The 72,089-nt window shown below is 33.4% G+C and overlaps 2 protein-coding genes and 3 long non-coding RNA genes across 8 annotated transcripts; all 5 read right to left on the minus strand.

The window, feature by feature from the left end:
* Window positions 1-2,186: 2,186 nt before the first annotated feature.
* LOC120580909 (uncharacterized) lies at window positions 2,187-25,694 on the minus strand. 4 transcript variants are annotated; one of them, XM_039835154.1, is made up of 4 exons: window positions 25,269-25,694; window positions 5,901-6,013; window positions 5,265-5,403; window positions 2,187-3,210 (listed from the first exon to the last, which is right to left on the minus strand). In XM_039835154.1, the coding sequence occupies exons 1-4, from the start codon at window positions 25,406-25,408 to the stop codon at window positions 3,141-3,143; spliced, it is 462 nt and encodes a 153-aa protein (XP_039691088.1). In that variant the 5' UTR covers window positions 25,409-25,694; the 3' UTR covers window positions 2,187-3,140. The 4 variants fall into 4 exon arrangements, 2 of the variants coding, with proteins under 2 accessions (XP_039691088.1, XP_039691089.1); XR_005646674.1 differs by lacking the exon at window positions 5,265-5,403 and having other exon boundaries at window positions 2,187-2,952; window positions 5,901-6,021; window positions 25,269-25,516; XM_039835155.1 differs by lacking the exon at window positions 5,265-5,403 and having other exon boundaries at window positions 2,187-2,952; window positions 25,269-25,662.
* Window positions 22,035-24,787, minus strand: LOC112418316 (uncharacterized). Its single transcript, XR_003008558.2, has 3 exons — window positions 24,525-24,787; window positions 23,698-23,783; window positions 22,035-22,222 (listed from the first exon to the last, which is right to left on the minus strand). It is a non-coding gene; the product is annotated as an uncharacterized lncRNA (long non-coding RNA).
* Window positions 25,695-38,420: 12,726 nt separating the features above from the next.
* Window positions 38,421-38,837, minus strand: LOC11442646 (uncharacterized). Its single transcript, XM_024786505.1, has one exon. The coding sequence runs from the start codon at window positions 38,835-38,837 to the stop codon at window positions 38,421-38,423; it is 417 nt and encodes a 138-aa protein (XP_024642273.1).
* Window positions 38,838-50,896: 12,059 nt separating this feature from the next.
* On the minus strand, window positions 50,897-51,875 carry LOC11439511 (uncharacterized). Its single transcript, XR_003012755.2, has 3 exons — window positions 51,770-51,875; window positions 51,569-51,662; window positions 50,897-51,022 (listed from the first exon to the last, which is right to left on the minus strand). It is a non-coding gene; the product is annotated as an uncharacterized lncRNA (long non-coding RNA).
* A 12,285-nt stretch (window positions 51,876-64,160) lies between these two features.
* On the minus strand, window positions 64,161-64,808 carry LOC25497221 (uncharacterized). The gene is made up of 2 exons (XR_003012966.2): window positions 64,626-64,808; window positions 64,161-64,505 (listed from the first exon to the last, which is right to left on the minus strand). It is a non-coding gene; the product is annotated as an uncharacterized lncRNA (long non-coding RNA).
* Between the last annotated feature and the right edge of the window lie 7,281 nt (window positions 64,809-72,089).

Below are 72,089 nucleotides of genomic sequence, written 5' to 3' on the forward strand. Positions count from 1 at the left end.
ATTAATGAGTTTGTGGTCATAGGGGATGTCTTATGTTCAGTTTTGAATTGGTCAGGCGTCCCAAGCAATATACTCCCGCCGGTCCTATTTATAAGAGAATTTTTTGTCAACAAAAGTTGATGTATCTAGTTAAAAATTCAGTCCAAATACTGTTGACCTAAACTTCTCTTATAAATAGGACCGGAGGGAGTACTTCACATAACATATTTTTTGGGATTCATTGCTCTGCTGTTTCATTTGATCATGTATCTTCTTTGTTTAAGCTTCATGGGGTTATTGGAACCCTTTTAATTGTGCGGTTAGTTGGACTAAGTTGTACTTTTAGTTGTAGAGGCATTTGGTTTTGGCTACACATATCTTATCTTGGGTTTCTTTGATTTGTTGTCATTGCTTTTTTAGCATCATTGGGGTGTTTTTGCATGTTTCTTGTTTAGTTTTATATGTTAAGTCCTGCTGTTAGTTTACAAAATGATGAATTTATTTGGGTGTAGTTTTATTTACTTAGCATTCCTTATTCAAGCTTTTCAACATGTTCATTTAGTCATGAACCATGAAACAGAACAAAAAGGTATGTTACTTCCTTTGATCAATGATGTTTCTGTGTGTTAGATTCTGTATTCTTGTTAGATTATGATTAATTAAAAGTTGGTCCAAGAACAAATATAGTTGCTCATTAAGCCATTGAACAAGTAATGATAAAAAAAAAAAATGGACTATGCTAATTTCAATAACATGTTAGGTTACCTTCTATTATTATTTTCTTAAGTTCGATATAGAAGCATTAACATTGATGAATTTTCAGGTTGATCCGTTGATTAGCAAGTTGATTTTGATAAAAACAACACATCCATGAAAGTTGTGAAAATGAGAGCTTTGATATTGAATGCAGTGCTTAGATCAATTGAATTATCTAGGATTGATACTTATCAACAAGTCAACCTAATAACGTGCCATCATAGATGATACAGGATGAGGTGAACTCAATCACAAGGAAAAGTTCATCCCTTTGCAGGAAATTTGTAAATTAGTGATAGGACTTGATGAGTTATAGTTCTATTGTAAAATTATAACAAGACATGCTAAGTTTTAGTTCCATTGGAAGATATTATCATTTTGTTATAAGTTCGTAACTTATTTTTGTATGTAATGAAATTTGGTAAAAAAATGGTTTACTCTTTTGATAAAAAGTGGATAAAAGCTTCAACAATTTGGTTAGTTCGCGAGTTTCTTTCATATTTTTGAAATTTCTAAAAACTTATCATAGAAATACCACGAGTGTGTCCCTTTTATATGTTTATATAATGTTATGAGATGATAAAAAGTAACAAATGTTAATTTCAACACTATTTTTTTTTTTAGGTACTCCTTTGATAAAAAGTGGATACATGCTTCAACAATTTGGCTAGTTCACATGTTGCTGTCATATTTTTGAAATTACTCAAAACTTATAAGAGAAATACCATGAGTGTGTCCCTTTTAAGTAACTTGTAAAATTATGAGGTGATAATGTTAATTTCTACAATAAAGATGCTTCAGCAATTTGTTAAGTTCACACGTTCTTGTCAAATTTTTAAAATTTCTCAAAACTTATCAGAGAAATGTCATGAGTGTGCCCTTTTTATGTGTGTTGTAATTAAGAGACGATATACAAAGTCACATGCTAATTTCAATACTAAAAAATTTGTAGTTACTCTTTTGATGAAAAGTGGATACACATTTTAACTGTTTGGTTATTTCACAAGTTCCTGATATTTTTTTTTTCAATTAACATAACAAAAATTACTGGAATTAGAGTTCAAGAAACGTAATAGGTGGTTATTTTTGGTATATTATTGACTTAAATTGACATATAGTTTTCATATGATAACCCATGTAACCAAATAATTGAAGCATATACCCACAATTTTACAAAGGAGTAACCATATTTTTTTCATGCATTCTAAATTTCTCATTTGTAAGTTTACCAACCTCACAAAAGAAACTTAATGGAATTATAGTCAAAGAAGTATAATAAATTGTTACTTTCAGTATTTCTTTGATAGATTGGTTTAAAATGATATAGTTTTCACAAGATAATTCCTAGTAACCAAGTAATTGAAACATATAACCACAGTATTATAAAGATATAGCCATCTTTTTTTCAAGCATCCAAAATTACTCATCTATAAGTTACATGATAATCAAGATAGAAAGTTAAGTGACTAGATGCAATTATCTGTGTTCATAGTGCAACATTGATACATGAATAATTATTTTTACAATCAAACAAGTATTCGATTAAAGATGGTTATGCCTATTAGTATAAGTAGCAGAGGCTGCGGTTTTAGGGACATATCCCAACCATGAGTTAAAACCAAACTTTTTTCTACTACCACTAGGCTATGGACAAGAATAATCTTAGTTCTTTTAATAAAAGGAACAACACAATTGGACATAGTGGATGAAATGTCTACGCAGTCTGGAATAATATTTTATATCTCAATCATCCAAATCAGACCTTGGATACATTTCATTGTGACTTTAGAATCAGTTTCTACGAGGACGTGTCCATTTTGATTTGTTGTGAGGATCCATTGGAGACACCGCTGTAGAGCTAATACTTCGGCCAAAGCAGAGGATAGTGGCCTTCATTCTAGTTTTGTTGCAACAAATTCTATAAATCTTATACAGTATCTAGACTACTATCTCATTGTATCATCCTTGAAGCATCTTGCATCCACGTTAAGATTCAGATTCATCACAACAGAAATGGTTGTACAATTGAGCTTTGAAGTGAACTCACAACATAAATCAAATGTAATTTAGAGACCAAGAAACCTAGAAGGTGGTCACTTTTGATATTTAGCTGATAAATTTGCAAAACTGATATTTTTCTCGAAGAAAAAATACACAAAACCAAATAACAAAACCATATAGCAACGATTTTTCAAAGGCACGACCATAGTTTTTTTCCTGCGTTCAAAATTTGTCATTTATTAGCGTGATTAAGAGACCAAGAAACATAGAAGGTGGTAACTTTTGATATTTTGTTGATAAATTGAAAAATTGATATTGTTTTCACAGGAAAAATACATATAACCAAATAATTGAAGCATATAACCACAAATTTTCAAAGGCGTGACCAAATTGTTGTTCTGCATTCAAAATTGGTCACCTATAAGTTTATCAATATCACAACATAAATCTAATGCAATTAAGATACCAATAAACATTTGATTAAATTATCTTATTATGAAATCTAATCAGCATTACACCTCCATTGTTAACTAATAAACTGACTCAATTTCCATAAAAAAAAAAGTAAGGATTTATTAAGAGACTAACCCAGTCTCTAAAGACTTAATCGATCAAACTCAATCAAATACTAATAACATCAAATTCCACCCATGATTAACTACACATCTTCAATATCTTAGCTAAAGTGCATATATGGTTCAAAAAAATCACTTTATATCCCATCTTAGTACTCTGGATTAACCAAATTGAGATTACAATTTTCACAAAAATGTTTAAATTTAATTCAAATTAAACTGATAAATGAACCGAATTGAGATTTACATTTTTCATAAAAAATGTTTAAATTTAATTCAAATTAAACTGATATGAGGAACAAGAGAATTGAATCACACACACAAAAAGAAAGGAACAAACAAAAATCGCAAGTCGGAACTAGTGAATCGAACAAAAAGACCAGAGATGAATATACCTTAGTTGAAGATGGAAGAGGGAGAAAACAGGAGGAACAAAATAGGGATTCCTGAGCACAGAAAAATCGACAGCGACAACAAGGATGTGGTTGGAGATCAACCTTCCGAAAAATCTATCAAGATGTAACGGCGACGGCATCAGCGAGAATGGTTGTGGAAATCATCTTCCCTAGAGAAAATGGAATAAGAGTGGGAGAGAGAGAGGACCGAGTGAATGAGATGAGAGAGAGAGAGAATGTAGAACTTTCTTTTTCTTTTTATCTTCTGGTATGACATGGATTATTAAGCTATTTCTTTTAATAATTAAATGTGCCACACAAGGGTGGTATGAGTGGTAGAACCACCTAAGGTGATCCATCTATCAGTGCTCCTTGAATCATTTCATCATTTCTTTCCCAGTCCTTGCCAGAGGAACTAGAAAATTCTTTATCGTGACTCTTAGAATTTTTCATCATTTCAGCTTCTTTTTTATTATCATTAGAAACAATTTCTTTGCTCTTTTTAACTTTTTCTTATACCAAATCATTGAGTTCCACATGTCTAGATATACATAAACCTTTGTATTGACCATAAAAGTCTATTAAGAAGAATTCAAATCAAAATTGTTAAATTTCAACCTCATTGTCTTTCTTAATGTTATCTAGGAGTGGGAAAAAGTAAATCAAATCATTTATGATGTTCCGAAGAAATATTAAATGTACAACAACAAATGCTTGTGTCTTTAAAACAATTTTCAGCTTTAGAACAAAAGCAAAGAAAAATAAATTTCAATGAGCTTATTTTATTTATTTTGTTTTAATTTTCAGTTCAAACTGCCATATATGCTCATCATGCTTTGGTCACTCTTCGAAACTCTAAAGACTTGTTTCATCTCATAATCGGGGAGTTTCATATATTTGGAATGAATGGATTTGAATTCCAAAAGCAAATTCAAGATGAATTTCAACTTCCTATTATAGGTAAGTATCATTTTTCCCTCCCAACTATTAAATCTACCTTGCAATTTTGTCCTTTTTAACTTTTTATGTTTTAAATACTCTGTATTAATATTATGCGGTTCTTTCACTATCGTATACGTTATGATATGTTTAAATATATGACTTTTACCTTTTGTTTCAAATAGTGATGTCGAAAGACAATACACCAAACATAATCTCATGACTTTAGAACAGGGAGCAGCACCCTACATTGTTAAACCATTTTGTCCTAAAGACCTTAGAGATATTTGGAAATATGCTATGGAAGCAAAGAAAAATAAACTATTTATTGATAGTTTATTTGCAGCAAGTGAAGAAGAAGAAACATCAATTGATCAACTACAAACAAAAAAGAAATGTAGTAAAAGAAAGAGTTTTGGTAATCACCAAGGTGAATGGGAGTTTGGAGTTGTTATGAAGAGGAGTTGTGATAATTTTACTACATTTCGTACTAATTTCAAACTCCCCTTCATCTTGGCTATAATCACAACTCTTTCTTTTACTACATTTCTTTTTTGTTTGTAGTAGATCAGTTGATGTCTCTTGTTCTTCACCTGCTGCAGATAAACTATCAATAAATAGTTTATTTTTCTTTGCTTCCAATGCATACTTCCAAATGTCTCTAAAGTTTTCATTACAAAATGCGTTAACAATATAGCGTGCTGCTCCAAGTTCTAAAGTCATGGAGATAATGTCTGGTGTATTGTCTTTAGACATCACTATTTAAAACAAAAGGTAAAATGTCATCATATATTTAAATATATCATAACTTATACTATAGTGAAACTACTGCATAATATTAATATAGAGGATTGAAAACATAAAAAATAAAAAATTGCAAGGTATATTTAATGACTAAAAATTAGACTTAATTTTTAGTTGGAAGGGAAAAATGATACTAACCTATATCAGGAAGTTGAAATTCATCTTGAATTTTCTTTTGGAATTCAAATACTTTCATTTCAAATATATGAAACTTACTGATTACGAGATCAAACAAGCCTTTAGAGTCTTGAATAGTGACCAAAGCATGGTTATCATCTTTGGCAGTTTGAATTGAAAATTAAAAAAAAAAAAAAAAATAGCTCATTCAAATTTTGTAATGTACAAATGAATGTTAGCCACCATTTAAATATTGAATATATAACAATTAAATGGATAACAATTTAATATTTATGGATCCTTTCAAAAAAAAATACATATTATTTTTGGATACCTTTGGTATTTCGTCGATTTGATTTGGAGGTTTTTGACAATTTTATTTGATGAATATCTTCATTCCCATCTGCAGATTGACCTTCATCCATTATTGCAATGATCAAACTGGATCTGTAAATCTGAACAATTTTGAGAAAAAACAAAACATGTAGAAGAAATGGTCAAACTATTAGATTGATAATTCTCTTGATGGGTATTGTCGTTACAAATTAGTTGTAAATCAAATTTAAAGCACACAGTTTGACAACTAGATTAATTTCTGAACTTTTCAGATGAATCAAGGATCAATCTCTAATGGAATTTAAGAGGCACTGAGATATTGAAAATTTGATTTAATAAATAAAGTATATATGAGAACACGTGAACAGAAAAACAAACAGTATGAAGAATCGCGAAAAAACTGGTAAACATAAAATAAAGGAAAAATAAGGAAGAAGAAGAAATTGGGGAGAAATATATTGTGGATGCGGCCACTTTTATATGCAATTTCCATCGAGAGAGAAGATGAAATTAGGTTTAGGTTAATGGACTTGGGCCAATGTAAGTTATATACCACAACAACAAACTAGTTCTATCGGCCCCTCTTATTGGTCCCACCCCCCTCCCCCCGCCCCCCAAAATAAAATAAAATAATACCCTTGTATTCACCGGTCCGTGCTTACATTCCAATTTGATAGGACTGTATCATACGTACGATAAATAATATTGTAGTTTTTTCATGTGGATATGAAGTTAAAACTTGGACGTTTATTTTTCCAACATCGAATCAAATACATTTTCTCAATAATATGCAAAATAACCATACGAGACACTCCTCACCTTACAAGTCGGTTTTGTAAGAATGAGCTAGACCCTAAATTTCGACATAGTATCAGAGCCTATCCTAGATCTTTTGTTGGGTATCCCATATCATCCATGCTTTAGGCCCATTGGGCTAGGCTGAAGCGTGATGGGGTGTCTTGGAAATTCCACCTTTATTACGGTTCGCCCCTAGTCGCCTAAATTGCGACCTTTGGTTTGCCTTCATTACAGCCTCTAACACCTTCATTGTGTTGGCTTTGAGGGGCTGGATTTTGTCCCACATTGGATAGATAGGACTGTTGAGAAGTGTTTATTAAGAGGAAGCACATCTCACCTTTCAAACCAGTTTTGTACATATGAAAGAAACAAGAGGTGCTTCAAAGATCACATGAAAAGTCGGATAGATAGGATAATATCAGAAAATAACTTCAACTACAAGCTAATTAAAGGTCATGGCAATGACTCCATGCACGATTTCAAAGTAACTCAATTTTCTAGACTACAGCCAAGAGTGCTATGAGTCATACCCTCTTAGAGGTTTTACAAACTCCACCTTCTCCCTCTCTTGGATCTAAACCAATGTGGATGTGATGCAGTACAGAAGCGTAGGCTAGCAAGCTTTAAACCTAGATTGAAAAAAGACAAGTTTGCATTCGACAAACTTATGAAATAAAGGTTCTGGAAACCACAAAAAATTGAGAAAAGCTCTCTGAAATAATATTGTAAAAAAAGTTGCCTCTTAGGCTACATCTGTAAAGCTTAAATAGGGAAATAACAAACCTTAAAGGGCCAAAAATAACAAACATAAAATAAAACAAACAAATAATAAAATTAGGCTGAATTAATAAAATACTAATAAATTACTAAGAAAACCCTCCTACATCAGTCTCATCCACCTCTAAGGAAATAGACCCCAAGTTCTCATTATGATAAAGAGCTTCCCATGCATATTGACTCCTCCAATGAACAAGAGACAACCCTCCTGAATGCATTCTAACACTAATACAGTGGTTTCTACACTCATTCCATCCAAAAATCAAAGAATCAAAATCTAAACCCAATTCCCAAATTAACCAAAACCCTCATGTTAAAATCAAAATCAGAACTTTAATCTATGCTATTGAGAGTAAACCTCACCCTTACCTTAGTTGAAGAACAAAGCTCTACAGAATTCTTGTTCTCTCCTCTTGGTTTCTCTTCTCCTAGCCTTTTCTCCCAAAAACTGCTTGTACGTAAAACTGTTTTTCTGACTTCTCCAACTCCTTACTTAACTCCCTCTTAATTCTAATTAACTTCCACTTAATTCCCTTAATTAAAATATAACCCCTAGAATTCCAAATAATTATATTTCTCATATTATTCTAATAAATACTAAAAATAAATCATTTCATAAAATACAACACACCACATAATCAACAATAATTATTTAAAATCATATAAAAAACTCTAAATAAATCAGAAATAATTAAAATAACGACTAGTGCGTTATAGAGCGTACAATGAGTTGGATTATCGTAATTGACTAAGAGAAACCCACAACTAAGATTGACACCATATTTTCAACTAAGATGACTCTTATCCTTTCAACTAAGATTGACTAAAAAAAAATAGTTCATCATTAAAATCCTTTTATCCATCATAATCAAATTCAACAATCAAATGTCTTGACTCTTGAAAAATGAAAACCATAACCTAATCACTAGTAAATATTGTTGGTTCAATTTCTCTTTGATTCGTAAGGGATAAGTTTAGATCTGAGTAGTGGGAGACAAGGAGAAGTTCTCTTTACCAGCCCCCGCATTGGATTTCTTATTCACGCAAAACTATGGGGATTTGGAGGCTTGTTCTTGTGTACATGTTAGAGATTTAATCTGTTCGTGTAAACTAGGACAAGTTTCACAACTTGAAAAATCCATCCAATTTGAATCATACTTGGATGAATTAGCTTTAGGTGGCTCAATGTGAGGAATTACAATTTTCTCATTTACTAGAGATGCATACTCGTCTTTTCAACATTTTAAATTATTTTTACGTGGTGAAAGCTCGGCTTCCAGTTTTAGATTAATTTTCTTTTAAACAATTAATTTCTCAAAAGCTTTCAAAGCATCATCATGCATGTCTACTAGAGCTTCTTGTAATTTCTCATAGGAAGGATTATATTTGGATTTGGAGTTGTAACGCCCTAGTCGTTAATTTAATTATTTTGGATTTATGTGGAGTCTTTTTATGATTTTAAAATAATATTTGTGGATTTTATGGTGTGTTAGATTTTATTATATAGTTTATTTTAATAATAATTAGAATAAGTGAGAATTAGTATTATTTTGGAGTGTGGGGAGTTAATTAATATTTAATAGAATTAAGGGGAGTTTAATGAAAAGAAAGGGAAGTTACTTTTTGGGAGTTAAGAAAAGAGAAAAGTCAGAAAAACGTTTTTACGTGAAAATCAACTTTTGGGAGAAAAAGGAGAGAAGAGCAAGGAGAGCCAAGTCTGTCAATTGATGTGCTTATTTTTCTGCAATTTTAATGTAAGGGTGAGGTTTACCGCAATTGTATAGGTTCTGAATTCTGATTTTGATTTTAACAGGTTTATGAGAGAATTGGGAGAAATTAGGTTTTTGTTAGATTAATGGGTTTTTAGAGTAGGGATTGCTTTATTGATGTTAGAAATGGGTTCTGTGTGCATATAACCATTCATTCATATCTGTAAACTGATTTGGGGAGTGGATTGGAGGAAAATGGGATTTTTGGGAAAAACCTGCATTCTACCCGTACAGAAGTTCATCGCTCGCCTCGCGAGTAGCCTTTGCTCGCCAAGGCGAGTGAGCAACTTCATGGCTCGCCTCGCGAGTGAGACAACTCGCCATGGCAAGTACCTGTGAGAAAAATTGGATTTTTAAAGTGTTGTTATAAGCCGTAATTTGGGTAGTTTTATGTACCTAGATGATTTTAGAGAGGACTGGAGCAAGTTTTAGATTAAAAAGATGAATAGGGAGCTTAGAATTGATGATTTAGAGAGAAAAATGTCAAAACTTCCGAGAGCACCATGTTTTCATTCGCCTCGAACTCGACATGGCGAGTGTCCTGTTTTCTGAGCTCGCCATAGCGAGCAGATGTGCTCGCGAGGCGAGTTGCCCAGTATTTGTTTGATTGATTATGTTGTTGATGGTTGATTTATCTTGATGATTAAGCATGGCTATTATAATGGTGTATTTTTCTGGATGTTCTAAATTGGTTATAATGAATTGATGCTGGCTGGAAAGTATGCTTCATTTAATTAAGTCATACATGAATGTTGTATTTTGGAGTGGTGAGTCATTTACATATATATGCATAGGTTGGGTTGTATGTAGATATACACAAGTGGGTCAGTTGCATAAGCATAACAGTGGGAGAGCTTCGGCTCTGGAACGCCTTGTCGTTCAAAGTGGTGGAGCACTAGTTGCTCAAAGTGGTGTTTAGTGGTGAGGACTTATGTCCTGCAAATGAATGATTTAACCATTCTACAGCGGTGAGGGCTACGGTCCTGATTATGGTACCACATACATGGGTGTTGTTAGAGGAGTCTTAGTGGAGTGGTGATGAGTTGCATGAGTCGTTGAGTTGGTTTTTAATTAATTATACCATTTGTTGATGACATTGAAAATGATGATATTAATATAATGTTGATGAATTATTATGATAGTGTGTTAGATTCAATTGATGCATTCTTTATCTATATTATTGTTGTGAATCTCACCCCTTGTGCTTGAAAATGTTGCCCTTCCTATGGGTAACTTGCAGGTGATCCTGAGTAGTTGGTGGTGGCTCAAAGTGTCTAGGGCTTTGATACGTGGGATGGGATTTCATCGTTTAATTTCTTTCCCATGTATCAAATTTTGAATATTGTTGTTGTAGCCCTATTGATGTTGGATTTTATGATGTTAAGGCTTTCATGCCAAGAATTTATTATGGAGTTTAAAACAGTTATGAATTGTTGTTTGATGAGAATATTCCGCTGCAGATTTAATGATAAATTCGAAGGATGTTTAATTAAATAGATTTTTATATTCTATTTAAAGTGATTTTGAAAATGTGATGTGACATGCCCGTTTGGGTTTTACTCTGATGTTGAATTATTATTATTTAATTAATTTTGGGAAACGGGGTGTTACAGGAGTCGGAAAAATTTACTTCATGATGCTTGTGTCCCATGAGACATAGGTCGGCAATTTCACTATTATCATTGTCCTCCCATGCAATATAAGCTTTCCTTCCTTTTTCTCTTTCCATTGATGTTAAACTTGGACTTTCTACTTGCTTTGGTCAAGTCCAGACATTCATTTTCAAGAAGCCTGATTTTCCACATCCATCAAAATTGGGTACATGTTCCTTCTCGAATTTAGCTCATTTGAGAATAGCTCTACTAAAGTTTATAAGATTTTTGTTACTATGCTTCAACCCATTTTTTTCAATGTATCTATGGTATAGGTGCACAGATAATTCCATCTCCTCATGTCAGTGAGGTCTTCATCGGTATCATTATCCTATTCCACCAAGTGTTTAGCCTTGGACGACGAGGCTTTGAATGCAGTGGTCTTATTTCCCTTTTTCTTGATATCTTCCTCATTTTCTTTCAACCTTAGGATCTCGTGTTCATGATCGTTCAGCTTTCCAAAAAGAATGGTGATTCCAAGGGTGTTAAGGTTGAGATTCCTTTATTGCGGCGACCTAGGACTGCCAATCTCTAGTCATGCATCTCAGTACCTTGTTAGTACAATCTTCGTTTGAGATGTCTTTTCCTAAGTATTGCGGTTTGTTAACAATATGAGTGAAGCTCATTTGCATGGAGGAGATGGTTTCACCATCCTCCATGTGAATAGTTCATATTGTTAGATGAGAATATTGATTTTGATTGCTTCACGTCTTCGGTACCCTCAAGGAGGGTTTCCAAAGCATCCAATATTGCCTTAGTGGCCTTACAATGTGAAACCGATTGATACTCATTCACGCTAATGGTGGAAATAAGAATGTTTCTTGCCTTCAAATCATATTGAACCTTCTTTTTATCACTGTCGGTCCAATTGGCCTTATGTTTAATTTTTGCAACCCCGTTAACTTCAACTTGAGGTTCGGACCGCTAGTTGACCATGGCGTTCCCAACATCCATGTCGACTGATTGAATATGGAAGTTCATGCATTCTTTCCAATATTCACATTTTTTGCCGTAAAAAATTGGAGCCCTACTGTACTCCCACTAAGGCTCTTTGTTCATCATATCGACTCTTTCGGTAGTTAACTGTTAGTGAACAGACCACGTTCTTGATGTCATTTATTGGTCTTTACGATGAACAAGAAGGTGCATGGGGGGTTAAAAAGGTTTTTTGATTTTCAAAAGAGTTTGCGAAGGCGTGAATTGAAAACGTATGACTTATCAGATTTCAATGATGACAAGTCTAAGACAATGTTTAAAATCATCAATTATTAATAATCAAGCATAAAAATTTCAAAATTAGACATACTCAAACCAAACCTAATTACAATAAACCACATAGAGACGAAACTTAATTATGATCAAATTGAATTTGAAAAGAATATTAATTCAATGAATCGAGATTATGTTAAGTTAAAAAATTAATCACAATCAAATCAAATAGTGTCGAACACAAAATTCATATACAAATAGTAAGGCAAAAATATAAAATGATAGAGTAGAGAACACCGGGATTTATAGTAGTTGCCCCTTTCGTCCTCGCTTCGAGATATGTTTACTCTTCTTGATAGAAAACGTCGTTATCATGAACTTTTACTATTGTTGAAAATTGTTTAGAAATTGTTATGATTACAAATAATTCCCTCGATAACCCTAATCTTCAATCCTAAGCAATCACAACACCACCGATCTTCAAGTACCCGTTGAAATTGGAGATTTTCTAAGTTTTCGAAACTCAAGTTCCCATGAAATCCTGGGAATTCCTTCACCTTAAATTCTTATTTTCTATGTTTAAAGTTTGGATCCCCTTAAACTTGAAAAGTTAGAAAGACCCCCACAATTCCCCTTCGAGGTGGAAAGAAATCCCTCTTGTCCTTTAGATCCTTGATCCTCAATCAAGTTACTTCAAAATAAACTAGTGTACAATTCCTATAACACTCTAGCAATCTATGACTAAAAATCCACAAAAAAAATCTTAGAAAAAGTGTTTAATCTCAAGAACAAGTGGAGAGCGAGGTTTGGAGACTCTAGAATATTATTTGCAATTGATTAAATAAGTTGGAAGGTGTATGAGTATAACTATACATATACATGAATGACAAGTGCAATTTTTGTGGCAAAAACAACTACATGATTCGAATCATGTTAAGTATGATTCGATTCAGACACATGAAAAAGGAAAAAAAATCTAAAGTTGTGAAGATTTGATACGAATAAAAAATATTTGATATGATTCAAAAGTTTCTAAATAAAGATTGATACTTAAATTCTGGCACGTACGGGACAGATATTCTATGAGATGTCCAGAACACCAGGAATGTCTAATGAAATGTTCATAACACTTAATAACAAATACTTAACACAATAAACAATAAAGAACTTTAAAGTAAAGTACAAGAAGGAAATAACACAAGATATTTGTTAACCCAGTACGGTGCAACGTCACCTACATCTGGGGGCATCCAAGCCAGGAAGGAAATCTACTATAATAGTATTAGTTTGAAGTCCTATGTGAACAGTAGTTGGTTCACTGCCTTCTCACCTAATCACTTCCCGTGATATTTCTATTTAAGAATCTCTTAGATATGAGATCCCATCTCACTTTCTCTTAATCACACAACCCGTGATTTCAATGATTACACTCAAGGAGACACACTCCAATAAATAAAACCCACTATTTGCTTAAAAGCTTTAGAGCAGTTCACAAATACAACTCAACTATCAGTCCAACTCAATGCATCAAGGGTATACAAGAGTGGCTCACAAATAACAAAGTACAAACTAAAACTCTAGATGACACTTTTCTCAATTGCGACTTCAGTAGTCTTCTTTAGGTTTGAGTCTTCCTTTATATAGACAGAGAGTGCATGGGCTTGATCATCTGTCGGGCTAAACAATACAGTTGATCCAATAGTGTCTTCAGCTACAATTTTATAGAAGCATATAAAATGTTTCCTAAAATGTTTAGGACATTAAATACTAAAACACGGTCAAGGACAAAACGACAACGGAGGCTTCTAGAACCACACGCTTCTTGGAGCACAAGCTACGTGAATCATCTCTTCTATCAAATCTTCAATGATCTCACGCATAAACCAAATCTTTCAAGATTGCGAAATATAATACTTCACCTTAAGTTAAGTTGTTGTACTAACATGTCTAGGACAGCTGTCCCAACATCTTGCTAGAATATTCATTCAGGCAAGGATAAATTTGAAGCTATAAAGATTGATACGAATAAATAATATTTAATACAATTCAAAAAATTTCAGATGAAGATTGATACAAATAAAGAATATTTGATACGATTTGTTCAGGCAAATCACAAGATTAGAGAACTCAAATGATACGAACAACCAAATTGTGATTCGATTCGAGCATGATACAAATCATCAATTTGTGATACGATTCAAAGGTACGAAGAAATGAGTTTTGCCACAAAATGAAACACAAAATGAAACTTGACAGACGAGACACTTTGAAGAAACTTAAGATCATGGATGGCTAGGTGCTTTAATATATACTAATTACTATGCACATGTAAACATCGTTAGTAATTACTATGAACATGTAAACAATAAACATCATCAAACACACTTAATACCTAGTTTTAATCAATCATCATCAAAACAACTCCATTACCAGAGGCAGCTTCATTATGCTCGTTAAGATCTACTTTAACCATATTGAGTACCTATTTATGCAGTTAAAATTTATAATTATTCAAGTATCCTTATGAAATGAACTAGGAAACAATTGTCTGTTAGTCTTGGTTATTGTAACTGGATCTTGGATAAATGTTCATTAGATAAACGCTTTAGACATATTGCATCATCTTAATGTGATAATTAGCGTTCTTTCAAACTTTAAATAACATTAATTCACGTAAGAAATTCAAAAGTTCTAATCGCTTTTTCCATCCTTGTTTTATTCAATTTATTTTCATTCTTTAAAACCAAAGTTTATGCAAACCCTCTAAATTGATCACTTATAACTAACATATAATTGGTAAGTTTTCTAACTAATCGTATAATACCTGTGGATACAAACTCTTTTATTACTTGATGAGTTCTGATAGACTTGCCAAATATCAATCACTTTGCTAGTTAATTATTCCATATGGGAAGATCTTTCTATTGACTTCACCTTTATTCCTTCCTCATGGTAATGTTACCTAGAAGACTAGTCTCTGACATGGATCATGCTTTCATCAATAATATTTGGCGCAAACTGTTCAAGTTGAGAATGAGTACTTTCTACCATCCTAAAATGGATGGACAAAATGAAGTCTTGAATCTTTCTTTAGTGCAATACCTAGAATTTGTTCACCACCAACCTTCCCTTTGGTTCAACTTCCTTCCTTTAGTTGAATGGCAAGATCCTCCTTTTACTGCTCAATGTTTAATTTTGGGTTCATCACCAATAGAAGTTGTTGACAAAATATGTTGCAGACTCTACAAGTGTATTTAGAGTAAGTTATTTACATACAAGCTTATCTAACTAATTAACAACATAACTAACTAACTAACAAGTAGTTAATCATCTGTACTTTCTAACAATAGCTTGTAGTTCAAGAAACTATCCAAAAATCGCTTATTGTCACAATTAACACTCGTACTTTTTGTTATATATAGTTCCTACCTATAAGATGATGAGACTGCTAAGGTACTTTGATACTGATTGAAGATGGCATGATGATGAGTTTAAAAAATGAACTAATCAATTTTATGAATTATAGCGTGTGAGTTTTAATGTCTACAATAGAGGTGGTGTTGAAATGTATATCCCTTCAAGATAGGGTAGCTCAACTGGTTTGAGAAAAAGGTTATAAGGAGTTAGAGGTTTAGGGTTCAAGTCCTAGAAAGGAGAAAAAATTAGCATAACAATTACCGTACTAATATTGTCCATTCAGAAAAAGAAGAAAAAAAAAAAAGAGACACTTTATGAATTGCCAAACTTCGTCGAGTGTGGCAACCTTGAAGAGGATACAGTCACTCGGGGAGACCTCAGTCAAGTTCAAACATGCATGTTACCCTCCTACCCACACATACACAAGAACATATGTTGGCCTAAGTGTCAATTTTCTTTTTTCTGAGTCGACCAAGAAGTTAACGAGCGTCTCCTTCTTCAAAGTTACGACCGCCCACCTAAATATATCAAAAAAGACATCCCTAACAAAATCATGCCTTTATTTAAAGCTGAGAAGCTCCTTGCAATGAATAACAAGGAGAAATGTAAAAAATGTTTAAGCTAAACACTCGTAGGGCAGCTCTCCTTTGGCAAGTGAATTTTTAGAGCCTTAAAGTCAAATGAAATATCACCATATCACCTGCCAATAGAGACATGCCCTATGACTGATTTGCTTACTTTAATGTGTCTAGTTTGCTAAGTATCAAATGACACTCCCAACAAGTTATATAGGCTAATTCTCAAGGGTTTTATGCTTTGGATATACTTCTCTTGAATGCTACTAATTCTCCTTTTTTAAGAACAATGGCATATGCTTGAAGGAGCTAGTATCATATATAGTCTTGAAATAAGTTTTTCCATTAAGATTCTTTCTTTATTATTTTTCATGTTCAGCTTTTAGAAATAGAATCATAATATGCTCCATTTTATGCAGTGGTTGAGAGAACACATCCAATGTCATAAGGTAAAAGTTATCACCACTTCATAATATATGAATGAGATTGCACAAAAGGAATTAAAATTTTATACTGATATGTTTTCTTCTCTTTTGTGTCTTTGTTTGAAATTAGAAGGATCGAATTTCCACCTCACTATTTGCCTCATTTAGTGTGCTATGTTTCAACTGTATTAGAATAATGAAGTCATTCTTTCAAAGCAATATAGATTCTCTCTTTAGATATGATTAAAAAATACTCTGATTTTATATATTCACAGCTTCTGTTTTCTACTTCTTTAAAGTGCAAGAATTGGGAGGATGGACCAAAAACGCTACTGAGTTTTGACCATTCGCTATCATGAATAAACCAATTAATGTGCCAAAGAAAACAACTGTTTTTGAATATCCATGGTATAACCCACAAATATATATGCCAATGTTTCATTGGCTTATTCCATCTTGTTATAGGGTTTTTCTAACCTATGCAACATTGCATAGGATAAGGTGCAATAAATGTACCTCTTTTTTCAACAAAGACTATCCTATTAACCATTCACTTTTTTTTTTATTTTTATAACCATTTTTTTAAGTGCATGGAAAAGTATTGATGAATTAAATGGAACGCTAAGTGCGAAGAAAATTTATTTAAATATAGAAGCCAGAAAAAATTTAACTCAATTATGAAAGCAGAACATTTATATACTCCAAAAATAACTATATGGAAGGATTTAGATAACAAGAACAAATTTAACTCCAAAAATTTAGATAGTAGCAACAAATTCAAAGACTAATCTCATTCCGTAAAATATAAAAAATAGTCATTCGGATGTACAATTGCAATTTAAGTAGTGTAACATAGTCATAGCTACGTTACATAAGGAATTAGTTGAGAACATATGAGAAAAACGTGAAAAAATTGAAAGAGGGTAATTATATAACTTATTGTGGTATAGCTGTCATATGAGAACAAATGAGTGAGTTTTGAGCACTTGTCACCTGAGAAAAATATATAACGCACAAGGAAAAAATATTGTGAATGAACCAAGCTGAACTAAATATTGAGTTGTAAAAAGTAAATTATTCAATGTATGTATATAGTCAAGAACCTAAACTAAATATATAAATTATTCAATGTATCTAAAAAGTAAATTGTCTCTTGTAAATAGGACCGGAGGTAGTATTTGGAAGATGAATATTTAGTTTTTCAAAAAATACAATAAATAGAGTGGTAGAGGAGAGAGATGGAGGGAAATTAATATGATAGTTTTTTTTTTTTTGAAAAAAAGAGGTACATTTATTACACCTTATTCTATGCAATGTTGCATAGGTTAGAAAAACCCATAATGATACATAGACACCCTTAGGTGGCAATACACCCTTTGACACCCACACAAAATTCTGACACGTAGTCACGTGGACCCCGCACAAGCACACTTTCTCTTTTCTCTCCTCTTCTCTCTTCCTAATACATGGGGTGTACAAGGGTGTATGGGAATAAATGGTGTATATGTATCATTACTCTTATATTTTAGTGTTATTATGATTCAAAAATTGCTTTTCTCGTTATGGTATTTCTCATTCCCACCCCGATTTTCCCTAAATAACTTTAGCGTGAGTTAACTCGCGGTGGCACCCAACGTAAGTTATTATGCGCCGGTGTTAGCTAACATCACAACATTTCTTGACTGAGATGCTTTTATTTTAGCCCCTAAACGTGCATTTTTCACCATATCTATTATCGGCTACCACTACATTCATTTACCATTCATTCAATCATAATACCTTATGTTCATAAATTGTGGCTGCGGTTGCAGTCATGATTGCTTGCATCGTGAATGTTGCGATACATATTGTGGTGGTTAAGGCTTGAAATATATCTAAATTATACTTTTTTGTTATTTTTTGTTGCAACATGTGTGGGTTAATTTTTTGTTTGTTATTTTAAAGTTCTTATTTGTTGAAATTTACCTTGAATTAGTGTTGGAAAAAAGTCACACAACAGAGAATAGAAAGAAATATATAAATACTTGGTCATATAAATAAAGGTTTTGTGTGTTAATATTTCTTGCACCAATAATTAGTGGGTTTTGCTATAACTGATATGAAAAAGATACGTGAACACCCTTTAGGTGATACACCCTCCTACCACTCTTGAGTTGGCAAAAAAAAATTAAAAAAAGAGGCCTAGTGACATGGAAAGCAGCTTATAAAACATTAAAAATAAAATTAAAACAAACATAAAATAAGAAGGTAAAAGGAAACATCATATCTTTCATTTCTCTCTATCCTCACTGGAGAAGTCTCTCTCTACCAACACGCGATCTCCTCCCACTGCTTGTCCTCTTCTGCGATCTCTTCCAACCAACCCGTTTTCGTTACACAACTGTTGTCTCACAATCACTGTCGGTTCACAATCAGCAATTGTTTTCTTCCCACAATCTCTTTATTCTTAGGCGAGGTTAATCTCAAATTTTCATTTTATTTTATGACTAGGATTTGTGTTTATGGTTTATCTGTCTGCATTTTGAATGTTTTTCTCCAAAATTGAATTTTTTTTTAAATGATTTGTTAAACCCTAATGAGATGGTAATTTGTGTTGATTTGAAATTATTTGTGACCAACTTCAAAGGAATTAGAATTTCATGGTGTAGAAATTAATCATATTATGATATTGATTTTGTGAGAATTATGAGTTAATTGAAGCCTGATAGTATTTAGAAGTTTAGGTCATAATTTTGTTAAAATCTTCTGTTACATTACTGTCTTATTGTCTCCTTTTGGGTTGTTGCCTATTAAGATCTTATGTTGTTGGTTGCATTTGATGGGATCTACAAATGGGGTTGGGATGATAATTTGTGTTGGTTAAGTTATGTCATTCTTTTGTTAGTTTGTGTGAAACATGTTATACATAGAATAACATTCACCTCTCATTGTTATTTTCTCAGTCAAAATTCACAAGTTCTCCTCCAATTATTTAGTATGTCTTTAGTGATTCGTGGTCAAAGTTATGTTAAAAAATGGCTAACTGCGGGAATTTTGGAAAGAAAAAAAAGTGTGGTTAATTATTTGTTATAATATGGTTAAGTGCATTAAACTAGTGTTGAGAACATGTGTTTGTATTTGTTATAATTGTTGTGAATATTGTTGCAAAAGAAACATTAAATTCAATAATCAGTTGCAAGATCTAAGGTGAAATATTGTTATTCATTAGAATATCCCTTTAAAATGTATTCTCTGTAAATTGTATACATAATAGTAGAATAAATTAGGTGAAGAAGGAAATGTTTGTGATCCATTTTGTGATTAAATTGAATCTATTTAAAATCATCATAACATCTTAAATGGGTTTTGTTGGACTTATATTATGAATTGATGTGTAGTTTCATTTTTCTCGTAGTAGTAGTTCAGTTGATTAGTGTACAGTTTAAAGAATTTGTAATTTTCATGTTTGAAGAGAATTATGCCTATGAATGATTCATGGTGAATAAGCTTGTAGGTTGAATTGTATGGTTGTGCGGAGTTGTGATGTTTTTGATGATGAATCTTGTGATTATATTAATGAGTTTGTGGTCATAGGGATGTCTTATGTTCAGTTTTGTATTGGTCAGGCGTCCCAAGCAATATATTTCATATAACATATTTTTTGGGATTCATTGCTCTGCTGTTTCATTTGATCATGTATCTTCTTTGTTTAAGCTTCATGGGGTTATTGGAACCCTTTTAATCGTGCGGCTAGTTGGACTAAGTTGTACTTTTAGTTGTAGAGGCATTTGGTTTTGACTACACATATCTTATCTTGGGTTTCTTTGATTTGTTGTCATTGCTTTTTAGCATCATTGGGGTGTTTTTGCATGTTTCTTGTTTAGTTTTATATGTTAAGTCCTGCTGTTAGTTTACAAAATGATGAATTTATTTGGGTGTAGTTTTATTTACTTAGCATTCCTTATTCAAGCTTTTCAACATGTTCATTTAGTCATGAACCGTGAAACAGAATAAAAAGGTATGTTACTTCCTTTGATCAATGATGTTTCTTTGTGTTAGATTATGTATTCTTGTTAGATTACGATTAATTAAAAGTTGGACCAAGAACAAATATAGTTGCTCATTAAACCATTGAACAAGTAATGAAAAAAAAAATGGACTATGCTAATTGCAATAACATGTTAGGTTACCTTCTATTATTATTTTCTTAAGTTTGATATAGAAGCATTAACATTGATGAATTTTCAGGTTGATCCGTTGATTAGCAAGTTGATTTTGATAAAAACAACACATCCATGAAAGTTGTGAAAATGAAAGCTTTGATATTGAATGCAGTGCTTAGATCAATTGAATTCTCTAGGATTGATACTTATCAACAAGTCAACCTAATAACGTGCCATCATAGATGATACAGGATGAGGTGAACTCAATCACAAGGAAAAGTTCATCCCTTTGCAGGAAATTTGTAAATTAGTGATAGGACTTGATGAGTTATAGTTCTATTGTAAAATTATAACAAGACATGCTAAGTTGTAGTTCCATTGGAAGATATTATCATTTTGTTATAAGTTCGTAACTTATTTTTGTATGTAATGAAATTTGGTAAAAAAAATGGTTTACTCTTTTGATAAAAAGTGGATAAAAGCTTCAACAATTTGGTTAGTTCGCGAGTTTCTTTCATATTTTTGAAATTTCTAAAAACTTATCATAGAAATACCACGAATGTATCCCTTTTATATGTTTATATAATGTTATGAGATGATAAAAAGTAACAAATGTTAATTTCAACACTATTTTTTTTTTGTAGGTACTCCTTTGATAAAAAGTGGATACATGCTTCAACAATTTGACTAGTTCACATGTTGCTGTCATATTTTTGAAATTACTCAAAACTTATAAGAGAAATACCATGAGTGTGTCCCTTTTAAGTGACTTGTAAAATTATGAGGTGATAATGTTAATTTCTACAATAAAAGATGCTTCAGTAATTTGTTAAGTTTACACGTTCTTGTCAAATTTTTAAAATTTCTCAAAACTTCTCATGAGTGTGCCCTTTTTATGTGTGTTGTAATTAAGAGACGATATACAAAGTCACATGCTAATTTCAATACTAAAAAAATTGTAGTTACTCTTTTGATGAAAAGTGGATACACATTTAAAATCCGTAGTCTTATCTTAGCTTTGTAAAACGCTTTACAAAGTTCTATAAAGCTACGGTTTTCCTTCGTTTCCATTTAAAATCCGTAGGGAAATAAAACTTTAGAGAACGCTTTTTTACTGGAAATTGCAACGGTTCCGGTACGTGGAGGATTAGAAATCCGTTCTTGTATAAATATTCTCGTAAACTACAACAACGGTTCCTCACCGTTTCAATGAAGAAAAGATTTTTTTTTTTTAAAAATAATTGTGGATCAATTATTTTGGTCACGGTGATTCACACTTTCAAAAAACCTTGTAATAATTATAAATTAACTTAAACAATAATATTCATGCAATTTTTTACATGTAATATCTCGAATTAAACAACTATATAACAAAATGAAATACTTGTTAAATATATATAAAAATATATTATTTTGTTAATCTTTAATGAATAGATTAAGATTATCTTTGATCACAATTAACATCTTTAAAATATATATATATATATATATATATATATCTTTTCATCTTGTGCTTTCAAATCTTCAAATTCTTCATTGATATCATCATTATTCATCTGCAAAATAAAAGTAAAGTGTTCAATATATATATACAAACTTCTTATAAATAAAAGAGAGTTGGAGTTGATGTATGGAATCAAGATAATGTAAAGAAAGACTATTGTAAATAAGAAAGGACTACATCAACATTAAAATGATGCATAAGACTAAAACAGACTCATACCTATTAATCATTAAAAAGAATGCTGAACTAAGACCTATACACCCTCTCTCATTCTTGATTTGTAACAAACCTACTGATGCATAAGTTTTAAACATAAATTCTATTTAAAATATAAAACCAAACAAATTAAAAAAAAGGATAATAAAGGAAAAGTGGTGGATTAAAAAGTTACTTAGTGTAATTTAAACAAAACTCTAAAGAAAATCTAAACAAAACTCTAGAGAGAAGTAGTTTTGGATGTTGGTGAGTTCTTAGCTAGATAAGCAGGAAGATCGTTGTTTTTAAAAAGGAACTGCTGATGATTTTTGAGGAAAGGGACTGCCTAGAGTGAAATTTAAGATCCCTAAATCGAAGATAAGATAATTTCAAACATAGGCAAGCTTGGAATCACATGATAACTTCATACATTATTCATGAAACTGACATCTGCTTGAAAAATGCCTTTAGAGAATTTGGAATACATTTCAGAAAAATGCCATTCTACATGAATTTTGAATACATTTCAGTCCTTTGAGAATATTAACTTTCTAGTAATCCTACTTTAAAATATGTGTTTGAAATTTGCATGAATTTTTCTCTATGCAGAGATTTACCTTTCTAAGTGTTTATTTGGAAAAATTCATGTCAATTAATATTAGCTTTGATTATGATAATATTTCTAAAAAGTGTACCGAGTTGTTTGTTTAGATATTCTTAACAAAAAAACACTTTCTAGGAAGGGAGTATGAGTGATTTAGTTATTTCTCCACTCAGTATGGGGTATCTTAGCCAAGTTATCCTTGGCAAATGATATAATACCTTTGTTGGGATCAGAAGCATATATCAGTCATATATATCACTATTGAGAATCCATATATTGGATCAGAGACCATGAAAATACTGCTTAAACTGAAAATGAAGTAGAAATTGAAAATAAACTGAACAAACATCTTTGTACACTACTAGTAGAGTTAATTTTCAAAATTTCACTAGTCTTCAACAAAACTCACTAAAAATTATAGCTATCAATAAATGTTAAATCCAAATACTCACTAAACACTTATATTAATTAATTAAAAATAAAGGAACCCATCAACTAAACACTAACCATAGCTTAATATTTTACACAAAAAAGAGAATTGAATTAACAATGAAGTACCTAATACTAAAGTATCAAGAAAAATCAAAATTCTACAAAATCAAAATTGGTAAAATTGATGATCAAATACACAATCCTAATAGCTCAGCACTAACAAAATTGAAATTTAAGAAATAAAAACACCACAAAAACAAACCAAATTGAATTGAGAGACTAGGAAGAAGACTTACGGTGGTGAGATTTGGAAGAAGACTTAAGCACCAGATTTTTGAATGGGTTCAATGCTGTTGAAGCTCTTGAGATTTTTGAATGGCTTCTGAGGTTCGAAATAAACCAAAATATATAAATCATAATGCATACAATACATTTAAGTCGTAATAAACCAAAAACGAATCGTTCAAAATTTAAACTACATAATATATAAACTAACATACCTATAGATGCACTTTACGCTTTCCGAGTGAAATTAACAAAAGAAATTAACAAAATATATATTATCACAGGTTCTACTGTCACAGTATCCTAACACATCTAATTACATCAAATATTATGTAAATTATGCAAAGAAAAAAAGTAATACAGTTTCATTGTTTTATTGTCACAAGTTCATTATAAAAAATTATGTAAAATATTATCACAGGTTCTACTGTCACAGTAGCCTAACACATCTTTGTTTCATTGTTTTAGAACTACTATAGTTTCCATTGCTTTCTGCTTATTATTCTCTTTTAAGAAAAAAGTTTTGCATCAGATAGCATGAAAAACAAATTGAAACAATAAAATAGTCTTCAGTTGTTATTTGTTAACAAATTTAGATGAGAAAACAATGTAGTACTGTTATCACTTTGCATCGCTGGATATTACAAGCTTATGGCATCAATTTGATAGAAAAGAATGAGTAATTTTAATAACACTAAAAACAACACAATCCCACTGCAAATAACCCTAAAAACAACAGATGGAAGGAAAAATCATTGCAATCAACTAAAAAACATATGTAATCATCAAATCAGAATCAGAATTGAAGACAATTACATTCAATTTCACATTAACTTACAAGTTACAACAATTAGGGTTTGTTGTGGAGAGAGATGTCTCTAAACTGAAGAATCGAAACAGAAGATGGAGGAGTATGCAGCGGTGATGGATGGAGAAGGAGGAGAGTGGTCGCGGCTCACCAGCGGTGGTGTGGTGGTGGATGTAATGTTCGGTCGCTTGCTTTGGTTGGGAGAAGAATAGAGATCGCATTCTCAGATGAAAGAGAAAGGGTTCGATCAGCTTATGCGTTTTTTTTTTTGGTGAAGGTATCAGCTTATGCGTTTTTTTTTTTGGTGAAGGTATCAGCTTATGCGTTTTTTTTTTTGGATATTGTTTTTTTATAATTTTTCTGTTTATTCTTTTTTTTAGTTTTTATTAAATAATAGAGTTTTTATTAAATAATCGATCAAACTCAATCAAATACTAATAACATCAAATTCCACCCATGATTAACTACACATCTTCAATATCTTAGCTAAAGTGCATATATGGTTCAAAAAAATCACTTTATATCCCATCTTAGTACTCTGGATTAACCAAATTGAGATTACAATTTTCACAAAAATGTTTAAATTTAATTCAAATTAAACTGATAAATGAACCGAATTGAGATTTACATTTTTCATAAAAAATGTTTAAATTTAATTCAAATTAAACTGATGTGAGGAACAAGAGAATTGAATCACACACAAAAAAAAAGGAACAAACAAAAATCGCAAGATGGAACTAGTGAATCGAACAAAAAGACCAGAGATGAATATACCTGAGTTGAAGATGGAAGAGGAAGAAAACAGGAGGAACAAAATAGGGATTCCTGAGCACAGAAAAATCGACAGTGACAACAAGGATGTGGTTGGAGATCAACCTTCCGAAAAATCTATCAAGATGTAACGGCGACGGCATCAACGAGAATGGTTGTGGAAATCATCTTCCCTAGAGAAAATGGAACAAGAGTGGGAGAGAGAGAGGACCGAGTGAATGAGATGAGAGAGAGAGAGAGAGAGAGAGAGAGAGAGAATGTACAACTTTCTTTTTCTTTTTATCTTCTGGTATGACATGGATTATTAAGCTATTTCTTTTAATAATTAAATGTGCCACACAAGGGTGGTATGAGTGGTAGAACCACCTAAGGTGGTCCATCTATCAGTGCTCCTTGAATCATTTCATCATTTCTTTCCCAGTCCTTGCCAGAGGAACTAGAAAATTCTTTATCGTGACTCTTAGAATTTTTCATCATTTCAGCTTCTTTTTTATTATCATTAGAAACAATTTCTTTGCTCTTTTTAACTTTTTCTTATACCAAATCATTGAGTTCCACATGTCTAGATATACATAAACCTTTGTATTGACCATAAAAGTCTATTAAGAAGAATTCAAATCAAAATTGTTAAATTTCAACCTCATTGTCTTTCTTAATGTTATCTAGGAGTGGGAAAAAGTAAATCAAATCATTTATGATGTTCCGAAGAAATATTAAATGTACAACAACAAATGCTTGTGTCTTTAAAACAATTTTCAGCTTTAGAACAAAAGCAAAGAAAAATAAATTTCAATGAGCTTATTTTATTTATTTTGTTTTAATTTTCAGTTCAAACTGCCATATATGCTCATCATGCTTTGGTCACTCTTCGAAACTCTAAAGACTTGTTTCATCTCATAATCGGGGAGTTTCATATATTTGGAATGAATGGATTTGAATTCCAAAAGCAAATTCAAGATGAATTTCAACTTCCTATTATAGGTAAGTATCATTTTTCCCTCCCAACTATTAAATCTACCTTGCAATTTTGTCCTTTTTAACTTTTAATGTTTTAAATACTCTGTATTAATATTATGCGGTTCTTTCACTATCGTATACATTATGATATGTTTAAATATATGACTTTTACCTTTTGTTTCAAATAGTGATGTCGAAAGACAATACACCAAACATAATCTCATGACTTTAGAACAGGGAGCAGCACCCTACATTGTTAAACCATTTTGTCCTAAAGACCTTAGAGATATTTGGAAATATGCTATGGAAGCAAAGAAAAATAAACTATTTATTGATAGTTTATTTGCAGCAAGTGAAGAAGAAGAAACATCAATTGATCAACTATAAACAAAAAAGAAATGTAGTAAAAGAAAGAGTTTTGGTAATCACCAAGGTGAATGGGAGTTTGGAGTTGTTATGAAGAGGAGTTGTGATAATTTTACTATATTTCGTACTAATTTCAAACTCCCCTTCATCTTGGCTATAATCACAACTCTTTTTTTTACTACATTTCTTTTTTGTTTGTAGTATATCAGTTGATGTCTCTTGTTTTTCAATTGCTGCAGATAAACTATCAATAAATAGTTTATTTTTCTTTGCTTCCAATGCATACTTCCAAATGTCTCTAAATATTTTAGTACAAAATGCGTTAACAATATAGTGTGCTGCTCCAAGTTCTAAAGTCATGGAGACAATGTCAGGTGTATTGTCTTTAGACATCACTATTTGAAACAAAAGGTAAAAAGTCATATATTTAAACATATCATAACTTATACTATAGTAAAACTACTGCATAATATTAATATAGAGTATTGAAAACATAAAAAATAAAAACTTGCAAGGTATATTTAATGACTAAAAATTAGACTTAATTTTTAGTTGGAAGTGAAAAAGGATACTAACCTATATCAGGAAGTTCAAATTCATCTTGAATTTGCTTTTGGAATTCAAATCCATTCATTTCAAATATATGAAACTTACTGATGATGAGATCAAACAAGCCTTTAGAGTCTTGAATAGTGACCAAAGCATGGTTAGCATCTTTGGCAGTTTGAATTGAAAATTAAAACCCAAAAAAAAAAAAAAACAAGCTCATTCAAATTTTGTAATGTACAAATGAATGTTAGCCACCATTTAAATATTGAATATTTAACAATTAAATGGATAATAATTTAATATTTATGGATCCTTTCAAAAAAACAAAATACATATTATTTTTGGATACCTTTGGTATTTCATCGATTTGATTTGGAGGTTTTTGACAATTTTATTTGATGAATATCTTCATTCCCATCTGCAGATCGACCTTCATCCATTATTGCAATGATCAAACTGGATCCGTAAATCTGAACAATTTTGAGAAAAAACAAAACATGTAGTAGAAATGGTCAGACTATTAGATTGAGAATTCTATTGATGGGTATTGTCGTTACGAATTAGTTGTAAATCAAATTTAAAGCACACAATTTGATAACTAGATTAATTTAAGAACTTTTCAGATGAATCAAGGATCAATCTCTAATGGAATTTAAGAGGCAATGAGATATTGAAAATTTGATTTAATAAATAGAGTATATATGAGAACACTTGAACAGAAAAACAAACAATATGAAGAATCGCGAAAAAACTGATAAACACAAAACTAAGGAAAAATAAGGAAGAAGTAAGAAGAAGAAATTGGGGAGAAAGATATAGTGGATGCGGCCACTTTTATATGCAATTTCTACCGAGAGAGAAGATGAAATTAGGTTTAGGTTAATGGACTTGGGCCAATGTAAGTTATATACTACAACAACAAAGTAGTTCTATCGGCCCCTCTTATATATTGGTCCCCCCCCAAAAAAAATAAAAATAAATAAATAAATAAAATAAAATGAAATGAAATAATACCCTTGTATTCACCAGTCCGTGCTTACATTCCAATTTGATAGGACTGTATCATACGATAAACAATATTGTAATTTTTTCATGTGGATATGAAGTTAAAACTTGGCCGTTTTTTTTTTTTCCAGCATCGAATCAAATACATTTTCTCAATAATATGCAAAATAACCATACGAGACACTCCTCACCTTATAAGTCGGTTTTGTAAGAATGAGTTAGACCCTAAATTTCGACATAGTATAAGAGCCTATCCTAGATCTATTGTAAGAATGAGATATTGGGCTGGGCTGAAGCGTGACGGGGTGTGTTGGAAATTTCACCTTTATTACGGCCTGCCCCTAGTCGCCTAAATTGCGACCTTTGGTTTGCCTTCATTACAGCCTCTAACACCTTCATTATGTTGGCTTTGAGGGGCTGGATTTTGTCCCACATCGGATAGATAGGACTGTTGAGATGTTTATTAAAATTATGTCCCAAATTTTAATAATCATTTCTGCCAAGTTGCATATAGTTTGACTCGTTTGGATTGAAAGAAACAAGAGGTGCTTCTACAAAGATCACATGAAAAGTTTGATAGATAGGATAATATCAGAAGTTTTTTTTTTTTTTTTTGATAAAGCTAAGAAATATAATAAGAACAATCAAGAGCGGCCTAAACCTCTTACAAAAATTAGTTCATATCAACCCTCGTAGTAGGGAGAGCTAAAGAATCTCTAGAAAGAATAGAAATAACAAAAGAAGGCGCAACGTCCCACCACTGGGCAGCAAATAAAGCCAGGTTCTGACCATGCTTGGCCAACACATCAGCAACTAAGTTTCCTTCTCGTAACACATGAGTACATTTGCTTCGAATATTTGCACAATAGAGCATACAGTTATGCCAGCGCACATTCATTTTCCAAGGCACCCCATCCTTACTATGAAAAGCTTTCACCACAGCAACAGAATCCGTTTCCAGCCAGATATTTTCCAAATTCATAGTTTTAGCCCTCTCTATAGCCAGCATACAAGCACTGAACTCCGCCTCTAAGGCAGTAGCATAACCAATATTCTGAACATATGCCCCTAAAAAAGTAGCAGAAGAGCTTCTAAACACAACTCCAATTGAGCCACAGGGAGGAGTTCCATAAGAAGAACCGTCACAGTTTATTTTGATGCAATCTTGGGGTGGAGGTTGCCAAAGCACGTCTTGGATGGGAGAGAATCTTCTTGCTTACATCTGGATACCAAAAAGCCTGGCAACTTTAAAATCATTCATAGCAGATGAACCATATGTGAGCTTGAGAATCAGAAGTTAACTTCAACTACAAGCTAATTAAAGGTCATGGCTCTGACTCCATGCATGATTTCAAAGTAACTCAATTTTCTGGACTACAGCCATGAGTGCTATGAGTCATACCCTCTTAGAGGTTTTACAGACTCCACCTTCTCCCTCACTTGGATCAAAATCAATGTGGATGTGATGCAGTACAGACGTAGGCTAGCAAGTGTTAAACCTAAATTGAAAAGAGACAAGTTTGCATGCGACAAACTTGTGAAATAAAGGTTCCGGAATCCACCAAAAAATTGAGAAAAGCTCTCTGAAATAATATTCAATGAAAAGTTGCCTCTTAGGCAACATCTGTTAAGCTTAAATAGGGAACAAACCTTAAAGGGCCAAAAATGACAAACTGAAAATAAAACAAACAAATAATAAAATTAGGCTGAATTAATAAAATACTAATAAATTATTAAGAAAACCCTCCTACATCAGTCTCATCCACCTCTAAGGAAATCGATCCCAAGTTCTCATTATGATAAAGAGCTTCCCATGCATATTGACTCCTCCAATGAACAAGAGACAACCCTCCTGGATCCCATTGGATTTGAGTAAATCTTTCCCTCTCAATCATAATAGCTTGCTGCAAGTTCTCCTTATGTTTTTGCTTGTTAGTTTGAAGTTCAACTTCCAAAACCTTGACCTTGTTTGTAAGAAATTCCTTTGCAGCTATTTCTTGACTTAATATAACTATAAGGTCCTCCATATCAGTTTTTGCCGTGACTAGCCTTCTCTGCAGAATTTCATTTAAGATGGATACAGAAAATTCATGAACATGTACATCGGTAACATCTGCACCGTTCATGACAAGCATCTGAACCATGTCCACAAGATATCCTCCAAGTCTACTGAGCTCTTTCTTGTAAATAGTCATAAGTAAATCAATTGCACCATCATGAATATGAAAAGTTGGCAAGTGAGGCAGAAAATCATTTCCAGCAAAAAAAAAAATGAAGATAAAATCATCAACTATCCTCTCAAGATCAAAGATGAAATTTTTTAGAAGATCTTCTATCTTCATTTCTATCTCAAGATATTCCTTCAACAACCAAATATGCAAGATCTTGAACCCCATTGGAGCATTCAGTTGCAGCTTTCCATAATAGTTAGGCACATCCTCTCTTAGAATTGAAAAATGAGGTTCATGGCATGACAGTCCAAGCATTATAAGATCAACATCCGATCAATATAGACAGTGAACCGTGATTAGATCATAATCAAGAAGACCACGTTGTTTGCTTATGAATGACATAATTTTATGTTCCCCTTCTCCATGAACATTAGCATCAGATATAATTACCACAATACCTTTCTATATTAGATAAGATGATATCCTTGAAGAGATATAACTTTTAAGATTCTTGAAAAGTTGGTGCATGAATTCTGTCCCAGTTGTTATTATATTAGATTCTGACACTTGACATTCTTGTTTAGGAAGAATTTGTTTGCTTCCATTTCAAATTCCTTCCTCAGTCTCTCCTCCTCGGCTTCACGCATTTCATTGTCTTTGGCAGTTCTAAAACGTCTAGTCCTTTGCTTATTCATTTTCGCTCGTGGAGTTACTCCATCGATGTCAGGTAGTTTTGGTGGAGGGGCAATCAACCAGCGATTAAATTTGGCGTGTAAGGTCTCGTGTATCTTCTGCTTTAAGGTATTGGCCAACAGGTGACAAGCAAACTTATTGCTGAGAAACTTTCCCATAGAAATTGATGCTTTGTTTAGCCTTTGGAAATAATTACGAGCTAAATAACAATTGTAGTCACTCTGAATAACAGTTGCGACATGTGTTTGTCTCATGAATCTGAGCTCATTTCTAGCAGCCATCCCTCGCATGCGAGCTTGAATGCAAACAACGTAGGTATAGGTAGTTTTATAAGCACTTCTAGAAAGATACATGCGGCATTGTTTCTAGATTATGAAAGATGCGGCGTCCCTTCTCATGCCTTCATACCGATGCCTTGCAAGTTGTCCTCTTATGCTTGGCAATTTGAATTCAATTATCCCACATATGTCCTTTCTTTTTTAGCCGAGCCAAGTTACAACCCTAAAAAGACATTTTAATCCATGCTTTTGTGCTTTTTGAGATAATATTTGGATGGACACGTAACTTGATCAAGATGTTAGCATGATTGTCGGATGTGTGTTCGTAATCCTCACTCATTGATTGTACTTTGTTTCATTTACTTCCAAAGAAGTGTGTTAGGTGTCGTTCATGAATGATTGTGTTATTGACTTGAACTATGTGACATGAATTTTGTGCTTGGGACTTGTTTCACATTCACAGTATGTGTCTGGATTAATGGGAAACTTCATACTTGTCCGCACATTCAAATTTGAATCATGCATCTAAATAATTTTTCAAAACCTTTGATACTTGTGTCTTGTATTTAACTTTGTCCTTTTGAGTCTTTTAGTTTTAGGATAAACAAAGAGCTAAGTTGGTGAGAGTTTCATAAGTGTCAGAAAGTAGTTAATAACAGAGTATATTTTAGACACTTTTGTTACTTGTTTTACAAGTTATCTCGAGAAAAGCTAAGAAAATGTAAACAAATGCCCTATTATGCTTTTACTACCTTACTCTACCCATTTGTGCATGAATTGGATATCAAGGAACTAAGCAAGAAAGGAAACCACAAAATTGGCAAAAGATTAGCTCCCTGCAATGAGACAAGGGAGAGGAAACATCGAGCTAAGTCAGAAGGTGTATAAATTCTCAAGTGCAAGCCTTGCTGCAACGAGGAAAGAGAAAGCTCACTCGCCATGGCGAGCTAAAAGCGAGCCTGCAGCGAGGAGTTCTAGAAAGTCTAATTTCTAGAAGTCTCAAGCTCGCCGCAACGAGTGGATGGCGAGCAGTTACAAAAAGTCAAGAAATCAAAGAAACAGTACCTCACGATAGTGAGCATCAACCTCCCCATGGTGAGTCAAGGCGGTTTCGAGCTCCTCAGTGACATTGTAGAAACCCACTGGCAAAGAAAGATCAACTCACCATAGCAAGTAGTAACTCCCTAAGCGAGTTGTCACTTTTCAGAAATTGTATTTAAGCCTTTTCTCATATTTTCATTAGAATTATTAGGTTACTTTTTAGAGAGAGATATTGCAAAATTTAGAGAGCTTCATAGAGCAATAGTGTTGGTTCATCAAGAATATTTGAGAATTTTAGATCTTAGCATGAATTTTCATTATTTCTTCCATTGTTGTAAAGCTACCATGAGAATGATTAGCTAAATCTCCTTTGTTGGGATTAGAGGTACTTGATCAAGCGTAGTATGTAATATTTTGATCCTTTAATATATGATTCTAGCTCTTTATGTGATTTTGAGATTATTCTTGCAATTCATGTTTATGTTTGATTTAAAATGTTATTGAAAAATACTTTTGAGTTTAGTGTTAGAATAATCATCTATCAAAACAAGAATTCTAGACATAGGATTAGTGTTTTGATAATCACCTTAAGTATCGAAGGTTAATGCCATCATATCGTTTAATAGATTGAGAAATCGTCGATTAAACGATACGATCGAAATCACAATATCATTTAGACATGAATGATGTTATCAGGTGATACATGATAATATCGATTAAAGGCAAGAATCCGTATATGTGGTCATTAGAACGTATGTGAAGCTTGGCCGACGAACTCTAATCCTAACAGTTTTCACACCTTATCGAATCTCCGTTTTTATTACTGCATTTTAGTTCAGATATTTTAATCAACAAACAATCAACGAAACCCTGACTTAAGATGATAATCAACGTTGAATAGTGTATGATATCCCACTAGTCCCCGTGGAAACGATACAAAAATACTTACTTTTGATACATATTAAATTACTACATCATAACCCTTTTGATATCTCTTTGTAAAGAAACTCATCATTATAGTGGAACGGAGAGCTTCTCTCTCTCCCAGTAGGTCAGTATTGGACCGAACTGGGTGAACAAATATTCGTGTGTGATCTCTCTCTCTCTTTCTCTCGTTGTTTTCTATCTTTTTCTTGTGTTTATAACCGTCACCCACATTGTTTTGGTTGCTTGATTAATTTTCTCAACACATCAAGTATTTTATTGGTGTGATTTTTAACGAATTCACAACAACCCTCCTATATATCCACCAATATACTACTACATCTGCTGGCCTAAGTGCTGATCTTCCTTCTTGTGAGTCGGGCAAGAAGTTCACGAACACCTCCATCTTCGTAGATACAATTGCCCATCTAAATATATCAAGAAAGACATCCCTAACAAAATCATGACTTTATTTGAAGCTGAGAATCTCCTTACAATGAATTATGAATGACAGGGAGAAATATATGTAAGCTAAACACTCATAAGTGGAAAGTACCTCTTGAAACCGTTCCAATGCATGATAAGGAAAAATGTAACAAATGTTTAAGCTAAACACTCACAGGGCAGCTCTCCTTTGGCAAGTGAATTTCTGAAGCCTCTAATTCAAATGAAATATCACCATATCACCTACCAATAGAGACATGCCCTATGACTGATTTGCTTACTAAAGTATAGCAATCCATCTCTCACTCTTGTTTTCTCTACTGTGTCTAGTTTGGCAAGTATCAAGTTACACTCCCAACAAGTTATATAGGCTAATTCTCGAGGGTTTTATGCTTTGGATATACTTCTCTTGAGTGCTACTACTTCCCCTTTTTTCAGAACAATGGGATATGCTTGAAGGAGCTAAATATCATATATAATCTTGAATTTTTATTTTCCATTAAGATTTTTTCTTTATTATTTTTCATGTTCAGCTTTTTGAAATAGAATCACAATATGCTCTATTTGATTAACTTGTTGAGTGACCACTTCATAATATGAAAGAAATTGCACATAAACAAGTAATGTTATATTCCTTATTTAGAATTAAAATTTGATACCGATATTGTAGTTAAAAAGTTCTAATACTTTAAGCACACTAAGCTAAGTTTTTCTCTTTTGTGTCTTTTTTTGAAATTAGAAGAATCAAATTTCCGCCTCACTGTTTACCTCATTAGTGTACTATGTTTGAACTCTATTGGAATAATGAAGTCATTATTTCAAAGCAATAAAGATTCTCTCTTTAGATATGATAAAAAAAAAAAAAAAGACTGATTTTATTCACAGCTTCTGTTTTCCACTTTTTTATGAGCATGTTTCAAAATTATGCCAAACAAAACAACAGTTTTTGGATATCCATGGTATAATCAAGTATATGTTTCATTTCCTTATTCGATCTTTTTTAGGGTACCTCTCTCCTGGCAGCAATAGGGTACCTCTTCTGGCTGCTATAGCTTCTCTCATAGATTGGTAGCAAAAAATAAAAAATTTAATTCATCAAGGTCATGCAAGTTTATTTCATTTCTTTATAGTGTCATACGAGTTTTACATATTACATATGTTCTTATTGTTAAGAATACCAATGCGAAATAGAGAGAGAAAGAATAGGAACAACAAAGATGGCTAGGGTTTCATAGAATATCAATAGCATAACATTACAAAAAGTTATAAGAGAATATATAATAAAACCTAATGGACTCTAACTTACTAATATAAAAGCCCAATAATCTAAGCTAAATTGCTTTTTTGACATAGAAAACTTCCTATTGACACAAGTAATTTACATAATTTCCCCTAGCGGCAGTTAACAACCGTTAGCCTAAGCGCCGGCAGTTAACAACCGCTGGAACCCAGCGGCAGTTAACTGTCGTTCACACTAGTTAACAGAACCAGTGCAGTCTGTAACAACCCGATTTTTTGCTTTATTTATTTTAATTACTTTTTTTGTGTGTTTATATGTGCTTGTGTGTGATCATTGTTCTTGAGTGCATTTTCGTGGGTTTCCGTGTTAGAAAGGGTAATTTAGTCTTTTTGGACTTAGGCGTATTTTGGTCATTTTGGGAGAACGGGTAAATTATAAATTTTGGTGAGAATTATTTTTAGTATTTAGTGGGAACCGTTATTTTGCTAAGTTACTAGAGTAATAATCAAGAGTTTACCGTTGGTAGAATTGTACCGTTTAGTAATAATCAACATTATTGGGGATTTTGGGTAAAAAGGGGTTGAAACCCGTAACATTTTCTGCCGAACTGTGAACGTTCGCTTAAGGGTTCGCCTAAGCGACCGGTAAGCGAACATTCATATGAATTTCTGGGTTCAGGTCGCTCAAGCGACCTGCGAGCGAGCTGGTAAGCGTACTTTCTGGTAGCTTCTGGAACTCGTTCGCTTAAGCGAACTGATGAGCGACCAGCCAGCGACCAGAAAGCGTACACTTCAGGTGGCTACTGGAACTCGTTCGCTTAAGCGAACCAGGTGGTCGCTTAAGCGAGCAAGCCCAGTTTCAGCCACTGCCTTAATCTTTTCTTCCGAGACTTAGGGGGCTAATCCGAGCTTTGTAAAATAATTCTTTCAACATGTTTAACTACTGTTTAAGCCTCTAAATCTACTAGAACACGATTAGCTTGCCTAAACTTATATTTACTATTTGAGTCTTAACTTGGAAGTTTTTGAGAAATTTAGACTTTTGCCGAAAACAATCGTTTGCAAACAATGGAACTCACAAGTTGAACATACAACTCATATAGACTTAGGTAAGACTTGTAAGAGTAGTGAAACGTCTTAATCATTTCAAAAGTGATATTTCGGGTGGGAATGTGAAAGATTGTGAAATTGGGTTTTTCGTACGAACTTAAGTTATTCTTGGATTAATGTCTAATAGTCCGGAGGTGGCTTAAGCTCATGACTATATGATTGATTAAGGTTGTTTGAGAACTTTCAACTTGTCTATGTTGTTTTGTCTTGGGAATTATCAATGTTGGTCGTTTGCCACTTGATACGTTTTTGGTTGGAAATGTTCCTTGAGTCAATAGTCATACTTTTTATTTGGGACTATTTTTATATGACTAAGTGAAGTTGTATGAATAAATGATTGTATGTTGGATATAATGAATATCATGAGATGTGCATGTTCTCTTATTTAGAACGTAAAGAATGTTTGAATGATGAAACTATATGAGATAGTAAATGTTGATTTTTGATAATCATGTTGATGTGGTGATAATGAATCTTATCATTTGATTGTGTATGGACATGTTTTCTTGATAATGCAAATGTTGTGGAGATGATCAATGTATTTGGAAGTTGTCCTCTATATTGTGGTGAAAATTGTGAATTGATTTCGCATTATTGAGTCTTGTTACATGTCCAGGCATCATAGTCGTGTTGAGATTGATATGATGTTTTTGTTACATCATTGGGCTTCGGCCTAGCAGAGATCATTTAGTGATCTAGTTTTGTGGACTTCGGTCTTGCAGAGATCCATTAGTGATCTAGATTGTGGGCTTCGGCCTTGCAGAGACCTTTGACGGTCTAGATATAGGTGACGACCTTGAAGTGAAATAGTATCACATGCATATATGTGTCGGGCTAGGTGCACATCATGCATGAGTCTTATTGGTGAAATATGAATGGTAACTATGTGTGAATAATGTGATTGAAGAATGTTCATGACACATGTGACTGGTGATTGATTGATGTGAGACATCGAGATTATAGTATGAATATATATGTGTGATATTATTATCGGATTAAATGCATGATATTTGAATGGAATTATTCATGTTAATTATTATTTGAATTATGATGATGTAATACTTACCCCTAGTGGTTTTGACCTCCTACCTGTCTGTATGGGTGGGTAGACGTTGTGCATGATTAGTTGCTCTGGTGAGTCTTTTGTACTTGGTGGATATCGGGAGCTTTCTCCGGTATAGGTGTTAGTTGCGTCTAGGCTCGCTCTAATCTAGGCGTCTGTTAGATTTATTTGTTGGATTTTCTTTTATGTTAGAGATTTACCCTATGTTGGGATTTGGAGATACATCTATGTTGATGTAGTATTGATTCCTGATATGTATATTTGGATTACTCGGGTTTATATTCCGCTACGATTGTCGAGATTTATATGCATGCTTTTGGTTTTGAATTTTGTATGATGACGTAGCATCTATTTCTTGAATAAATGTACTATTCGCATGTTTAATTGCTTAAATTGAAATAGGGTGTTACACAGTCTGCACTGGTTTAACCCAAGAAATTTGTCCTGTTTTACCTATAATTTCAAACGGAAATTCCGGAGGAAATCAAACCGAAACAAAAACATCCAGCAATCACAAACAGGAACATTTCATAGGTTATCAATTATTCGGTAGCATTACCCAAAATCGATAATGTGTTAACGTTTCACAATTGTTTGAAATTCATCAAATTTTTCACATTATGTAACACATTACACGTAATGTACATTAATTACTAATAAATGTGAAACTCAAATATATATATATATATATATATATATATATATATATAGTTAAAGGTTATTTACATATCACTCAAAAAATTGGTTATTACATTATATATCCCAAAAAATACGTCGGCGCGTATCAACCAAAAAACGGATTAACATCGACTAAAAGTGTCATATTTCATCTAACAAAAGCAAATCATTTAAATGTTCTATAACATCTTCAAATTTTTCGTTTCCTTTAACCGTAGTGTCATCAAACATAATTGGATTGTCTTTAGTTGTTGGTTTTTTTGGTGGAACCGATCTCTCTTTGTCATCAATCTCCATGAGTGCTCGGAAACGATCGTGTTGATCCAAGAATTCATAATCCCATGTTTTTTTCCTCATCGATCCTATGATTTATCCACTCCGTGGATGATAGAGGTAGTGGAAAACCATCTTTCAACGAAAGAATGACAAAATGATTTGGGATTAAACCAAGGCAAATCATGTTGCTTTTCGCATCAACCGGAGGCGCACCTCTAAGTGGGAAAAAAGTCTCGGAGACTCCAATATCAAGGGTAGTCATCTCCACCATCGGCCTATTGTAACAAGATGCAACGATGATTGTATCTCCCCAACTTGGTTTGCCAACATCTCATCTAGTTTATTCCAACAAGTACCTAAATCACCTTTGAACGGTTTGACTTTCCAGTTTTTCTCTTACGAAATGAACATATCCATTCTCTTCCAACTTTGAGATTAGATATTTCATCTCCGTCAAGTCACCCCTTTCTGCCTTTTCGAATTTGTGACGTTCATTGTAGACTTGCTTGATATTTTTGATGGACTCGGTCAAGTCATGTACAATCTTCTTGTCCTCCTCCATTAATCTTCCGGCAAGAAGGTGCCTTGCTACATAATGCACCATCTCATGGTTGTGAACGCCATTAAGAATAGCCAATTTCCATGCATTGTTTTCCCTCACGACATATCCACGCACCTTGAACAAACACCCACATTTTCTTGATCTTGTTGCTTCATGCTTCACTTTTGTCTTCGGTAATTTTTGCCCGCCTCTCCGTTCACAAACCAACTCCAACATAGCATTTTTAACTTCACAAGATCTTCTAATGATAACCGTAAATCCAGCCCTATTTGCTTGTCGACGGACCCAACCGAGCAATTCCTCTTTATCTTTCCATGTATCTCGTGCTGAAAAGAAATGAGCCGTGTCCACTTCGTTGTCACGAAGTTTACAAACATCGGAATTAACGCTTGAAGCCTCTACTTTAACGGAAGCTTCTGTAACGCCCTCTCTAATTATTTGATTATTTTAAATGAGTTTAGAATATACTTATATGATTTGTGTGATTTATATGATTTATTTTGATAAGTGATATTTTGTTATGATATATGTTATATATTTATTAATATAATATATATGTTATTTGATTTAGAAATATATATATATATATATATATATATATATATATATATATATATGTGTGTGTTATTTGATTTAGAAATATAATATATGTTATTTGGTTCAGAAATATATATGATTCGTTATAGAAATATATATATGATTTGTTATAGAAATAAATGTTATTTATCATAGAAATATGTATGATTTGTTGTAGAAATATATGTCATTTGCTATGGAGATATAAATGATTTGTTATGGAAATATATATGTTATAGAGATATATTTATTATTTATTATTGTTATAGAAATATTTTATATATATGTATATATTAGAATAGAATATTAATATTTGGATTTAAGAGAAAAATAAGTAGGTTAAAGATTTATATAAATAGGAGAGACCTAGTTTAGAAAAACATAACGTACGTACGACTGCTTTTGGAGAAAAGGGAGAAAAGCCAAGAGAAGAGGGAGAGACCTAGAGGGGCTGCGATTTCCTGATTATAAGGTAAGGGTGAGACTAACTTTGCAATTCTATTAAGTATGTGAATCAATGGTTAAGTTTAACATGAATTAGGATGAGTTTAAGAATAATCGAAAATTAGGTCAAATTGATAGAATTGATGATTAAACGGTGGAAACTTGTTAAAAATATGTAGAAACTGTCCTTAGACCTTAGATAATGATTTAGATGAATTCTGGAATTGAAATTAGGCTTTGAACCATGTTGTGTGTTGGATTTTTGAGAAAAACCCTAGTCTGCCCGTGCTTCTGTTCATCGCTCGCCACGGCGAGTGATGATCCTCGCCTCGCGAGTGATGAACTTCATCGCTCGCCACGCGAGCCCCTTTCCTTCGCCTCGCGAGTTGCTTGGTTCAACTCGCCATGGCGAGCAACCCTTTCTCGCTTCGCGAGCTCAGGCAGAGAGCATGTTAGATTTTGTGTTTCGACCTTTTGAGTTGAACCTTAGATGCCTTTGAGTACCTTTAGGTGCCTACTATTGATTAGAGAATGATTTAGAACGAGATTGAACCTAGAACAACCTTAGTTGGAAAGTTGGCTTGTACTCGCCACGGCGAGCAGATGCTCTCGCCTCGCGAGCACTTCCAGAATTGAGTGCTTTTGAGGAATTTGAGACCTGAGTCGTTTGATTGGATTAGGAATGGAACTTTAGGTACTAATGAGACCTATCTAAGATGTTAACTGTTATTTGTGAAGCTGTATTGAAATGCTAAGTGTTTATAATGTGATTTATTGATTGATTGCATTACTTGAATTATTATTGAATGATTAGAAAGTTGTTGAAAATGAATTGATATTAAGCTGTTGATATGATCTGATTATGCTGTTATTGTTATTTAACTAAGTTGCATGAGTTGTTGTTGATTATCATTTGATATTGTTATATCCTGAGATGTTTATGTGTCGCCTATGTTGTTGTTGTTGGTTATGTGAAATATTTATATGCCTTATGTGGAAGATGTTTGATGTTTAAGTTGTTGATGCTTCACATTAATATTGTTATGTTGTGAACTGCAATTGATATATTGATATCTCTCTATTGTTGTGTGATTTGACTGTGATACTGCTGTTATTTAACTAAGTGCATGATGTCTATATATATATATTGAAATGATGACGTTTAGCTCCAAATTATTGGATGCATGATGATATGTTGATTACGATGATTACGGTGTTTTGTTGTTAAGAGTCCATGCATAACATTTCATTGAGTTTTGTCCTCACCACGATTAGGAGCTTTGTCCTCCGCACGTTTTAGGAGCTTTGTCCTCCGCACGATAAAAGTATATTAATACTTATGATGACGATTGGTACCACATGCATATAAGTGTCTAAGTTGCATTGTCGCATATGTCGAGTCAAGGTCGTTGTTGATGAATTATCATCCATGAGTTGTTAAGTTGTCGATGAATTATCATCCATGAGTTTGTCGAGTTGTGTTCTACCCATGTGTTGTTAAAGAAGTACCTACGAAGATTATACGATGTGAATTATATGATGTTGACTAAAATATTGCTATGTTGTTTAACATGTTGATTATGATATTGTTATGTTGCTACGTTGTTTAAGATATTGATTATGATATTGTTATGTTGCTATGTTGTTTAACATGTTGATTATGATACTGTTATGTTGCTACGTTGTTTAAGATATTGATTATGATATTGTTACGTTGCTATGTTGTTTAAGATAATGATTATGATATTGTTAAGTTGTTATGATGTTGTGTATAATTGTTACTATTAAGTGATGAATATGTTGTTCTATATATGATTATTATTATTAAGTGAATATCATGTTATGTTGTTGTTATATTATTATATTATGACGAGATGATGTATATATAATCATTATTATTATTAAGTGAATATCATGTTACGTTGTTGTTATATTATTATAAGAAGATGTTTATGTTATGATGTAGATAATTATTACTATTAATAAGAGATGATTATATTGTGTTGTTTTAAAGTTATTAGTGATGATGATTACATGATGATATCTATGAGTTGTTAAGTGTACTTGGTGATGTTTATGTTAAATTGATAAGTTGTCTTTTATTAATGAATTGATAATGAGATGTTTGATGAATAATTATGATTATGAATTAATGATGTTGTTATGTTGTGTATGAATTAGGATTAAGATGTTGTTATGCTATATATGAACTATGACTATGATGTGATGATCTATGTTTGTTACGATTTGGTTAATATGTGTTAAATGATAACTAGAAGTTGGTTGAGTTATTAAGAATTATTACATGAAGAATTATTATTACTAATAGATGAAGTTATTTGTGTTGTTAAATATAATTATTGAATTATATGCTTGATATTATTGTTTTGTGAAATCTCACCCCTTCTGCTTGAAAATGTTGCTCTTCGTATGAGTAACTTGCAGGTATTAATGATTAGTAGGAGTGGTGGCTCAAGTGTCTTTAGGTGCTCTGATACGTAACGGGATGGGAATTTGTTATTGCTTTCTATTCCTTACGTATTGTTTCTGAAGAGTTATGACTATGTTTTTAGAATGGATTTTTATGACATAATTGTAAAGAGGCTTTAGTGTCAAAGACTGTTTTGATTATTGAATAATTACCGCTGCGAAGTATTAAAGAATTTTTAGTTATTGAATTTTAAAGGATAAATAGTTATTTATACAGTTTATGATTTTAAGAAAAGAATGTGACATTCCGTTTAGGTGAATTACTCTGATTAAATAAATGAAATTTTCACGTTGGGAAACCGGGGTGTTACAGCTTCGACCTTAATGGGAGCTTCAACCTTAACGGAATCGACAACACTACGTTTTCAATCAGAAGAACCAAAAGGGGGAGAAATGCAATGCAATCAGAAGAACCAAAAGGGGGAGAAATGCAATCAATCGGAAGAACCAAAAGGGGAGAAGTGCAATGCAATCAATCAAAAGAATCAATAGGGGGAGAAGTGCAATGGAATCAGAAGAATCAAAAAGGGGAGAGAAGTGCAATCAATCAGAAGAACCAAAGGGGGGAGAAGTGCAATGCAATCAGAAGAATCAAAAGGGAGAGAAGTGCAATGCAATCAAACAGAAGAATCAAAATGGAAGAAGATTGTCAGTTTAGTTATAAATTGTGGTTGTGGTTGTGGTCACTAGCTATGATTGCTTGCATTACGGATTTTGCGATACGTATTGTGGTGGTTAAGGCTACTTGATTTTTTTTCATTTTTGCACCAATTATTGCGGTGGTCTCGGTTTATGTGAGGACTAAACTACACTTGTAAACATACTCTCCTGCTTTTCCTTTAGATCCTCGATGCTATAGACCAATGTCGTTGAAAGAAACCAATCTTACAATTATTCTATAACACCCTAGCTTTCTAGATCACAAATACTGTTGGTGTAAGCCCTAGAGGCCAATAGTTTATGTTAAACCTATCTTATGTATCATGACTTTTATTATTGGATAATATATGGCACTCTTTATTATATTTAGATAATGTTAATAAAGTCCTTAGAATAGATAGTTCGTGTAATAATATATTAAGTGTGACTTAATCATGAGATTACATTATCTTATAGAACGCTATTCTTAAATGAATCCGTAGTCAAAGCTTTAATATGAATAAAGGATAATAATAAAGCGTCGAGACTATTATGTATGTAGACTGATGACCGCATCTCATGGGTCATAGATATGAGATATCAAGTCTATACATAGATATAAATATTAGGAGTAATATTTATATTGGATTGACCCACTGTGAGAATACTACATAGTAAGTTATGAAATTGTCATAAGATATTCTCACAATGATAATAATGTATATCGCTCTTAGACCTGAAACCACTATGATCTCTAGATGTGGACTCAAGTGTTTTGTTGCCATTCTAACGTTGTCTGTAAAAGGATAACAATAACGTTGGTTGATGGGCACTTGATGAATCATGCTGAGGGTCATGAGTGTCCTAGATGGGATTTGTCCCTCCTCATAAACAGGAGATATATCTTTAGGCCTCTTGATGAAATATGACTATAAATATGCATGGCCATGCTGAACTAAGTCAATATAAGATATTGGACTTATTCGTTAAATAGTACATTTCGGAATCAAGATAAATGAACATTGATCTATACAAGGGTGACACTATCTATGCCTTGAGATCAATGAAGATATTGAGACAAAGGAGTAATTATACACATATGTATTATCATGAAAGGTTTCGTCAGATCACTTGACATTCTTGTCACTTGGGTAGCAATGATGTGTTGCTAGATACCGCTCATTGTTTATGATATTAAATGATGGATTTAATATCATTGCCAACGTGACTAGAACCTAAAGGGTCACACACAAAGAGCAGTCAAAAGAGATATGTATAAGTACGACTTATATAAAGGGTGCGCTTAGTAAATAATGCTAATGATTTAGCAATATTTACTAAACTCGTATTGGGCTTAGTGAAGTCAAAAACGAGTTTGACTTGCAAAGCACATAAGGAGTTCTATAAATAGAACCCTAGTGCAATAGTTTGCGGTTACGTTCTTTTGCAGAAACCCAAGCTCTCTGACTTCCGTCTTCTTGGCTAGCACCGAGGTTTTGGAAGAGCACTGTTCGTGTGGACTTGATAGAGGCTCTGCTAATTGCTTGGCTGTGATCGTGATACCGGTTCGCAGATTCCACCGCTCGTTTTTCAGACCAACCGAATTAAGGTAACAATCGAATCACTGGTTCAAGTTTTAATTCGTAATGATCCAAGGAAAGTAAATCGAATTTTTCCGCTGCTTATTCTGATTATGTCGATTTACCTTCAAATACCACAAGAGTTCTCAGAAAAAGTGTTTAATCTAAAGAAGTTGGAGACTTTAGAGTGTGTTAGTAAATTGATTATATGAGTGGATGAAGGTATATATAAGTGTGCGTGAAAGGAGCAAATTTGCCTCAAAATAAAACTTAAAAATTAATTTTGAATCACATCATGTTTAGTATGAAACTATTCAATTAGTGTAAAAATGGAAATCTGAAAACTATGAAGACGGACATGAAGGTCAAGAACATTGACTCGACTCATAACAATTTTAGATTAAGAATGAATCGATTCAATACTGCATAGGCAGGGATTTGAGTCGAATCATGGTTTCCATATGAAGATTGATACGATATGAAGAACTTTGATATGATTCAACAACTAGAGGTCAATAACCAAAAATAATGAATGGATCGAATCAGAATCTTATTGAATGGATTTAAAATCCTTAAACCAAACACATGAGGCAAACCATGATTCGATTTAACAGTTGTGTTGTAGTATGACTCAAAATTTGATGGATGAAGAATATTGTTAATAAAAATATAAAAGATTTGTTTTAAATATACTTTGTGCTGAAAATATATTTATGGACAATAAATATATTTTTGTACCGTATGAAAGAAGATTAGATGCAAATATATTTTGAAAGGGAATTTTGATGCAAATATTCTTTCATTGAAGGAGAAAAAAAGAAACGTATCTTCAACGTGATATACGTTCCAAATTTATGAGTTATATTTCTCTATAAATATAAACCTTGTATCAGATGAATTTGTGAGAGAGATAGAGAGAACCAGAAAACAAGGGTTTAGAAGCTAACACAAAAACTAGGGTTTGTAGAATTTTCTCTTGGTAACAAACACTAGGGTTGAGATTGATTCACCTTGGGAAACACTATTATGATTGAGTCTCTTGGTCACAAGAAGAGATTGAGACTTTAGGTAGATTTAGGTTTGAAGACTAATTCTTGTAACCCTTTTGATATATCTTTGTAAAGTTACTCATCATTATAGTGGAACGGATGGCTGCTCTCTCCCCCAGACTAGGTCAGTATTGGACCGAACTGTGTAAACAAATTTCGTGTGTTCTCTCTTTCTTTCTCTCGCTGTTTTGTACTTTTGCTTGTGTTTATAACTTCCACATCAAGTATTTTATTGGTGTGATTTTTCAACGAATTCACAACAAATTGCAAGGCAGTCATTTGAATTGAATCACCTTACTTAAATTGTGAAATATTTTTACAACGTGTAAAACAATGATCATTTGAATCAAAGGCAATAATCTTGGATACTCTTGTGGAGGGTGCGGTTATGGTGCATAAGAAAATCCTTATGCACCCTGCATAAATCCAGAAATGGTTTTGGAGTACAACTCACAGAAACCATTTCCACAGTAAAATGGTTTTGGCATAATTGGGTTGGGATTTATGCAAGGTGCTGGAAATCATTAAGTACATCTAATGGTTTTGAAGTACAACTCACAAAAACCATTTCTGAATTTATGCAGGGTGCATAAGGATTTCCTTATGCACCATAACCGCAACCTCTTATGGACAATTCGAGACTGGTATTTATTACTAGAGTGCTTTAAAAAACGAATCAACCACTTATAAACAAATTCTAACAAAACAACAAAGACATCATCAAAACAAAAGTAAAAGAACAACTACAACATGCATGTACTATACGAACTCAACATAACACGTGTACATTTTCTTTATTATTAGATTGGTGCCGTTTAATTTGGGAAAGCATACTTCTTTCCCACCATGAAAAAATTGCTTTTTCCAGGACACCTGTCCATAGCAACCGGTTGTGGAGAGAGAAAAAATCCTCTGAGCTTAGTTTTTTAATATTGTTTGCATTTTTACTAGTGCACCCCCTTTTTTCTCACAACAACACAAAATACAAATCACTATTATTACTGTTCATCCTATGTCTTTGCTTCTGAGAGTATTTTTAATAGCTTGCATCTGATTCCAACTTCATCAATTGAAGAAAATTAAACATCATTGTGTTTTTATAAATGGGTTTTATCCATATTAATTTTAGAGTTATTTTCAATTGAATTTTTTTATTGAATTTTTTTCTTATTCTGATTCTGGAAATTTCTTTAAACATTTAACTGAATTTTTAAATCCATTCTACACTTAAAGAACTATTTTCATATAATTGGTTTCCTGGCATGATCTCACGGTGCACAAAATAACAACCCTTCCATGTTGTTCTCTTCTTCCAGTAACAGACAACGAGTAACAATTTTTTGCTAGAAACTGAAGAACCTTCTGGAAAAAATAATGCAGTAATTGATGTGAATAATGGTTAAGAACAATGCTTGGAAAATGTTTTGGCGATGAGGGCGAAGAGAACAAAGGATCTGAGAGAGGAATATATTAGCATGTTGTTGAAAGAAGAAGAAGAAGCAACAAAGTTTGGTTGGGGGCCGTTGGGGTTCCTTGTCTCTATTAAAATAAAACAATAAATAAAATAAATGCATAATTGTTTTTTAATAGTCTGGTGGAGTCAGTTTTTTTGTTACACAATAGCCAACAAAAAGTTTCAAACCATTATCAGGTAAAAGATCCAAGTCATCCACATAAAAAAATATTAAATCAATGGCTATTATTAAGCTTTCCCATCAAGGGAAAGAACTTCCCTTTCCCAAATTAAACGGCACCTATTAGATCGCATCAAAGATCAAAAGTGAAGGTTTCTAAAATACTTGAGGTTGGATATAAAAGCATGTTGATTATCAAAACATAATTTATCGTGTTTGGTCACTTTACTTGAAGCAAACTGAATTAAAGGCTGCATATCCCACAACAAAAGTCCCAATCCCCAATCCCACAAGTGAGGAGACCTCCTTCAACTCCTTCAAGTCCATACATGCATGTTTTCCTCCTATCTTTGTAAACTGAAACATTTGCTGGGCAAAGTGTCGATATTCCTTCTTGTGGGTCTATTAAGAAGTTCACCAATGTATCCTTCTTTACATACACATCCGCCCTTCCGTTCGTCTAAATATATAAAAAATAACATCTTTAATAAAGTCATGCATGCATTTGAAGACAGGAATCTCCTTACAACAAATTACAAGGAAATATACATGAGAAGGAAAATGATATGTAAGATAAAAACTCATAAGGGTAAATTACCTCTTTAAACTTTGCGAATATATGACAAGGAAAAATAAGACAAATGTCTAAGCTAAACATTCATAGGGCAGCTCTCCTTTGGCAAGTGAATTTCTAGAGCCATATCACTATATCACCTGCCAATAGAGACATGCCCTATGACTGATTTGCTTACTAAAATATAGCAATCCATCTCCCACTCTTGTTCTCTCTAATGTGTCTAGTTTGCCAAGTATTGAATAACACTCTCAACAAGTTATATAAGCTGATTCTCGAGGGTTTAATTCTTTGGATATACTTCTCTTGAATGATACTGCCCCTTTTTTTAGAACAATGGCATATGCTTGAAAGAGCTAAATATCATATATTGTCTTGAATTTTTATTTTCCAATAAGATTCTTTCTTTATTATTTTTCAAGTTCAGCTTTTTGAAATAGAATCACAATATGCTCCATTTCATGAAGTTGTTGAGTGACCACATCCAATGACCAATGTCATAAGGTAAAAGTCATTACCACTTCATAATATGGAAGATATAGAAAGTACAGTAGACACAAGGAATCAAAATTTGTTGCTGATTTAAAAAGTTCTAATACTTTAAGCACACTAAGCTATGTTTTCTTCTTTTTGTGTCTTTGCTTGAAATTGAAAGAATCAAATTTCCACCTAACTGTTTTCCTCATTCAGTGTGCTATGTTTGAACTTTATTATCAATATAATATATAATAATAATGAAGTCATTCTTTCAAAACAATATAGATTCTCACTTTAGATATGATAAAAAAAAGACTCTGATTTTATTCACAACTTCTGTTTTCCACTTCTTTAAAGTGCAAGAATTGGGAGGATTGACCAAAAAAGCTCACTTAGTTGTGACCATTGGCTATTAGGAATAAAACAACTGTTTTTGGATATCCATAACCCTAAAGTATATGCTAATGTTTCATTGGCTTATTCCATCTTGTTTGCTATAAAAGTTTCACAAACCAATGGCACAATTCAGGTTGAAAAGTCCATCAATAAGCAAATCAACAATATGACACCTCTCTCCTGGCAAGTAAAAAGGGTTCAGTGCCAATAACTTGCCAAAGGAGAGTTGCCCTATGGCTGATTTAGCTTAATCTCATAGATTGGTAGTAATAAAAAGTTAATTCATCAACGTCATATAAGTTTAACATATTACGTATATTCTAATGTGAATTTATTTTGTGAATAATTAGGTTAGGTTAGGGGTTCATCGTAGAACCCTAATCAAATCGATAATATTGACTTCTCCACGATAACATGGTTATATATTGTGGCTGAGGTTGCGGCCACTATTATTGTGATAGGTATTGCGGTGGTTATAGCATGAAATTATATTTTTTTGGTGGTATAAAGGTTGCATTTTTTTTTTGTTAAAGACTTGGAAATTTGAGATATTGACGTTTGAGAACTAGATAGAAGTAGTGGATTTATATATCTTCAAAAAAAAAAAAAAAGTAGTGGATTTGAATAGATGATTCAAGTAGTATACCTTAAAGGTTGATTCTTGTAAGTTTACTTGAAAGAAGATTTTACTGTTGATAGATGTAGATGACATTGACCTTTGATCCAATGATTGGATAGTGGATGAGTTGTTGATCATTTGATTGGGTAGTGAATGATATTGGCCTTCTAGATTTTAATGTTATGAACAATATTTCACATGGTATTCTTGAATGTTGATCTAGACAACTATCTTGGCCTCCTAACTTTGCGAAAATTGCGACTTCGACATTTGATTGAAAAAAATAATTTGTCCTCTAACGTTGTCCCCGTTTGCAAGAAGCAAATTTTGGCTTGATCAACGGTGACATATCACTTAACTGTTTAATTTCTTCCTTGAAAAAATACTTTTCTTCTTCTGCAAACCTATTCTTATTCAACTCCACCCTCACAGGTGATGGCCGCCACTCTTTCCACCTAACCGTAAAGAACCCAATCAACCTATCTATCCCAAACACTCCCGAAACTCTTCTACTCCGACTCCACACAACCCGTACTCACCATAAAACAAATACTTATCAAATCCTTCTCCAACCAACTCGTTTAAAATATTTGATACCACGAGAAAGGAAGATATTGGACAACACGATCCCGAGCACACAAAAACGGCATAAAAAAAGCATTGCGCTTACATGAAGGATCTTGTTGAGATTCGAGAAACTTCTCAATGATCTCCAATGCCTTTTTAAATATATGTTCTCTTATAGGAAGCTCGAAAACAGCGTTACAACAAACGAAAGGGTGACAATGTTTGGGATTTGACAGAATCGAATGGATTAATGATTCCACCATCTCAGATTGATATATGGCAAAGAAATCAAGGTATCGGCTTAAATGAATTCGTTGGGGGATTGAAGAGTGTTACATAGATTTTGACAGGTTATGATCATTTCATGGAGAACGTAACCGTGTAAATCGATTTGTTGATGATTTCGAAGAAGAGACAGCTGTTTTGGTGGTTTGCTACGGCGGGTTTGTATTGGTGCGGTTTGGTCCATTGTCTTCGGTTTTGTTGGTATCTTTTGCTATCCCTTCTGCATCTTGTATTGGCACTACTTGTTAATTAAGAAATATTGGTTTGTTTTGATGGAAGCATTCAAGTTTCCACCATTACATAATGAATTGAAAGCGTTATGATGAAGATTCTGAGTTCAAATATGTGATCCATTGAGAAATACAACAATGCTATATGAAAACATGTTTTTTATAACGTATGGTGATTCTGGTGAACAGTTTTTTTAGTCATTTTTTTATTGAAGAAAAACTTATTTTTTATTTAAATATCGATGACAATATTTCTTTTTTTGAAAGAATATAGATGACAATTTTTGTTGCATAAAATTTGAATTTTATCATTTAACCAATATTACAACTTGTTAACCACAAAAATGTATGTTGTTCATCTTTTTAACATGAATTTCATTAACCGCTCTGACTACTTCATGAACCACACAAATGAAAGTCATTAACCAATATTTTACATATTTTAAAAAAACGAGTGAAGTACATATATTTAGGTAAAATAAGTGGTCAATGCTTTGCATTTTTTCATGGTTATTGTAGTAGTCAAAGTGTCAATGAAATTCATGTTAAAAAATGGTTATCAACATAAGATAATGATGCAAGAATTTTATTCATTTTTTTAGAGCTTTCTTCATTCAAAATTTAGAGTATTTTTTATTTGAGATTAATGTATATTATGATATTTTCAATTTATCAAAAGTACAAATAATAACATTAATATTATAACTCAAAAGTCTGAAAACACGAAAATAAATCAAATAACAACGTGAAATAGTTTGGAATACAACAAACACAATCTTTGGGGTCTTCTTTCAAAAGTGAAGACTCATCTATTGCTTGCCATGACCATGTTGAATATCATCTGCATACAAATATTCGTACAAAGAGGGAAAAACAAAAAAGATGTTATACATCTTACATCATGTAAGAAAACAAGGCATAAGTAGATGAAGATGAAGTTAGAAGAATTGTGGTACTACCTCCGTCCCTAATTATAAGACCATTTTAAGATTTTTTTTTGTCCCTTTTTATAAGATCTCTTTGCTATTTCCAACTACATTAATTATTTATTTACATACATGTCCCTATTTGTTATACATTTTTTTTTTTCAATCAGCAATAAATAGTATATGAAAAATATAAACTAACTCTCTCTCTTAAGGATAAAATTGTAAAAACAATAGTGATTACAAACAATTTTAAACAAATATCCACTTTCTTAATACCCATAATTTTAGCAAAAGGGTCTTATATATACCGACGGAGACATCAACGGTTTTCAAAGAAGTTAAAAGGCCGTAGAAATAAATGGGAATTAATGTGAGAATAATCATAAAAGTAGCAACATTATGAGAAAGAAAAAAAAATCAAAAGGCTTAGACATAATAGAAACTATTTTTTAACTTACATGTTAAGGCAGTAACATTGATTTTGAAGGCAATATGTTAATTGAGGAAAACCACAGGAAAGATATATACAATGCATGTGAGATATACACTTTCCTGCAATGAGAGATAAGAATACAAAAATATTACTTAAATATGGTAAATCAAAACATTCCTTAAAAAAAATGATAAATCAAACAATAAAAACATGAAAGTAAGCTTACCACCAACATTGATTACAACAATAAATAGGGAAACAAAGAGTATCATAGTGTAAAAAAACTTAAGAATTTCTTTCATTTTTGCTTACCCATGCATGCAACAATTAGAAAATTGTGTGATAACTTTATACTAACAAAATAACTTCGTGCAATGTATCTTAATTAATTAAGTATTGTTTAATACTTACTTTATTACAAGAAACCCTTCATTAAAATTAGGATCAATAGTAAATGTCTCTTAAGTATATTGATGTATGATGTTTGTCCATTTATGATTTACCTCATCTAATTCATCACTTGACCTTAGAATTAAGAATACTACTTATAATTAGAATTCATTCTTATTACCGACCATTTATTATTTTATTTAACTCGTATGTAGGCTTTCCTATTAGAAAGAGAAAAGTTATTAAAACTTATGTTTGTTTGATTGTAACTCAACTTGAATATCATATGAAAGTTATCCTGTTCGAATCTTGTGAAGGAATGTGGTCGAAAGGGAAGACTCAATTATAGGTGATCAAGTAATTTATCTATTCGAGATGATGTTATCGATAGCCAATAAATGCTTTGCACTTGTATCATAGTGGATAAATAAACCCAAAGGAAAAATAACAATATATAATTGATAGTGTGGGTGTATAATGGTGAAAAAACAATGTTGTAGATAGGATAGTATATTTTTGTATTAATTGAAGTTATCAAAGGATCAAAGGAAACGAATAAATAAACATGAAGATTCCAACATCCTTTTCCGCCGTTGCATGTAACAAATAGTTCATTGTTGGATTACTTTATTAATTTTTTTGTCAAGTATTCTAATGGCTAGAATTCATCTTATAAGGTGTATAAATGGGGTGTTCGGGCTTCGAACCCCAACCCCTGCATATAATAATGTATTTTCCTACTAACTGAGCTATGCTCACGAGACTACTTTATTAATTAATTAAAAAGGAAAATGCTAGATGCAGCGACAAGCATTTTCACGATGTTGTCATAATATGATTGGCTGTTTATGACACATGTCAACTATGATTTCCTTTGAATTAATGTTTTTGGAATAACTCTCACACAATCACACTTGTCTTTATCTTTCTTCCACACGAACATCACCTTCTCTGTTCCAACCTTTTTTCAATTTTCATCTCCTTCAACCTTACTCTTTTTCTTCTCACTAAATTTTCACCAAATACATTTCACTGAAAAATCTCATGCTTTTGTCATTTGGGTTTTTATAATTTGCTTAGATCAATTCAACTAAATTACTCAACTCCATATGCATTTGTTTTCAATTGATAGCTTAGTAATCTATGTTCATATAGGATTTGGTTTGAAATTGTCTAAAACTATTGTAAATTGTTTAAGGTTCATTAAAGTTTGATTGTATATAAGATTTGTATCATGAATCTCTCAATTCTACATTGAATCTTATTGCACATAGGTTTATCTTTTTTTTTTATTGTTGTGATTGTTCGCGCACGATTCCAATAGTTGATTTCGTTAAACTTACGTTTTATTAACTCCGGAAAAACTTTTCAAAAAGCTATTCACCCCCCACCCCCTCTAGCTTAAAATCTTATTGGTCATATAGACTATTACTTACCACCTCAAAGGTAATTGAAAACATAGACTTTATGTTGGTTTTTCACCATTTCCCAAGGCAATGAAGGCTAAGGTTCCTTCGGTCTACCCATCTATGCATTTTAGGACACTCATAGCACACTCTCCCTCTCGGTAGTTCTACAAACGGGCAGTCCTATCAGTGTCTACCTTACCAAGGTTCGTGCATAATGGTTCTGTTAGGTTTACTCCTCGGAGTCGCTTGTTTCTTTAATCACTAACTAGTTACCTTCTAGGTTCAGCAAATTTTACTCAGTATTAGTAATGTCGCCTCCTAAATACTTACTACTAAGGTCAATTCGCGTCTGGATTCTTTCGCTAGTTACTAATTAATTACTTTCTAGGAAGATAGATATAATATACGAGTTATAAATATCAAGATATAAGCAACAAGATAGTAATATCAATTATTATGCCTTGTCACAACCTAAATACCTAATTTAAGGTTACCGTCCTTTGAAATAAATAATTTCTAATAAAACTAAATAGTGAACAGAAAATAAATAAAATAAAACGACATTATATTAAATAAATATCGAATAAAAATAAATAGAGGTTTATGTTATAACTCTAGCCTAAAAATAATTATTTACAGATGGTAACTAAAAGCAAATTGCTAAAGATAAAAACATACCCTAGAAAATAAAGGAGAAGATAGAAAATCTCCTGAAGCTCCAAAGTTTTCTTCCTCTTGAGCTGCCACAGTTCTGAACGAGAAATTCGGAATGAGAAAGGATAGTATTTATAGTGAGAGTTTCTACCTGGATTTGGGCTAAAAGTGTTGACTTTACCCATAAAAAAGCAGGAAAAGACGCTTGCGCCCCACACTTTTTCAGATGCATGGGGCGCATGGGAAATGCCATAGGCGCATGTGAGAGCATGGAAAACCATGCTCTAGGCGCATGGTATGTAAGATCCATTCCATACGTGCATGATTCATGTGCTAGTCGCATGACATATGTTCCTGGGCCCAACTTCTCTGATTTTCCGTCGTTTTAGATCTTCGTCTTCAAATAACTTGTCTCGAAACTTGAGAACATAATTCCTCTCTCTTGTAACTCTCATGAGGCCTCTTGAATCTTCGTTCTTGGTCTTCGTAAGTCTTTACGATTCTTCAGATGTTCTTGATTTGTTGATTTGTATGATTTCTTCGTGAATTACTTAAAAAAACCCCTAAAATTGCTATGTGTAACAGCCCCATTTTCGTTAGATTTATTTTTAATTGTTTTAATATGTGTTTATATGTGCTTGTGGGTGAATTTTATCATTGGGTGCATTTTCATGGGTTTTCGTGTCAGAACGGTAAATTAGTAATTATAGTAAGAATTATTTTTGGTGTCTTAGTGAGAACCATTATTTTACTAAGTTACTATTGTGGTAAATAGTTGTGAGCCGGTAAGTAACCATAGTTAGTATTTTACCGTTAAGTGTGTAGAAAGATTTTAGAATTGTGATTGGGTGGGTTAAGCCCACTAAGGCATTAGGGTTGAGCCCATTTGATAGTAGCCTATATAAACCTTGTCTTAAGAGAAATAGCATTCGATTAAGCCGATTTGAGAATAGCCTATATAAACCTTGTCTTAAGAGAAATAACATTCATTTTTCATTTCACAAGATTTTTAGAGAGAGGTAGAGAGAGAAGGTGCAAGAGAAGGGGAAAAGGGTTAGAAGAGGAGAGACTTGAAGACCTAAGAGGTGGTGGTGATTCTAGGAGCTAAATTGAAGCTTGGACTAGGATTTGTGCTATTTAAGGTAAGGGAATTAGAATTCAATCATAATCAATTAGTTGTAATTTTTCATTAATTGCATGTTTAAGTGCTTAGTTGAATAATTGATTATTGTTCATAGTTGTTGAAATTCGTGCATTAATTATGATGATATGTTTAAATGCAAGAAATTGGTGATAATTGAATTGTTGTTGGTGAAATTTCATGTTCATAGTATGTGAAAATGTTATATTGTGAATTGTGCTCAAATTGTTGAATTGTGCTATGTTGTTGTTGAATTATGATGGGAATAATGCTTAATTGATGTTGTTGGGTGTTCATATATCATGACTTGATGATGAAAAATAAGTTGTTGCTGTTGGTTTTGTAAAAATAGGTTGATTTGGTGAATTATGTTCAAATGGCAATTGTTTTCATAATTGATGTGTTCTTGGGAACCCTTTTAGCTGTTTTGACATGTAAACAAACTTTTGAAACATATTTGGGCATTGGCAGATCAAAATTGAGAATTTTAGGTGAAAAATGGTTGAAACCTGTAATATTTATCTGCTGAATTATGACTGTTCGCTTATGCGAACGCTAAGCGAACGAGTAAGCGAACAACAAGTGAACTTTTGTCGTAGCTTCTGGAACTTGTTCGCTTAAGCGAACAAGGTGGTCGCTTAAGCAAACGTGCCCAGTTTCAGCAACCTTTGATTTTCATTCCGGGTCTTAGGGGGCCAATTCGAGCTTTGTAAAATACTTCTTTCAACTTGTTTAACCTCTGTTTGAACTCCTAATTCTACTGGAACATGTTTTACTCATTCAAATTTGGGATTTTCCATTTTGGGTTAAAACTTGAATATTTTTTGCAATTTCGAATTTTTCTCGAAATGAACTTTTTTGAACTAAATGAGATTACAAGTTTAACCTACAATTCATATAGACTTAGGCAAGACTTGTAAAGTTGGCTTAATGTCTTAATCATGTCAAACTTGATTTTTGGGTGGGAATGTGGAAAATGTGAACTTGGGTTTTCTCATACGAACTTAAGCTATAATTTGAACTAATGTCTAATAGTTTGTAAGTGGCTTAAGCTCTTGATTACATGATTGTTTAAGATTATTTTGTGAATTTTCAACCTTGAATATGTTACCTTGTTTTGGGAATTATTAATGTTGGCCGTTTGCCACTTGATATAGATTTTATCGGGAATGGTTCTCTTAAGCCAATTATCTTATGATCTTTCGTGACTAAACTTATATGACTAAATGAAGATGTTTGAATGAATTGTTATATGTTGGATATGATATTTATCATAAGTTGTTGTATTTTCTCTTTACTTTGAATATGAGAAATATTTGGAGTGGTGAAACTATATGATGTAGTTGATGTTGAATGATGTTGATGATTATTGATGAATATGGTGATAATGTGATGATGACTCTTATTTGAATTATGACTTGAATGTTGTGTGGACGTAAATACTTGATAATTCAATTGTTGTGGAGATAATCAATATATTTGGAAGTTATCCTTTATATCGTTGTGAAGATTATGAGGTGGTTTTGCCTTGTCGAGTCTTTGCTTGTATGTCCTTGCATAATAGTCATGTTGAGTCTTGTAGCTGTAAAAGAGGGGTGCTCTTTTACTTCGGTGATTATGTAAGACGGATGTGAAATCTTACATACGATCGATGTTTTTGTTGCATCGAAGGTGACGACCTTGCGGTGATTTGGTACTACATGCATATATGTGTCGAACTAGGTGCATATCATGTTGACATGAGTCTTATTTGTGACATGTGAATGATGATTGTTGGTGATAAGTGTGTTTGATGAATACATATTATGAGACTTTGAAATTATGGTATGAATGTGTATATGGGAATTAATTACTCTTGATTAATTATATGATTACTTGAATTGATTTATTTATGTCTAAATGTTTATGTGGATTATGATTGATGTAAAGCTTATCCCAAGTGGTTTTGACCGCCTACCTATCTGTATGGATGGGTAGACGTTGTGCAGGTTTAGTTGCGTTGGTGAGTTGCTCGGTGGTTGCTTGGATAGCGGTAGCTATCTCCGTTATCGTGTCTTAGAGTCTAGGATAAGCTCTGATCTAGGTGTCTGTTTATGATTACTCTAGATTATCTGTTTGGATTTTATTCATGTTTGGAGATTTACCCATTTGTCGAGACTTTGAGAACTTTTATGATATTGTATTTTGTTATCATGACATGTATGCTTGATGTATATGGTTTATATCCGCTGCGACTATTGAGAATTTTATACATGCATGTTGTTTTGGATTTTTTTTGATGACGTAGCGTTTATTTCTTGAATATTTATATTATTCGCGGGTTTTATCGCTTTAATAGAAATAGGGCGTTACACTATGTTTCAAGAAAACTATAATTACATACTCAAATATAGAAAACATTACAAAACTCCCAAAATTATAGGCAATTGTTCTAATACTCCTCCTTTTTGTTGTTAAAACATACTGAAAATAACTGAAAAACATGCTAAGAGTAACGTAAGATGGTCTGTCATCACCTTCATTATTATCGGGGAGGAGTGACCTAGACAGTGAGATAGGGAACAAGAGACATCACACCGATTTTTTTACTAGGGTAAGGTGCAACAAGTAAAATACAAACACCAACGTGGGTCTGTACCTCTGTTCATTCAACTTTTATATCTTAGTTTTCCCTATCACTTTTAGATGAGCAATGCAACTGAGTACTGCATAGGGAGAGGATCACAACACAGCAGAAACTCAGAGAAGAATAAACCACCATGGTTAAGAGAGAAAAAGCTTCAAATGAAGAAAACTTGTAACTGATTTTCATTGACTTGTAAAGGTTCATTACATTCAGTTATATACACATTAGTGCCAGCTCATCACTATTCTAACTAACTAGATGCAAATGAAATTACAGTTAGAAATGAAATGCAAATGCAAATACTTCTAATTAGTTAACTTGCTCTTTTTCTTCATATGTTGATACCCCCTCGCAAACTGGTGGTTGGTAGATATCTACCATCCCTAGTTTGAGCATGCATGCATGAAATTGTCGTGGACCAGAAGCCTTGGTAAACATGTCAGCTGTTTGATGTTGGGAGGTGACTGGTAACAAACGCATAACTCCAGCTTGAATCTTTTCACGTACTAGATGACAATCAATGTCTAAGTGCTTGGTGCGTTCATGAAACACTGGATTAGCTGATATGTGAAGTGCACTCTGGTTATCACAGTAGAGTACAGGTAAACGTGAAGGAGCTTGCTTCAAATCATGAAGAATGAAACACAACCATTGAAGCTCTCTAGTAGCCGAAGCTAAAGCCCTGTATTCTGCTTCAGCAGAGGAACATGAAACAGTTGGTTGCTTCTTTGATTTCCAGGAAACCAAAGACTGGCCAATGAAGAAACAATACCCTGAAATGGAACGACGAGTGTCTACACACCCTCCCCAGTCTGCATCACTGAAACCAAGCAATTGAAGCTCAGAGGATTTAGAGAAAAATAAACCACGTCCAGGAGAGCGCTTTAAATATCTCAAAACTCTAAGAGCTGCTTTGTAATGCAATTCAGTTGGAGAAGCCATGAATTGACTCAATTGTTGTGCTGCAAAAGCTATATCAGGGCGTGTGGTGGTGAGATATAGCAGTCTTCCAACTAAACGTCTATAACCAGTGACATCACCATGAAGAGACCCAGTATCTTGAGATAAACGTATAGAAGGATCAAGAGGAGTAGAAACTGGTTTGCAACCAGTCAAGCCAGCATCATCAAGAAGCTCCAGACAGTATTTGCGTTGACAGAGAGAAATGCCTTTTGAGGAACGTGCTACTTCCAATCCTAAGAAGAATTTAAGTTCCCCTAAATTCTTGATGCGAAAAGCATTGTTAAGAGCTTGTTTCAATGAATCAAACGCCTGCAGACATGTTCCTGCTAAAATAATGTCATCCACATAAACCAAAACCACAGTGTAGGAAGTAGCAGTGATTTTAGTAAATAATGTGTGATCTGCATTAGCTTGAGTGAATCCCTGAGCATAAAGAAACTGAGTAAGCTTCTCAAACCATTGCCTACTTGCTTGCTTAAGACCATAAAGGGATTTCTGGAGCTTGCAAACTTGTCCAGGTTTGGGAGGAGTAACACCTTGAGGGACTTTCATATATACTGCTTCATGTAAATCTCCATGCAAGAAGGCGTTATTGACATCAAGTTGATGCAAATACCAACCATGAATAGATGCAAGAGCAAGCAATACCCTAATGGTGGATAACTTGGCAACAGGGGAGAATGTTTCAAAATAATCAAGCCCTTCAGTTTGATTAAAACCTTGAGCAACCAAACGTGCTTTGAAACGTTCTATGGTACCATCTGCATGTCTTTTGATCTTATATACCCATTTACTACCTATGGATACAGCATCTGAAGGAAGATCAACAAATTCCCAAGTATTATTTGCATTAAGAGCCTCTATCTCTGTCTGCATAGCAGTTAACCACCTAGAATCTTTACTAGCTGAAAGATAACTAGTGGGCTCAATCTCAGTATTCAAAGAGTAAGCATAAGTACGGTGTTTAGGAGATAAAGCTGAATAACTAACAAAATTTGTCATAGGGTAATGACCACTTGTTGAATTACAGACATAATTTTGTAAGTAAACTGGTGATTGAGAACTTCTGGAGGATTTTCTGGTGGCTACAGGCTCCACTTCATCATCCCTTTCTTCAGTATCAATAAGTGAATCTTCATGAGGAACCTCATCATGATCTTCAGAAGAATTCACAATAATGTCATTAACAGGCACAATGTTAGTAACTTGACTATCAAGGTAAATATGTGTAGAGGGAACTGTAGTAACACTAGAGGAATGGAAAGGAAATTCCAGATCAAAAAATTTCACATTCCTGGAAACAACTATTTCAGAAGTATGGACATTCACAAGGACAAAACCTTTGATACCTGACTTGTATCCTAAGAAAGCACATTTCTTAGCTCTTGAATCAAATTTGTGTCTGTTAACTGGTAAGGTGGATGCATAACTCAAGCATCCAAAAACTTTGAGATTACTCAAATCTGGTACTTCACCATACAACACTTCATAAGAAGATTTGTTGTTCAAAATTTTAGTGGGAATTCTATTAATCAAATAAACTGCATGTAATACAGCATATGACCAGAACTTCTTAGGCAATTTTGACTGGAACATAAGGGCTCTACTGATATTGAGTATGTGTTGGTGTCTTCTCTCCACTCTCCCATTTTGTTGTGGAGTATACACACAACTTCTTTGGTGAATTATTCCTTTTTTCATCATAGAACTCTTTCAACATGAATTCTGGTCCATTATCACTTCTAACTTTCTTGACTTTGCAGTCAAATTGTCTTTCAACCATAGAAATAAAACTCTTTACTTTCTGAGAAGCTTCAGATTTATTATTCATCATCACAACCCAAATATGCCTTGTACAATCATCTAAAATAGTAAGAAAATATTTGTGACCATGGACAGAAGCTGTACCAAATGGTCCCCAAATATCAAAATGAACAAGCTCAAAAGCAGCTTTAGCATTCTTATTACTAACAGGAAAGGGTAAAATTTTCTGTCTACACATCTGACATACATCACAAGCAGTGTGTGGACTAGTAGAAATATAGCTATACAGCTTATTCATACACATCATTCTATCTTTTGATAGATGACCAAGTCTGAGATGCCACAAGATTCCATCTGGAACATGCTCTTTATTTGAATTTGCTAAAGCAGCCACATTAGACACTGAAACTTGATTGTGCTTCTCATCAATCTTCAAGTAGTATAAACCATGTCTCTCTTCAGCTAAACCAATCTTCTTCAAACTGTTCTTTTCCTGTATTGTACACTCATTAGCTTCAAAATGCAAAATGCAATTTTGCTCTTTAATCAACTTTGAAGCAGAAATAAGATTCACAGCAAATTGAGGCAAATAGAGAACATTATCTATGCTCAATTCCTGTGATAATCTTATCTGCCCTCTACAATGTGCTAGTGTAGTATTTCCATTTGGTAAATTTACACTCATAGGTTCAATTTTAGTACAATTACTGAACCATTTCAAATCAAAACATGTATGATGTGTAGCTCCTGTATCTATAATCCATCCAGTATCAGCATGCTTATCATCAAAATTAGCAAAACATGAATTACCTCCAATAAATGAAGAGTAATTGATACCTTTCACAACATTTGCTGAACACTTTGTCTCAAGGTTACTCTTTTCCAATAGAGACATCAGATTCTGATATTGATCCTTAGTAAGAGTGACCCCTGCACTTTCTTCATTCCTGCTAGTTGATGCAGTCTGCATTTTACTCTCTACATCATCTCCATCAATCATATTAGCATAGGAATTTCCTCCACCTCTTCCCCAGTTTGGAGGGTATCCATGCTTCTTGTAACAAGTTTCCACTGTGTGATTAGTTCTTTCACAAAAGGTACAAAATCTTCCATTACCTCTTCCTCTTCCTTGAGAAGACCCATTTCCTCTACCTCTGCCAAACTGTTTTTGACCATTCACTGCATTTACAATACTTGTAGTATCCTCTAATGGTGTATTCTGAACATTGATAACACCATATTGCATTTTCCTTTCCTGTTGCATAACCATTGAAAAAACCCTATTGATTGGTGGCATTGGATCCATAAGTAAAACCTGAGAAGCCACTCCTTGATATTCCTCATTCAATCCAATTAAGAACTGTATAGTTCTATCTTCCAATCTAAACTCTTTAGCATACCTCATAGCAGCACAAGTACAAGTAATAGGACAGTTACACTGAGGCATTGGCCTATATTGCTCCAATTCTTCCCATAGACCCCTCAGTTCAGTAAAGTAATCTGTGATTTTATGATTGCCTTGCTTCAAATTAGCAATTTCTTGATGCAATTGAGCAACCCTAATTCTATCACCTCTCATAAAACGATCTTTCAAATCATTCCACATATCTATCGCATTTTCTATGAATACTACACTTTGTGCAATAGAAGGTGTAATTGAGTTGATAATCCATGTATGAACAAGATTATTGCATCTTTCCCAAGCACTTCGATTCAATTCATCATCATCAGGAATGGGGATAGTACCATCGACAAATTTGAACTTGTTCTTCATAGCTAGAGCTCTTCGCATCTTCATAGACCAAGCATGATAGTTATCGCCATTCAACTGCGGTGTAACACTAACGGTTGAAGAATTTTCAGATGGATGCACAAAATATGGATCAAGACCTTGATCCTGATTCTGATTATTGTTGTTTCTCACCATGATTCACCAAAAAAAAACTCAAAAACTAACAAAATTGATTGAAAAAAAAATCAAATTGAAAGAAAACGAATCAAGATTGAAACTTGAAACGAAGAAGAAACTGCAACAAAAAACCAGAAGAAGAAGAAGAAAATGATTCGTGTTCTAATGGAAGAAACACGTAATCAAACAGAGGAAAACAGAGTAGTAGCAATTGCGGAAGCAGAGCAAGCTTGAACTTGCTCTGATACCATCAGAGAAGAATAAACCACCATGGTTAAGAGAGAAAAAGCTTCAAATGAAGAAAACTTGTAACTGATTTTCATTGACTTGTAAAGGTTCATTACATTCAGTTATATACACATTAGTGCCAGCTCATCACTATTCTAACTAACTAGATGCAAATGAAATTACAGTTAGAAATGAAATGCAAATGCAAATACTTCTAATTAGTTAACTTGCTCTTTTTCTTCATATGTTGATAGAAACTACTGCCCAGAACGCGAATGCAGTTGAGAAACCAAAAGGTTGAATATTCTAAGTGACAGATCGTATCGCTACAGCAGTCGAGATTCTGTTTCGATGGTAGCGGTGTTGCACACACTGTGCGGTTGTATTGACAGATAAATGAATATGAGGAACCTTAGTGAATATATCCGTTTATAACATCCAATATTTTTGTGACAAAATTTGATCTCCCATTTTGGTTGTCTATCTTCCCATGGACAAAATCAATAATTATCTTTTTCTTGAAGGTTGAAGCCTTTCATGTTGGCTTAATGTCATCATGGGGAGTACAATTCAATGTTGATGCTGACTTTCTTTCCTTCATTTTCTTAGCAAATGAGATTGAGTTGGTATGTCGTTTAATTAAGATGCAGGGCTACGAAATTCGGGTTCTAAAAATGTGGCCATGAAAAGTATTTGAGACAAACCATGGAGTGCCAAAGTGACCAAGTGATCCATGTCGTCATTGCCGGTCTATTCTCATACTAAATTTTGCAGCTATACATTATGTAGAGTAAAATTGGTAAAATTTCAGTTTTTTTTTTTTTTTTTTCCGGCAGGTTTAATGAAACAAAAATTGTCCCTTATACTTCTATTCTATAAGAAAATTTGGATGGTGTTTTTACTTTTACGTTTCCAAGTGTGTTATTTTAGAAAGTAAGTGTTTTGTGATCTTTTTATTGTTTTATTTATTCCTATGTCACTTTCATTGCATCAGTACCTTCAGCATAAGCTAAAGCAATCTGCAACATAAAAATCACAAGATAAAAACCCGAGTAAATGAAATGATTAAAATTAGTTGGAACTTTTTCATTAGCTAATTAGTTGGAACTTGGAAAGATGCAAGTTTTTTTTTTCTATGCATGTGTGATGAATGATTAAAATTTGAATTGCTTGAATTAGGTTGAACAATCATTGAAAATATATAGTTAAAATATTATGTTTCCTTTAAATTGTGTTGTGTTTATACATGTAGTAAGTACTTCCATTTCAGAACACGATTTAAGCACTTATTTTAAAAATTTAACGATAGTTTGTGGCTCTTGCAATCTTCACAAATGGATGTCATGACCTGCTTAAGTTAAAAATGTGTATTACTTGAAAAGAATTAGCTTTAGTAATGCCTAGTTACTGATGGAGTCCATGTGTGTTGTAGTGAGGAGTTTTGTATGGATTGAACCTTACTGCTGTGATATTGTCTAAGGATCCATTTAATTTATAAAAAAATACTCCTTTATATGGTATTCTTCTATATGGTGTTAAATAAATTATATTTGTCTTGACCAAAAAAAAATAATATTATATTTGTGTATGGCATGATATATATTCAAGCATATACATAAGCGCAGTAGAAAAAACAGAGGGACTGACACGTGAGTGCCGACTCTAGTTTTAAATAACCATGACTTTATTTACCTCTAAAGATGATCACATCAATGACCATATAATCATTATATCAGCTGAGCTTTTAACTTTCTTTAAAGTTACAATATCAACCCCATGGACGAATACAATAACATTTAAATTTGATGCATGTATTTATCCAAGTTGCACAATAAAATGTTGGACAGTCATTATTCTCCTTGCAGTCCGGCCTCCATGCTGTTATATAAAAAAATAAACAAATATCATTTGATAGGGGTAAACTATTTTTAAACAATAAAGGAGTTCAAAACAATTTCTCAAAAAAAGAAAAGTTCAAAAGAAACAAAAATGGTTTACCCATAATGTTAGTTACAACAAAAATTAAGAAAATGAAGAGAATCATTAAATAATCAAATTGAATCATTTCTGGCATATTGATTCTCCTAAGCCTGCAATAAATAGAAATTTATTAATCACTTTAGATTGTATCTAACAAATAGAAATTTATTGATCAAATTTAAGTTTTGTATCCTATGATCTATAAAGAAAAAAATATTTATCTATACTATATATATATAACTACCCCTCTCAACTCTTTTGGATTGAATTTTTCTTTCCAAAAACGCCTTCAATTTTGAATACAAATAACAATAGTAACAAATAGATAAAAGTAAATTTAAATATTAAAAAAAAATGTTACAAACACGATATGAATATATATATATATATATATATATATATATATATAATATAATATGTTTGGTTTTTTTTCCTTTATCATTTAAAAAGTGTAACAAATTAGATTAGTATACTTATACTAATTTTATCATTATCTCAAATATACCCTTAAACAACTTTTTCTATAATAAAGATTGTTGATGATGTCATTAAAAACAAGAATTCAGATTTTTTGTTGTTGTTATATTGTTGGTATAATTGAAATAAATAATCATGATTAGTCATAATTTGAAAACAACAAACATTTATACTTTTAGTTTTAATCAAAATCAAAATTTCATAAAATAAAACATCGTTAATAATTTTCAAACGTTAGCGCACAGTAAAAACACGTGCCCGTCTTTTCGCCAGTTGATTTATAAAAAAATTGATGTTTAGCTCGCTAAATCAATCCAAGGGCAACCTTTAATTCTTTTCCTATATTTTATTTTTATTTTCTGGCCTTTCATTATATAATGGGGCAAAATATAAAAAATAGTTTAACCGTGCTCTTTTGAAAAATGAAAAGGCTAAAGTGTACGGCAAATATCTGTACTATAGGTTAGCACTCCAACCTTCAAATCAATGCTTATCTTCTTCGATAACAATAGTAATTTAACAAATATAATATAAGACATTATAATTTTTAATTCCAACTTCAATATTAAATTAATATAAAAAAATTTGTTTAAAAATATAATTGAAATTATAAAAATTTAAGGCCAAAATCCCTATCTCCTTCATATATAATATTTTTCCTATTAAGTGGTATATTTCCTATTTTAATGGGACTTAATTTTTTAAATAAAAATTTAAAATATTATTATTGAAGGATAAAATAGTAAATAAAAATGAAGGGTAGAATAGGTAATGAAAAATTCAGCTCTTTTTATTACGCTAACATTTGATAATTTTGAACGGTATGTTTTTGTATCAAATTTTGATTTTCATTAAAACTAAAAATATAAATTTTTGTTGCTTTCAAATTATAACACATCAAACTAACCATGATTATCTATTTCAATGACACCAACAATATAACAAATAAATATAATCTAAATTGTTTTTTTAATGACACCAACGTTAATATTTTTTTCTTTGTTTTTAACATAAACCAAATTAACTAATTTCATTCATAATATCGTATTCAATACAAAATAACATATGATGATGACATTGGGAACTAACGTAAGACAATGATACCCTTGTTGTAACACCCTATTTTATTATTTATTTATTTTATTGAGTTTAGATGTCTTTTTATAATTTAGTCGATTTATTTTTATAAGTGATATCTTGTTATCACTACACCATTTATCCTTTTTAACAACAATCGAAAAATGTTGCCAGAACTAAGAAAAACGTCCCCTAACGGTATAGGGGACGTTTTCCGGGCGACTCCTGCAACGCCCATTTCGAATTATTTAACTATTTAATTGAGTCTAGAGTTATTTTAGATGAGTTTATATTATATTTATATATTATATATGTGATTTATGCGATTTTTACGATTGAGGTGGTTTATATGATTTTTATGAGGAGTTGTGATAACGTAAGCGTTCACATATCTCAGTCCGTTTATGAGAAGGGTATGGCCTTTTGTAAACGTAATCTTCGTGGTCGCCTAGTTCTAAATAAGGGCGATAAACCCTACACCACCAAGGACATATATTCCAAACTTCAGAATCAATGGAATACTAATGGGGCTTGGTCCATGACGTCCTTGGGAAGGGGATTCTATGAATTCTTTTTCTCTACTGAAGCAGATTTGCGCTTGGCATGGGCGATGGGAACGATCAATTTGAAGCTGGGTGTTCTTTGCTTGTTTGAATGGAAAAAAGATTTTAATATGCACACACAACGTAATACTCATGCTCAAGTGTGGATCCGACTCTTAGAGCTTCCTCAGGAGTATTGGATGGATAGGACGCTACGTGAAATTGCTTGTGCAGTGGGCACCCCACTTATTATTGATAACGCTACTACCAAACGTCTTTACGGCCATTATGCCCGCATTCTTGTTGATATGGACTTCTCAAGAAAAATGTTCCATGAGATCACTGTTGAGAGAGAAGGTTATGCATTCAATGTTGAGGTGGCGTATGAATGGCTGCCTGATTTTTGTACCCACTGCCAGAACATAGGACATGACGTTTCCGCGTGCCGCTGGCTATATCCCCGTAAGGAAAGCAATGCCCATAAGGAGAATATTGCACAGGGCAAAAAACCGGTTCCTTCTATCAAAAAAACATGGGTCCCTACAAAAGAAAATCCCACTGGGATTGGCTCTTCTCTGGCCTTTGCTGAACCGCATGAGTCAGTTCCGCCGACGCCCTCTAGAGGACAGCAACAACAGATATCACAACAGGAACCTTCGGCCGTGCCCACACCTCAGGAAATATTGCCGTTAGTTGTGACAGATGCTCAACCCGCGCTGGACATTACTGCCATTCCGGCTGTTGAGCTTGCACTTGAGCAACATGATATTGATGCTACAATTCCATTGGTAATAGACACGGATCAGCAAGAAGAGGTATCATGCCAGCAGCCTCATCCAGATGTTACAGTTCAGCAAGATAGTAATCAGACTTCCTATAGCATTCCGCTTGTCAATACGTTTGATATTGTGGCTAGGAATGACCTTACGTATCATGAGCCAGTTTTATCTCCCGTGCGAGAGTTAGATGTCAGTACAATAGCAGCTAATCCGGCCACGACGGTGCATCCCACATTGAGGCGAGAAATGGATTTTATGCAATCATGGTTGGACAAGGCAGCGGTCAATGAGGAAGTTCCTTTTTCACCAGTGGTTACTAAATCTCAGAAAAAGAAATTGGCCAGGCTTCACAAGGCTGCCGACAAGGCTGCTGGTTATCAAACCCGTTCACAGGGTCCCCTCCCGACATCTCAATGAAGGTTCTTTTCTGGAACATTCGGGGTATTGGTAACAATGACTCACGTGTAGCTCTTAACGATATGTACCATGCTAATAATCCTACTTTGATTTTTATTGCTGAACCTATGGTAGCTTATGATTCTATTCCTAGTCGGTTTTGGAACACTATTCAGATGACAAATTATTGTGTAAACGTAAGGGAGCCGCTCATTCCTAATCCTTGGGCGGTGTGGGGTTCGGAGATCACCTTTACTGTTGTCTTCGCATCCTCTCAATGTTTGGTCCTTCAACATGTCTGCAACGGGACTACTATTTATATTGCAGGAGTTTATGCTAGCACATCTTATCTTTTGCGCCGCCAACTTTGGGCTGATCTAACAATGCTCCAGAATAATTACGTCGCTCCGTGGATTTTTGTGGGGGATTTTAATGCCGTCTTGGGTGCTCATGAGAAAAGGGGACGTCGTCTCCCTCCCTCTCTTTCTTGTACGGATTTTCTTGCTTGGTCCAATGCCAATTTATTATTACATCTGAATACAAATGGGGTACAATTTACTTGGAACAATGGCAGGTTAGATTCCGACTCTGTCTTTCTTCGGCTTGACAGGGTTATTTGTAACCAAGCCTGGACAGATTTTTGGGGAGGTACCTCGTGCACAGCTCTCTTAAGGACTCAATCCGATCATCACCCTCTATTGGTGCGCATTGATCTCTCAGGAGTGCGTAGCACTGCTTCTTTCAAATTTTTCAAGACTTGGGTAAATCATGATGAGTGTCGTCCGCTTGTTTTGAAAATTTGGCAGCAACCAATTATTGGCTCAGGCATGCATCGTTTACAAATTAAGTTACGCAAAATTAAGGACGCTTTCCGAGTGTGGAACAAGTCCATTTTTGGAGATGTTCAACGTCAAGTCAAGTTGGCATCTGATGAGGTGATGCGCATTCAGAATTTGATTGATGTCGCTGGTTTGGATTCTGATCTCCATACGTTAGAATTACATGCACAATTGTCTTTGACAAAAGCCATGAACAATCAAGATCAATTCTGGCGTGAAAAGGCTAGACAACAGAGTTTTATTTATGGGGACCGCAACACTGCTTATTTTCACAGATTGGCTCGCATCAAATCGTGCTCCAAACCTATCACTTTTCTTCAGAATGGTAATGTCCGGATTACTGATCCTAGACAAATGGAAGAACATGTGGTGGATTATTTTCAAAATATTTTTGGAGGTATTAATATATGTGCTACTACTGATTTGGTGGCTAGAGTAATTCCGACGATGGTTTCGATGCGGGAAAATAGTGCTTTGACTACGGTGCCTGTTTTTGATGAGATTAAAAATGCGGTGTTTGATATGAACGCGGATGGAGCTCCTGGTCCTGATGGCTTCGGGGGCCATTTCTATCAATATTTTTGGGACATTGTGGCGGTCGATGTAGTGAGTTCGGTACAAGATTTCTTTTACACAGGGGCGCTGATTCCAAATATTAATGCCAACATTCTGGTGCTGATTCCTAAAGTCCCTGGGGCTGCTTCCATGGGGGATTTCCGCCCAATTGCATTGGCCAATTTTCAATTTAAAATTATTACTAAGATTTTGGCTGACAGACTGGCTATTATTTGCATGAGAATAATTTCCCCTCAACAGCGAGGCTTTGTTCGTGACCGTAACATTTCAGAATGTGTCATTATAGCCTCTGAAGTTGTCAACCGGTTAGACAAGAAACAATTTGGTGGGAATATTGCCATCAAGGTTTATATTCGCAAGGCTTTTGATACTCTTGACTGGAATTTTTTAGTAGCAGTTTTGAAGCAGTTTGGGTTCTGTGATTTATTCTGTGACTGGATTCTAGCCATTTTGCATTCAGCTCATCTCTCTATTCTGTTGAATGGCAACGCGGTGGAATACTTCCCTTGTACCCGGGGAGTTCGACAAGGTGACCCTCTCTCCCCCCTTCTCTTTTGTCTAGCGGAGGAGGTTCTCAGTCGCGCGCTTGAGAATGAGAGGGTCTCCAATTCTTTACAGCCTATGTCCTATTGTAGAGGAGTCTCCCTTCCTACGCACATCTTATATGCCGATGACGTTTTTATTTGTTGTGTTGGCTCCAAGAAAAATATTAGATGTCTGCTTCGAATTTTTAATGAGTATTCGGACACATCCGGACAGTTGGTTAACTTTGACAAGAGCAAATTATATACGGGCGCGATGACGGGTTCTCGTCGGAATATGCTTGCGCATCTTTCTGGTTTTGCGGTGGGTACTATTCCTTTCCAATACTTAGGCTGCCCCATCTTTCAAGGTAAGCCTAAACGTATTCATTTTCAATCTATCGTGGATCGTATTAAGGTTAAGCTGGCCACTTGGAAGGGTGTTATAGTCATGGAAATGCTTTTGAAGCTGAGCTTGCAGGTCTGATGTGTGCTATGGAGTATGCGGCTTCCAACAACTGGCTTAGATTGTGGCTTGAGTGCGATTCTGCCACTGCGGTACAGGCCTTCCACAATCACTCTCTTATCCCGCTGCGTTTACGGAACCGTTGGCATAACTGCATTCAGGTTGGACTTATGGTGATTTGTTCCCACATTTTTAGAGAGGGTAATTGTTGTGCGGACATTCTGGCTTCCTTGGGACATACGGTGACCTCCAATACTTGGTTCCGGACTATGCCGGCTTCTCTTTCGGAACATTTTGCTAGAGACAAAAATGGCCTGCCTAACTATAGATTTCCGTAGCCATCTCTTGTCTGGTTGTTATGCTTTATTTTATTTTATTTCGCCTTGAGGGTTTTGGCCTAGTCCCCCCTCTTTTGTACATATTTTCCCCCTTTTTTATTAATATTATTTATTAGGTTGGCGGTAGAGGATGGGCGTACTGTGGGGTGCCAACCTAGTTGGGATGCCACAGCTATACCTTGATGCCTAACCTTCCTATTGGCCTATCAAAAAAAAATGAGGAGTTGTGACTTATTTTATTGTTTAATAAAATAAGATTTGAAAATAAAATAAATATTGAGTTTAGGGGCTGTTTTGATATTTTAGAGAGTTTTGAGGGAGAAAGAGAGATAAGATAAGATAATCAGAGGAGGTATAAAAGGGAAACCTAGTTTTAGAAAAAAAAACATTGTACGTACGATCAGTTTTTGGAAAAATGGAGAAAAAGCCAAGAGAAGGGAGAAGACCTAGAGGGGCTGCGATTTTAATCAAACAAGGTAAGGGTGAGACTAAGTTTGCAATCTTATTAAGTCTATGAATCAATGGTTGTATTTAGCATGAATTAGGATGAGTTTAAGAGGAATCGAAAATTAGGTCAAATTGAGTGAATTCATGATTAAACGGTGAAAAGTTGTTAGATTGATGTAGAAATTGTTCCTAGACCTTAGATAATGTGTAGGATGAATTCTGGAATCAATGTTAGGCTTAAAACCATGACAAAGGATGAATTTTCGTGAAAAATGCACTTCTGCCCGAGCCTACATTCATCACTCGCCCTCGCGAACGATGATCCTCGGCTCGCGAGTGATGAAGTTCATCGCTCGCCACGCGAACCAATTTCCCTCGCCTCGCGAGTTGCACGTCGCAGCTCGCCATAGCGAACAACTGAACTCACCATAGTGAGCATGACCAGAGAGCATGCAAGATTTCGTATTTTTGACTTTTGAGTTGAACCTTAGATGCTTTTGAGTGTTTGAACATGTCTAATATTGATTAGTGAAGAATATAGGACGAGATTGAACCTGGAATTAAACTGATGGGATTCTAACCTGAACTCGCCACGGCGAGCAGAGGCTCTCGCCTCGCGAGTGACCGAGAAACAGAGTGACTTGTTGGATTTTGCGACCTTTGTCGCACGATTCGTCGAGAGTTGAACCCTTGGGTAGAATTAAGACTTGAGAATGAGGTTAACTATAATCTGTGAAGCTGAATAAGATATGTTGTTGTTGATTATGATGTGTTATAATGTTTATGCATTACTTGAAGAATGTTTGTATACATCTAAGATGTTGATGAATTGAATTTGATATGATTATGTCATGTCGTTGAACAGTGCCTATGTTGCTGTTTGTTATTTAACTAAGCTGCATGAGTCGGTCTACTATGTTGAAGATGATGATGTTCCAAATTATTGGACTAATATAAGAGGTTGTTGAATTAAGTTGTTTAAGAGGTCGAGTCCATACATTAGCATTCATAGTTGGGGGCTTGA

Source organism: Medicago truncatula, chromosome 6 (assembly GCF_003473485.1).
Source record: "Medicago truncatula cultivar Jemalong A17 chromosome 6, MtrunA17r5.0-ANR, whole genome shotgun sequence".
In the NCBI taxonomy this organism is placed as follows: Eukaryota; Viridiplantae; Streptophyta; class Magnoliopsida; order Fabales; family Fabaceae; genus Medicago; species Medicago truncatula.

Coding starts and splice junctions, on each gene's coding strand:
- LOC120580909 (XM_039835154.1), bottom strand. CDS start 25,408: ATGCCGTCGCCGTTACATCTTGATAGATTTTTCGGAAGGTTGATCTCC. Junction 6,014..25,268: donor CTCTTCCATCTTCAACTCAG/GTATATTCATCT, acceptor TCAGATTTACAG/ATCCAGTTTGATCATTGCAA. Junction 5,404..5,900: donor AAATCGACGAAATACCAAAG/GTATCCAAAAAT, acceptor TGTTTTAAATAG/TGATGTCTAAAGACAATACA.
- LOC11442646 (XM_024786505.1), bottom strand. CDS start 38,837: ATGTTGGAGTTGGTTTGTGAACGGAGAGGCGGGCAAAAATTACCGAAG.